This window comes from Rutilus rutilus (assembly GCF_951802725.1).
Source record: "Rutilus rutilus genome assembly, chromosome: 1".
Classification (NCBI taxonomy): Eukaryota; Metazoa; Chordata; class Actinopteri; order Cypriniformes; family Leuciscidae; genus Rutilus; species Rutilus rutilus.
This window is the reverse complement of record NC_140209.1, coordinates 77,438,617-77,510,705: the sequence shown is the minus strand read 5'-3', so window position 1 is coordinate 77,510,705 and position 72,089 is coordinate 77,438,617. Positions and strand designations below refer to the sequence as shown.

At 44.3% G+C, this 72,089-nt stretch overlaps 1 protein-coding gene and 1 long non-coding RNA gene across 2 annotated transcripts; both read right to left on the bottom strand.

Annotated features, from left to right (window-relative positions):
• Positions 1 to 20,101: 20,101 nt before the first annotated feature.
• On the bottom strand, positions 20,102 to 32,138 carry LOC311305231 (uncharacterized protein; the record flags this gene model as incomplete). Its single annotated transcript, XM_084432809.1, has 5 exons — positions 20,102 to 20,555; positions 20,658 to 20,806; positions 30,299 to 30,363; positions 30,480 to 31,786; positions 32,075 to 32,138. 5 exons carry the CDS (start codon positions 32,136 to 32,138, stop codon positions 20,416 to 20,418), a joined length of 1,725 nt encoding a protein of 574 aa, XP_084288935.1. The 3' UTR covers positions 20,102 to 20,415.
• A 5,563-nt stretch (positions 32,139 to 37,701) lies between these two features.
• LOC311299240 lies at positions 37,702 to 39,111 on the bottom strand. The gene is made up of 3 exons (XR_014629086.1): positions 38,905 to 39,111; positions 38,689 to 38,753; positions 37,702 to 37,981 (listed from the first exon to the last, which is right to left on the bottom strand). It is a non-coding gene; the product is annotated as an uncharacterized lncRNA (long non-coding RNA).
• Positions 39,112 to 72,089: the final 32,978 nt, after the last annotated feature.

The window sequence follows — 72,089 nt, the reverse complement described above, 5'->3', positions numbered from 1 at the left end:
AAATTTGATCAATATATTATAGTTATTATATTATAGTTACCAATCACATTAAATAATTTACATTGAAAAATTATAACTGTATTAAATTATATTATTTTAAATATTTTTGAATATAAAAAAATAAGGAATGTTGAAAAGATGATACTTTATGAAACTAAACCGCCAGTAGGAGGCGGCAGGCGACCGTTTTAATGAGCGAGTCATTGAGTCATTCATTAAACGATTCGTTCAATCGGCTGATTTATTCAGAATGAGGCAGTTTGTGAATGGGTAATTGAATCTTTGACTGCGGTGATATTTGTTTGGAACTATTTTCGCTGCTGAAACAGAACAAAAACAGTCATTGCGTCTAAAATGTAAGTGACTTAATTTTAACTATTTGTTTATTGACCTGTTATGAAATCAGTCTCGGTTTTAATCTTGATGGCATTCAGGAAAACAGTTACTTCTACAGCCTACACACTGCAATAAACAACATCTCTGCATGCTCTCTTCACGTCGTCCTTGTAAAATAATAATAATAATAAGTAAACAAACATCAAAATCACTTCGCTGAAAATGAAACGCCACTTACCAGCAGCCGCAGATTTTAAGATATCTTCTGGTAGTGCGCGTAGCCGCGCGAAATTAAAGAATGTGCGTACAGCGTGAGGAATCGTTCCGGATGAGTTCGTCAGGTGAAAGGTCATCATGTGGATCATTTCATTTACGGCTAAATTATTATTTATTAATTTTACTAATAGTTAGGTTGGGCAGGCATCCACAAAAGGGCCTTTAATTACAAAAAAGGAGAGGAAATTTTGCCTTGACAAAAGGGCACTTTGGGCACCAAGGGGCAAAGGGGCAGGTGCTCGAGCACCCAACGCCCCCCCCTCTGCACGTGCCTGTATATATATATATATATATATATATATATATATATATATGTGTGTGTGTGTGTGTGTGTGTGTATATATGAAGTGTGCGTATTTTTCTTGTACCTGTCTCTTCTTCACCTGTCACTTCTTCACCTGTCACTTCTTCACCTGTCACTTGTTCTGGCCTCATGTTACAAACAGAACTGTCTCCACCTTGGTGTAAAACAAACCACCTTATTGTAATTTGTTTGCCCAGAATCTACATTTATTTTAGTAAAAAATCTAAGTATTATATTTATGACAAAATGTTGTTGTTTTTATCTTAAAATTACTTAAATATCCAACATTTAGCAACACTATACTTCATAAAAAATATATATCTTATTTTGCTTCTACATGTCATCTCACTCCCTGGCTGAATGTGTGATCATTGCACCACAGCTAGTGCTAGGTTGACTGTCTCCACCTTCATTTAATTAAAAAAAATAAAATAAATAAAGGAACAAAAGGAAAGGAAAAAAGTTTTAAACCTCACAAATGGGCAGACATAATTTTCTAAATTGTGTAATAAAATGATATTGCATTATTTTTTGTTAATAAATGTTAATATTTGTCTGCTAAATTACTAATGTAACTTTACACTACTACATAATATTAATCTCCTTTAGCATACAGTATTTTGAGTGACGATAGTAATAGGGGCGCTATACCGCTTACATTTGCTAGCATTTCAATACTAAGTTAACGAAGAAAAAAGTACAGTATTTACAGATGAAACTGACCTGCACTTGAAGCCCTGAACCGGTCAGTAATTTTGCAACATTTTGCTGCTTGTTCTTGGAGTGCTTTCTTTTTCGTTGTCCTTTCCCTCTCTGCTCCACCTGGCCGTTTTCTCTCCATCATCGGGTGATGCTCGCATTTTCTGTTTAACCGTTTGGCTGAGGCTTAAAGTCGAATCGTAGCCAGTTAAGACTAACAGATTCATGATTTTATTTTATAATAATAATTTTATTGAATAACGAATTCGAAAATGATCACTGGTAAAGGTAGTAGTAATTAAAATTCAGGCCAAATTAGTCGCCAGGCCACCGGGAATTCTCCCGGTGCTCCCGATGGCCAGTCTGGGCCTGTATACAGGGAATTTTAATAATTAATCAGGAATATGATTAATATATATTGCATATTATAGTTACATTAAAATTATTGAAGCTGAAAAATAGATAAATTGAATATATCAATAATTTCCAGTAAAAGATATCAGGATAATTGATCTGAAGAATGGAATAATGTAATCATCGAACAGTTATTTGTCCAGCAAATGACCGTAAGATTAACTTATCAACTTCCCATAAAAGTTATCACTTCTTATAATTCCAGGAAGATCAGTTTTCTGGCCATGAAAACTATTCTCCTGTCCTTATAAATTTAGGTTATTAAAACCGTAATCAAATTGTAAAGCTTGTAGCTAGATCCAACACTTCAGGGACTCGTAATGTGGGGAATATAGACAGAATCAATCAAGAATATAATGTATTTTTAATAATTGCAATCCTCTGGAATGATCTCTTTAGGTTATGCCAAAATCACAAACAAAGTGGACCTTGAGAGCCAACAAGGAAATCAGATCACATTAAAAGTTCAGTAAACTTATCTTGCAAAATGGTTCTCTTGTGTTGGTTGAGGAAAGCAGTTTCCTGCGGGTGTCCTTAAGAGCAGCGTGCGTGTAGAGCCCTGTATTTCAGCCCGAGCCCGACGGGCCCCGACTTTTTTACGCCCCTAGGGCCGGGCTTCGGGCCAATTTTCACGTCATAGTTCACATGCGGGCCGGGCCTCGGGCCTTTTTTGGGTTATCCTTCTTTTTATATTTTTAGACATTAATTAAAAAAATATGAGAAGTTGACGTCGACGATAGAAGAACAAACATAGAAAGACATTTAATAACCTCATAACTTTCATAATCTAATAATTACACTGACATATGATTGACATGACAGTTTCACGCACGCAAGCACGCGCACAAACAGAAGGTTTCCCGTCAGCGCAACCAACGATTCACCTCACTTGCAAATAATGCAGAATATTAAGAGAAAAATCGCAGAGTGATAGAAGAGAGGACTGGGTTAAAATCTCCCACTGTGGATGCTATTCTTTTTCTCCACGATGCTCTGTAAGAGACTGTTCTAACTTTTCGTTTGATTGGACTTTATTTTCATTTAACTGTTGGAAACTAGGCTACTGATGTTTTTCGTTTTTCGTTTGATTGGACTTTATTTTCGTTTAACTGTTGGAAATTACTGGAAAAAAGAATGGCCATGTTCTGTGGTGCATTTTTGAGGTAAGAAAACCTGCAAGTTTTTTTTTTTTATTTTTTTTAATTTGCTCTATTGCTCATTTCGTTTGCGAGGGCTGTTGCGAGCAGCCTGAGCCTGCCTCAGTATTTCAAAAAAAAAATTACTCACTGTGGTTTAATAAATAAACATTAAACTAACTGTCTGTGATATGCTTGAAGTGTTTTATATCTATGGATTTTATTGTAGCCAAGTAAAGTATTAGCGTTGATTTGAGAGGCTAAATTGATCAAACATGTTTTACTCGCTGTTGGCTCGGCTGCTTGCTCGTAATTTTTAGCGCAATTTTCCACCGGACAAAATTGCGATTGTTAACTCATGATTTCTGTTCTGTCTGTGCGCACCAATCTTGCACTTCTATCTACTCCTCAACCAGACCACCTAGAGACTTCGGGTTTTCGGCATTATGTTAAGGAAGGTCTAATCTCGGGAACGCACAAAAAAAATTCAGGAAAAGATTTACTATCTCTTAGTGTTGTGATCCCATGACGTCAGAAAATTGCGCTAAAACACTCACTGAGTTTTTATTACTTTTTTTTTTTTTTTTTTAAATGCTCCAAACATTTGTCTAAATTAACTTAATAAAGAAATGAAAAGAAAAGAAACATAACTAACAAAACGGACATATTTTAATGGCTGCAAATAGGGCAGGCTGCCGCTGTAAAAAAAAAAAAAAAAAAAAAAACGGGCTCGGGTCGGACTCGGGCTGATAATTCTGATGAGCTGTCGGACACGGGTCGGGCTAGGGCCTGAGCGTCTCGGGCCAGGGCCGGGCTCGGGCCTAGATTTGAGGCCCGTGCAGGGCTCTACGTGCGTGTGTTCCCATCTCTCCCGGGCGAGCGAGGTCGCGGGAAATTCAACGAGTTCCTTTCTTTGAGGTGAAGTTGCCGGGAATGAATCAGGCTAAGTTCATTCAGCTCGTGAATGAACAGAGGCGAATAGGAAAACGAAACTAGACTATAGAAAACATAAAAAGAAATAAAAGAGAAGAGAAGCAGGCCGAAGCCGGTCCGGACTTGGGTTTCCAAAGTTTTCCGAAGGAGGGGGAAGAGAGAGAGCAAGGACTGAAGGTTTGGACTTTTATCAGTGTCCCGTGTACAGTGTCCCGCGTCCCCCCCTTTTTCGTGGAGGACGAATCATCTTAGAGCATTCCGAGCGGAAGATTTTCCTTTGTCCTGTTAGACACACCCACTCTCGGGTGGAATCACAAGGAGAGAAAATGTGATATTATACTCGGGGAATTAAAACGCATAGAACCATAACGTGAAACACAATCTCTTATCAAAAATCTCCTTTGTCGTGCAAAGGGGATTAAAACAATACTAAGGACGAATATTGACAAAGATAGAAACATAGAGATACATTCTTTTGTTGAACAAAGGCACTTTAAGATTACATATACTGTAATTCAAAAACACAACTATTCTAATATCACACTGGGGAACATGCAAATCACCCGGAACACTCTTTATACATTTGTAATAGTTGGTAAAATGAAATTTTACTAGTGGAAGTCCATATATGGCAATGTGCGTGTCTGTGTGTATCTGTGAGGTCGGCATCTGTTGCATCTCGTGGTGCGCATACCACGTGAGGGTTTGGGGGTTTGATTTGAAAATGGCACTCAGCAAAGACAAAGGTAGTTCTGTGGCAAAGTCACTTAACAGCCTGAGGCGTCGTATAATTTTGCTGAGGGAAGCAGATAGTCCTAGACACTGAATGGAACCAGTCTTGTAATTTGCCTTCGGTTCACAAAGAACAAACGTTAGACACAGCAAAGGGGGTTGTTCTGGCGCAGCATGTGATAGTTGGAGAACAACAGGGGCCTGTTGTTGATTTAATCAAGTCGTCGTAAAACATTAACCAGCGGCCTGCTTGTAGACACTTGTAGCCATTGTGGCACCAAGCCAGTCAATTAGGGCTTTCTGAATTTGAACATGTATGTGTTCATATTCAGTCAGCATGAGAAGAACAATCAGGATTCGTTACTTCAGAACATCTGTCGGATAGACTGTCAGTGTCGTTACAAAGCGTTGGACAACCTTCTAATTCATCACTATCCACCCTTGCACCTATGTTCAAACTACAGATAAGACTGGTGTTGTGGCAAAAATTCTCATTAAACAATCATCACTGTGTAAGAGACACTCTGAAATTCAAATGATCATTAAAAAGTATTTTATTCTTGCAAGAAGGCCCAGTTGCCACACAGAAGTCACCAGTACAGTCTGTGAAACAAGTGCGACAACGAGGGAGGATGAAACAGAGCCCTTATATCTTTTACAAGGTCTCTTACAGGCCGGCTCTTATCTATAGAAGGACAGGTTTTCTAGTGATCTAATTCTTCTGAGTTTATTCCTACAAACTCAGAAGTCCCAAATGGGACCACCTCTGATCCCAAGGGGTCAGAGGTTCCCTTTTCAGCTGTCTCCCCCTTTGTCTCACTGTGTTCACATTAGTTCAGAAACACAAGTCAGCTATAATATTATTTCAAAGTCTAACTGCAAATGGAGATTCATACTGCAATCAATGAAAATCAAAAATTTCCATTACAATTCCCCCTTTTTATCATTCACTGATAAACAAAACAATAATACTAATACTGCAACTCTGATCACTCTTCTTAAACTTGCAGGAACAGAAAAAGATAAAAATGAAATAAGCTTAGGCTGTTTTGTAAGGATAGGCTCTTAATTTTATAGCAAGCAAGTAAAGGTTTATATAAGGCCGGGCTAGGTGAACAAGCACTGTTATTGCACCCCCAACACTATAGATCGGACCCTCAGTCACCTCAATATAAACAAGAAATAGTGTAGATTATATTTAGTAGGAAAAAACATCAATTCAACACCCCTGGTTAATTCAACAAGCCATAAAAATAAAGAAGGATAAAAAGTAGATAAAAAATCCCTCATTTCAAACCCTGTCCTTGTACGCCACCTCGTACCACGGATGACTGCTGCTTTTAACCCTCTTTACATATCATCGTCCTCAGAAAGCAAAAAGAAGAAAAGAAAAACATACCCCAATTTACCACATTTCACTGTTGCTTCCGCTACTTGTATCACATTCACAATCACATTCACATTTTTGTTCACCAGTTTCATCATCAGAATCGACTGTCATCTTCACCAACTGAACATTCATTCCTGCACTCGTATTCACCCATGAATAACAAAATTATCAGAATAACACATACAATCATAACTCCTATACATTCAGCCTTTTCCATTAATCCACACCCATCCACATATTTCCTAACCAATCTCCTAACCATTTTTTGTTAACTTTTAATTCAATCGGGCAATGGTTTTTCTTAGTAAGCTCTATTTAATACCCTATTTAATCAAATCTAACCAGAAGAGTCTTATGATTTTATCCATTCATCCAATGTGGTTGTTAAAAATTAACTCTGACTTTTCCATTACAGACCGACCGTCTTTTTTGCTTATGACCGTACTTCACATCATTGAATAGATTTTCTACTTTGCCTGAAAACAGTTGCACCAATCAAATAATTAGATCTATATCAATTCTAAGCCCTAGTTTGATTCAATCAAATAAAATCATCAAAATCGTCACAAAACAAATTATTCTGCTAAACTTAAACCATTAGTTGGTCCACATCCTCCTCCAGGTGTGTTGATCATCTCGTTCGCCCCATGGACATTCCGTCTTCACCAGGGTGACTCTTTGCGAGTCGTTGCAATGGGCTTTCCCTCGCTGGCAAGGGAGGTACGTTACTAGCTTGATCCCTCACTTTGTACTCTGCTCTATGGGATGGTTGAGGCTTGTCGGTGTAGTACTAGGTGAGAGGCTTGGACCCAGGTGTTACCCTCTCCAACCATTTTCTGATCATTACAAGATTTTTTAGATCACGACCGCACCCCCACTGGACTGAACCATTTCCTGTTCGACACAATCCATCCTGACATTCTGCAAAGGGAAAATTTTAAGTTATGCGCTTGCGCAGGTGTGGCACTGTTACTTTCTGCCACACTAATAACCCAGGCCAGGATAGTTAGCCAAATTCATCCATAGCCATTATTTTACTGGGCACAGTCTGCCCTGTATCAAAAGTCTGCATGCTCTGTAAAGAAAACAAAATGTCGAGGTTATTGTCAGATAGTGAAGTACACATAGTTTCTTTTGTCTGCTGTGCTGCTGCGTCCTTCGCTGCCGAATCTGCCTTGGCGTTTCCTGTCGAAACAGTCCTTGTTATTAGCACACTTACAGACAGCAATTTTGTTAGGGAGAAGAATGACTTCTTGCAGGGCTTTTTACCCAATTAAACCCAGTGTCCTCCCAACATTTATTGTCCCACATGAGCAATGGGGGATTTTTGTTACCATCCCCCTTTATGATTTATGATCCAACTTGTGCATCAACTTAACTGTTTGGGTTAACAAAGTTTACAACACTAACCCAAATGTTGTCCTTCAACCAAATTTCCTCCAGACATCTTTTTTGCCTCTGAAACAAAGTATTACGTAAGCCACAATCTCATCTTCTTATCTAATAATTTGAAGGGCACTGGCCCTGAGTCTTACTGCTTTTCAGGCCTTTTATTTAGTCTCTCAAGTCAGTCATCTACAAACATTTTTCAATGTCAAAGTCATCAATTGTTTCTATCAGGTCAGGTCGTGCTGTACAGACTTAATCGTCAGTGTCAGTCAAACAACATTCTCCTCCTTTGTTCACAATAATCATAAATGTGAGTGGCTCTCTAGATAATTTGATATTGACAAAGCCAATGTGTCACTTAGTTGTTTCCATCAAATCTATAACATTTTCGTTTATATCAACCCACGATGGATGACGATCTACAACGATTCCAATTTACATAATACTTAAACTGATCCAGAAAGTAATTCAAATCAACACCACAAATGACAAAATTAATTACTGCCAGACAGAGCTTGATGACTAATCAACTTAAAACTTGCCCCGTGTTCTGTCTTATCTTTTCAGCAGATTTTTGCTTCTTTCAAATTTGTCATTTGCCTTAACCCATCTGTAATGATAAAACTTATTCCAGAGGTTAATGACACAATATACACACTATGGAGACAAAATAGCTCCCCTAAACTAACACATACCAAACATGAATCAACACTCATAAAATATACAGTGCTGTCACCATCAAACACACACACTCATACCCGACTATGAACCTCTCATATTCATATCTTTTGCTGTTTACTCTAAACATATTTAAATTTCAAATAAGATTTTAAACTTCTCATTTTCCTGTATCTTTTATCTAATTTTACATAGTCTCTTAACCAGTTTCAAAGCACGTCTGTTCATTATTCATTTTCTCTTAGAAAAGTCAGCTGAGTTGTTTTGGTTCATTATCATTATTTTGCTTCAGCTTGCTTTAGCAGGCCGATAACATTACTCAACAGTCTCTATCATTATATTAAATATCATATTAAACAAATAATCTTTTCAACAGCCTCCTAAGACTGTAGCTAAATGAATCATAGCCTAGAACCCTTAATAGTTCACAAATGTTAAAATACAATTGTTTAACTCAAATTAGAACCATTACAACAATCTAAAATACATTATGCTATGAGCATTTCTAAGGTTATCTTTATTTTAAATACTCAATTCACCTAACCTTTAAAGTTATCCAGACTTTTTCTTGAATCTATAAAAGCTGTCTTCATCTTTAGCCACCACCATGTCTAACGAACTTCAGGAGTTAAAACTATCTTATTGACATATTATTTCAATATCAACACTTTTATCACAATAAATTTCTCTTGCCCATAAGGCAACCAGCATCATGTTCCTGATATAAATTAAGTTTTGTTACTGTCTCCACAACAAAAAAATTACAATCACCTCACAGTCTCAACTGGCTCTTGAAAGCCCATTCCTGTTAGCTCTTTATCTTTAATCTCCATCAGGGTGTTGCCCCCTGGTACAGTTGCACTTGTCACAATGAAAAACAAGCCATACAATGAATGCGGTTTCTGGTGAAGTGGTATAGAGGAACTCACATTTTCTGGGTCAGACTGCCATAACTCCTCACAGCTCATCTCCCCTTAATGATCTGCTGATGCTGCTGGCCTCAGTCATCCGCTGCACTCTCATACCCATCTCACATTAAACATCTCCATTCAGGAGATGCCCAGTGTTAGCGTGACCCCCTGCCTTAGGTTGACCTCTGGCCAAAGGTTCTTACCCGTATTTGAGTAGTCACTTTGTGCACACTGGTAACCGCTCTTCCCCATAACAAAATCAGTCTTCTTCAACAGACTCAGTTGTTTTCCGGAGCTTAGGAAAGGCACATTCAAGAGTCACCAGAGCACTCTGGACTGCCTAATAGTGTTAACACAGGCAGACAGGATAATAATAACAGTATTTAATCACTAAAATCCATTAAACATCTTCAAATCAGCAAAATCGCAATACTGAGCTTATACTCAGTGAATTTAGATCAACCGTCCATTCAGTGTACATCTACGTCTGTAGCCGGAGCCATCGGCCCTGTTTCACGGTGGAGGCTAAGATCAGACAAAGAAGTTACTGGTCCTAAAATAAACTAATCAAAAACATCACTTTTATTGTTTAAGACTTCTTTAAAGTCATTCAGTTTTACTGTGAGCCTGTGTCATAAGTGATAATAAGCTATTTATAGTAAAGTAGATTACAGCTTTTAGTTGACATTGAATGAGAGAGACTCTGAGGCATTCAGGAGGACTGGTACACTGCACTCTCATAAACTTCTAAAATCAAACTTTATCTACCATCTTTTAACTCTAGCCAAACTTAAGGCATTTTTACCAGAAATGACATGCATTTTCAAACAACCATATTTTATATTTGTCTTTTGCCCACATCAGGGAATTTAGACATTACAAATTTCCACTCAGATTGTGTCTCTGTCGCACTGGCCGTTTCAGCCACAGCACACACCAGATTCAGATAAGCAAACTGTTTCAGCCAATCACACGCTTATACTTTGAAAGCAAAACATCAGCTCCTAGTTCTTTCATGGTCAACACTATTCATCCACTTTTAAAACACTAACAAGCTGTTTGTTTAATCAGATGCCTTTCTACATTTTTTACATTTAGCAACTGTTAATCCCGTAATACTGCTTCTGCTTATTTGATCACATTTCATCTCAGTTTTAGTCGTCAAGTTCTCAATTACTTCAATGTTCTTTCCTAGGAGTTTATCAATCTTCAATTAGGATTCACACTAACTTTGAGGAGGCTAGCACTCTCCGCTTGTGATGCATCTTTTGCAGTTACTATTGTGAATCATCCGTGAGATTAGTCTCTCATATACTCTAAACCCTTTAAAAAGTGTTCCATTAAAACACAATCATCCCTTTAGTTACTTTTATGTATTTCTGCAACTCATATTTTAGTCATTATCTTACATCAACCTGTATTCATCAATTCACTTATAAAGAATATTATTATAGATCTTTCCTTCAAAATGATTCCCTTCAGAATTCAATCTTTTGACCTTGTTTTTATCTCTTATTCTTTCTCAGACGAAAACTTTGATATCGTCATTTAAACACTGATCTACTTTCAAACCCACATTAATACCAAAAAATTCTGTTACTTTCACATTTTCTCACCTTCTGAGTGGGCATTTACAATTACGGGCTAAATGACCCTGACCACAATTAAAACTCTCTCTGTCATCTGATGGGTTTGTGTATCAGCCTCAACTACAGCAACACACTGTGAGCTTGAAGTAGTGTGTCCCAATCAGGAATGTAAACACAGCCACTGATAAGCAGTTCTCTGTATTCTTTTACAGTCCACCAGTGGTGGATTCAATGGCAACAGACAAATCATAATCTTCATCATTATCATTGGCAGCACATTCATTTTCATAAGCTGCACGGAAAATCCATAATTATATTTACTTGCTTTTTGTAATCATCGGAAGCAATACAAGGCTAAAAATGAACAATTTTCAGTTTCTTTCTTTGTTCAGCCAGTCAAGTTGTTGTTTAAATTTCCAAACACAATCAAAACCCTGACTACCATTTACTTAATAATTTCTCCACATTTCTTTGAAGTCAGAGCTTCAGAGCACAGCTGCTTACAGCGTTTGCTCTCTTCTGTCTCACTGTTTGTTTCAGGACTCTTCATAAAGTATAACATTTGTACTATATGCCATCAATTTCATTAAACCTGGACATGACCAAGATAGGGTTTCTGTGGACAAAGCATTTTTATGCATATTCATCATTTTTATGAGCTGACATGTACATGAAACAGTTAAATTGTGTTCCCTGTGTGGTTTACAATAGGTTTTACCTAATAAAACTGTAATTATGAATTATGACCTATTAATGTATTGACCACAGACAGACTACGCAGATCACATCAAATAAGTTACAGGTGGGCACTTCCTGTGGTCTTACAGGAAGTGCCCACCTGTAACGACAGGGTTCCTGTAAGCTGTCAATGGACATGTTATTTTAAGGCTAACTATGCATAATTATGAGCTGTAAAGTATCCCATCATGTTTGATTGTGTTCCCTGTGCACTGTACTCTATGATTTAAGCAAAAAAAACATTTATAATGATGAAATATGACCTATTAATGCATTGACCACGCACAGCTTACAGGGACCCCGTCAAATAGATCACAGGTGGGATGCTGTTTTCGACTTAGAAATTTTCAGCTGTTTCAGGGTACAATTCAGCACAAGTGGACCTATGGAACTCAAGATATTGGGGGGCTCAACTCAGGGGGGGGGGCCACTCACCCGTATCTTTCCAACAACTCACCCGTATCTCTCCAACAACTCACCTGGCCATATCTCAGCGCCTGGTGGCGCTAGAGACACGGGACCAAGTTCAACCGACCAGTTTTGCTATGCCCACAAGACTTGAGCTCAATAGGGGCAAAAAAAAGGGTGGTGCACTACCATATCTCGGCGCTTGATGGCACTAGAGAGACGAGACCGAGCCCATTCGACTGCGCGTGGCCCAGTTAGTACACATACCGAGTTTCAGCTTCCTGTGCTCACCTGTAACTTATTTGACAGGGTCCCTGTAGGCTGTCAGTGGACAAGTCATTTTAAGGCTAATTATGCATAATTATGAACTGTAAAGTATCCCAACATGTTTGATTGTCTTTCCTGTGCACTGTACTGCATGTTTTAAGTAATAAAACATTTAGAATCATGAATTATGACCTATTAATGCATTGACCACAAACAGCCAACAGAGGTCCCATCAAATAAGTTACAGGTGGGCACAGGAAGGGCCCACCTGTAACTTATTTGACATGGTCCCTGTAGGCTGTCTGCAGACATGTCATTTTAGGGCTAATGGTGCACAGTTATGAGATGTAAAGTACCCCAACATGTTTGATTGTCTTTCCTGTGCACTTTACTGCATTTTTTAAGCAACAAAACTTGTATAATTATTAATTATGATGACCTATTAATGCATTGAGCAAGGAGAGCTTATAGGGACCCTGTCAAATAAGTTACAAATGGGGCCCTTCCTGCGCCCACCTGTAACTTATTTGACAGGGTTCCTGTAAGCTTTTCCACGGACATGTCATTTTAAGTCTAATGATGCATAGTTCTGCTGATGGGACACATAGGCCATTCGTGGTCACATAGGCAAGACAAGGCAAGGCAAGGCAATTCCTGCTCAGCTACTGTTATACGGTCAGGTCACCTTTTGCGGTCGCGCAAGCGGTTAGGGGGACAAATAGGCTGTTCGCGTCAGTGGGCGTGTTCAGGGGCGGTCACAGGTGGTCAGTGGGCGGGGCCCCGGGGGTGTCAGGGGGCGGTCACAGGTGGTCAGAGGGCGGGGTCCCGGGGCATCAGGGGGCAGTCACAGGTGGTCAGTGGGCGGGCCCCGGGGCATCAGTGGGTGGTCACGGGCGGTCAGGGGGACGAATAGGCCGTTCGCGTCAGGGGGCAGTCGCAGGCGGTCAGGGGGACGAACAGGCTGTTCGTGGTCGGTGGGGGTGGTCAGGGAAATTCGCGGAAAGGCGGTCAGGGGGAGGCTCGGGTGCTCCATGGACGCCTGCCTGCAACCTGTTCGGTGCACGTCGAAACGATTGCCGGTGGTCGGGAGGTCGCCCCCCAGATTGCGAGAGAGCTCAGGTCCACTGACCTCCTACCACGTAGCGCCTAGCAGAATCTTTGCGGACCCCCGACCGGCGGCCTTGGCCTAAAGTGAGAGAGACCCAGAGCGGGCAATGAGAGTTCTCATGAGAAGCGAACAGGTCAACCTCTGCCCGGCCAAACTCTCTCCATATAAGCTCAACCACTTAAGGGTGGAGCCGCCATTCTCCGGGCCTCAGCCCCTGCCTCGACAGGATGTCTGCTCCCATATTTTCAACCCCAGGAATATAAATAGATCTGACAGAGAGAAATTTGTCCTGGGACCAAAGAAGAATTTGATGCGCCAGTCTACAAAGAGGACGAGATCTCAAACCTCCTTGGCGGTTGATATAAGAGACCACCGACATATTGTTTGTCCTAACAAGAACATGATGGCCGCTGAGGTCTACAAGGAAGTGCCTCAGGGCAAAAAATACGGCCAACATCTCCAAGCGATTAATATGTAATGTGAGATGATGGTCCTTCCAAGTACCTCGGGTGTAACGGCCCTCCATAACCTCACCCCAGCCCGTGAGGGACGCATCCGTGATCAGAGTTTTTCTCTCACATGGTGCTCCCAAAACCGGGCCCTGAGACAGGAACCATGGTTTCTTCCATACGACAAGAGAACGAAGGCATCTGTGCGTAACTCTGATCGTGCGAAAAGGGTTTCCCAGAGGAGAAAATCCCTTGTTCCTGAGCCACCACTGCAAGGCCCTCATATGGAGCAGACCAAAGGAAATTACCGTGGAAGCTGCAGCCATAAGACCCAAAATTCTTTGAAAATGTTTGACAGTGATAGCCTGGCCTAACCTAATACTCTTCATTCTGTGTAAAATAGTATTAATACGAGCAGGAGACAATTGTGCCCGCATCGTGACTGAGTCCCACTCTACTCCCAGGAACATAGTCCTCTGAAGAGGAGTTAAGGAACTTTTCCTCACATTGAGTCTCAACCCCAAGCACCTCAAATGATGCAAAACAACATCTCGATCCCTATATTGATAAGCTTTTCCCCCAAAAGCGAATCTAAGGAACGTCCTATGTTGTGGGATGATGGAAATATGGAAATATGCATCTTTTAGATCTATTGTCACAAACCAGTCCTCAGATCTGATTTGCTGAACGATCATAGGTATAGTTAACATTTTGAACTTAAACCTCCTCAAAGATTTATTCAAAACCCTAAGATCTATAATAGGACGCAGCCCACCATCCTTTTTTGGAACTATGAAGTACCGGCTGTAGAACCCGGAATCCCTCTGCTCTAAGGGCACATATTCTATGGCCTCCTTAGCTAGGAGAGTCTGAACTTCATCTTCCATCACCTGAGCCTGATCAGGAGATACCAGCGTATGAATGACACCATTAAATCTAGGTGGTCTATACTGGAACTGGATTCTATATCCTTTCTCGACTGTATTCAGGTCCCACTGAGATATATTTTGAAGACCTTTCCAGGTGTCTAAATAATCTACTAAGGGAATCAGTCTCTCAGGACTGACCTCAGGTGTAAGATTCACAACATCATTATCATATTTATTTTTACTTTTATTTTCGGTGCCCTGAAGCAATCTTTTGGCAGGAGCTAACCGAATCACTTCTTCTCCAGGTCTCTTGAGAGGTAGCGAACGTTTCAGAACCATAGATTTTATAGGAACATTCTTTGTGACATATTCGCTGGAAGTCGATGCCTCCCGAAGCGCACTTGGCGGCGGAAAGCAACATCGATTTCCTGAGGGCTCCGCGGAGCGAAGTTTTAAAAAGCCCACACGGAGGGGGATGCCCTCAGAGACCTGGACGTCCCATCATGGTTTTTTTGCCGAAGCCTTCCTCGCCTGAATAACAGTCCTCAGATCTGTTTTCGGCTTGGAAGGCTTCGGCTGAGGGTGTTGCATCTGTCTCCAGGCCCCTTGGGGGGGAGCGCGAGAAGCAACACTCTCCTTCTGCCTAAGCAGGTGTGAGGAGCTGGCGGCGGCCTCGTGGGACTGCCCCCTGGCAGCAGACCCACGAGACCTGGAACGACGGCGGGGGATGCACTCTTTGAATGCGGCTGACTGTCGTTTCGCCTCCTGAAACCTCTCGACGACATTGTTGACGCTGTCGCTGAAGAGGCCAGAAGGTGAAACTGGGGCATCGAGGAGACAAGCCCTGTCCTTGTCCCCGATGCCCGACAGATTCAGCCACAAGTGTCTCTCCGTGGCTACCAGTGCTGCCATGGAGCGGCCGATGGCGCGGGCCGTCTCCTTGGTAGCACGGAGAGACAAGTCGACCACTCGACGCATCTCCCTGATGTCGTCAAAAGCGACCTCCCCGCTGTCGTCCACCTCTTTGAGGAGGTCGGCCTGGTATGCCTGCAATAGCCCCATAGTATGCAGGCAACTACCAGCCCGACCTGCCACCATATATGCCTTCCCGACCAAGGCTGATGTTGTACGGCAGGGCTTGTTGGGAAGCGCCGAAGCCCGCAGGGATGATGTAGCGTCAGGGGAGAGATGTGTTGCGAAAGACTCTTCAACCCTGGGCATCATCCCATAGCCCTCCTCCTTAGCACCCATAATGTTGGATATGGACATTGGGGCCAGATATTCTAGAGGAGAAGGGCTTATTCCACGATCTCGACACCTTAGTGTGGAGATCGGGAAAAAAGGGCAGACTCCGGCGTAGAGGCTGTGACTGAGTCTGCAGGAAGCGCTCATCGAGTTTGCTTTTTGCCGTCGCTTCCTGCACCTCAGAGGGCCAATCGATATTTAATTTGACCACTGCTCGAGTCACAACCTCTAGCAGCTCCTCAAAGGCAGGGGAATGGGGTGGCGATCTTTCACATTCCCCTGCCTCGATGCCCAAATTATCTAGCTCCTCGGAACCAGATAATTCGAGCATCGGTTCCTCTACAGGGGCGGAAGAAGCCGCAGCGCGGGCTTCCGCACCCTGAGAGGAACTACGGGAACTAGCTTCAGAATGCTGAGAAAGGGCCGAAGCCGTCTCAACATTATCAGCTAGATCCCTCTGCGATCCCCATGAATGCAGACGCCGCGCTGCCTCGACAGACGCGGGACCTGATCCACGAGGATCGCGGGGCTGGCCAGCCTCATTAAACATAGATCACCGGGAGCGGAGCGTTCTTAGGGGCATGATTTCACAGTTACCACAGACAGCACCCTCGAGCGCTGCCTGTGCATGCTCCACTCCCAGACAAACAACACAAAGCGAGGGTGTGTCACCCTCAGCTAAAAAGCGTGGGCAAGGGGACACACACTGCCTGAATTGTTTCTCACTGGCCATCATAAATAACTCTTTCCACGGGACAAACAACACCAAATAAGACTGACAAGTTGTACATAGAGCGCTTGCTGAAGACCAGAAGCTAACATTTCCTGGTTCCTGTGACCGTTTTATAGCTTCCGGATCACCGTCACATGCGACGTCACGGGTGATGTAATGACGTTGCACCAATCCAGATTGGAATAGTTGTATAGTAGACTTCAGACGCTTCATGCCGAAGGCATTCCCCAAAGTATCGAGTATCGATGCAGCGGGAGTTCCCTTTACGAAAGGGAACTGCTGGCAACACGAGGCAGTTGATATGTCACTGCAGTCAAGGTCCTGTCCAGGAGCCCGAGACTACGTGCCAGTTGCATATAGCTCCCCAGTCCATTCCACCTAGGTGGACATTGTCTGGCAAAGCATTGTGACTGTACTACAGTTCCTGCATCAACCCTGGCTCAGATCTACCCTTGTGCTGCTCTTTTAGTGTTTTGGCCTGGTACTTTCAGACACTGATTTGCTCTGGTTTGGCTCGATTGCTCTGGTCTGCCTCGCTCTCTTGCTGCCCTGTGGTTTGCGTCTGTAAGCTCCATATAGTTTTCCGTTTTGAATCTCTATTTACTATAATTTATTGTTGTTTATATCACTAAACATATCATACTCATCAACAAGATATCTGATATTATCTAATTTTGTCTGTCAAATTGATCTGACTTCGCTACACGTGTTTGTCGTCTTTTTTCTCTCGTGCCTCTTCAAGTTAAAGCCTTTTTATCTGCCATCCGTGTTTGCGTTTGACTGCTCTTCCGTTCCGATTACAACATCAAACAGATTCTCCCCACTCAGTGAAACACCCACTGAGAATCCTGTTGATTGTGCTCTAGTTATTGGCGATTCGATCACACGGAACATGAAAATAGAGACACCAGCCACCATAGTCACATGTTTGCCGGGAGCCAGAGCGCCTGATATCAAAGCAAATTTAAAAGTGCTGGCTAATGCTAATCGTAAATTCTCTAAGATTATTATTCACGTCGGCACTAATGATGTTCGACTCTGCCAGTCGGAGATCACAAAAAATTTATGTTAAAGAGGTGTGTGAACTCGCAAGTAAAATGTCAGGCACTGTAATTTGCTTCAGTCCCCTTCCTGTTCGCAGGAGTGATGAGATACTTACTAGATTGTCCTCACTCAATGGCTGGTTATCTAAGTGGTGTCCGCAAAATAATATAGGGTTCATAGACCCTATTAGGGGGTGTTGCTGTAATTTATAGCAATATCTTCAGTATTACTAAGAAGTCTAGTTTCAAATATAATTCTTTTGAAGTGATGGTGCTCGTAACGTTATCTTGCGTAAGTGATAAATCCCGTTTGACATCTGTGCTGGCTACTGTATACAGACCACCAGGGCACCATACAGACTTTATCAAAGAATTTGCTGACTTTCTATCAGAGTTAGTACTGGCTGCAGATAAAGTCATAATTGTTGGTGATTTTAATATCCATGTATATAATGAAAAAGATGCATTGGGATTGGCATTTATAGACATTCTGAACTCTACTGGAGTTAGACAACACGTGTCAGGACCTACTCATTGTGGTAATCATACTCTAGATCTAATATTATCACATGGAATCAATGTTGATGCCGTTGAAATTTTGCAGCAGAGCGATGACATCTCAGATCATTATCTAGTCTTGTGTAAATTACATTTAGCCAAGGCTGTAAAGTTGACTCTGTGTTACAAATATGTTAGACCTATCACTTCTGCCACTAAAGATTGCTTTATTAATAATCTTCCTGATCAGTTTCATCATCTCAGCATCCCAGATAGCTTAGAAGAACTCGATATTGCGACAGAAACTTTTAACTCTCTCTTTTCCAGGACTTCAGACACAGTTGCTCCGTTGCGCTTAAAGAAGATTAAAGAAAATAGTCCAACGCTGTAGTACAACGAGAACACTCGGGCCCTTAAGAGAGCAGCCAGAAAAATGGAGCTTAGCGAAGTTTTATGCATTTTGTGGAGAGAGAGCACGATTGCGTACAGAAAGGCTTTAAAAACTGCTAGATCTGCTTATTTTTCAACACTTTTACAAGAAAACAAACACAACCCTAGGTATTTATTCGAAACCTTGGCTAAACTAACAAAAAATAAAGCTTCAACACTGGACGTTTCCAAACAGCACAGCAGTAATGACTTTATGAACTTCTTTACTTACAAGATTGAAAGTATTAGAGAGAAACTGATAACTATGCAACCGTTTACTAAAGTATCGCATCAGGCAGTGCACTGTCGTCTCCCTAAGGAAACATTTAATTCATTCATTGCTATAGGAGAGGGAGAATTGTCTAAACTCATTGAATCATCTAAATCGACAACATGTATGTTAGATCCTATACCGACTAAGCTACTGAAAGAGATGCTTCCAGAGGTTTTAGATCCTCTTCTTAATATCGTTAATTTATCTTTGTCACTAGGATACGTACCGAAAACTTTTAAGTTGGCTATTATTAAAAAAACGCAACTTGATCCTACAGAATTAGTCAATTACAGGCCAATCTCGAATCTACCTTTTCTGTCAAAGATACTAGAAAAGGCAGTATCCTCACAACTGTGTTCCTTTTTAGAAAGAAATTATATCTGTGAGGATTTCCAGTCAGGATTTAGACCGTACCATAGTACTGAAACAGCTTTCATTAGAGTCGCAAATGATTTGCTCTTATCATCCAATCGTGGTTGTGTCTCTCTATTAGTGTTACTGCATTTCATACTATTGACCACAACATTCTTTTGAATAGACTCGGAAATTATGTTGGCATCTGTGGAATTGCACTAGCATGGTTTAAATCATACTTATCTGACCGTTATCAGTTTGTAGCAGTAAATGAAGAGATGTCTCATCGATCAAAAGTTCAGTATGGCGTACCACAAGGCTTAGTACTAAGACCGTTGTCCTTAATTTAAAATATATCTAAATTACGACATGAGATTTTTAATTGAGAATTAAATATTTCCTTTAAATGAGTGGTAATGAAAGTTTAAGGAATAGTGAAACTCTTATTTCAATGTAATTAACACAGGGGTATATGCTTAGTAGAGAGCTGAGTGTAACCAATCAAACTGACATGCATCCTTAAGAGTTTCTTAAGAGTTAAATATCAAATGGTTTGTTGGGTCACTTTGCTGCTTCACAAGTGACTTTCTGCTGGCTGCTATTAAGCATCAATGCAGAGAGAAACTTCTCTCTGAAACTTCTGCAGGGAGACAATTCTGATAAAGCTGCACAGTAATTAGAGAAGAGTCCAAGTGGTTGAAGCAGTGATGGAGACTTATTGGATGGTGCGTCGTCCTCATAATGGGCAAGGCCGATTTGAGTAATGGTGATGGGAGGTCATGATCTATTTAAGAAAAGTGATATTCAACAGCAATGTGTTCCTGTTGCTCAAACACAGTGATAGCAAAGCCAGTCATAGGTTCAATATATATATATATATATACACACACCTCACCTTTCATGTCACTTTAGATAAAGCATCTGAGAATTTAATAAATGTAATATTGCACTTCAATTTATTGTAACATCTTTGGAAATAAAAAGCAATAATCAACTCAAACATTATAGATATTGTAATTGTTCATCACAAGAAGCACTGAAATTCCACAGTTGTCCCAAGAAATGCCTGAAAGGACAGTTTTTTTAATGATTGCATGTCACAATTTTTCCATAAGAAAACCAAGAGTAATAGTAATGTTCCACAATACCAGATAAAAGAGTTTTCATAATCTTAATTGTAGGTTTGAATATGACATGAAGAAAAATGCTGCAGTTACAGTGTTTGATTCCATAGCAGAAGCAAAAGCATGAACAGCACACTAGACAGAACCGGCGCCACAGCAGAGGATGCTTGTGTTGTAGGAACACTTTGTGATGTCTGTGTTTGTCTGGTGGTTGAGTCTTGCTGTTCCACTGAAAGTAAAGGGAAACAAGAATGAGCCAAAGACTGAAGAGACAATTCCAGCAAATCATTATATACTTTCAAAAACAGTTCGGGACAAATGAGGAACTCACCAACAGAGATGCTCGAAGGAATCACGGAAACAAGGAACACTTTTGAATCATCAATTGCTGTTTTAAGAGTGTCTTGAACGCTTGTTGCATTTGGAAGCACAGTCTGGTTTTTAAAAATAAGTTCTGTATCCACACCGACTGACCCAGGCCTGGAGGACAAAAATAAATAAAAACATTAGATATGAAAATACCTAAATTACTACAGTGAAAGTGGTGTGTTGTAGAATTACAATATGTGGTTTTGCTCACTGTCTTGTTTTTTTATTGGATTTCAATATTTACTTAGAGAGTAAAAATATGTAATGCATTACAGTAACTAAGGCATTTTAATGTTATTTTAGGTTATTTTTAAATTACTACTATTTACTTTACGTTTGAATTAGGGCTGCACGATTTGGCAAAAAAAAAAAAGTTGTAATTTGAAATGTGATATGATTTAATTTCATTTGAAAATGTCTCAAATTTCTGCTGAGACATCTAGGTAAAAAGAAACAACTTCTGAAATAGAAATAGAAATAGAAATAGTGAAGCTAAGTATGAACATCCTTAAAAAGCAACTAAGAAACAGTCCTGTCAGTGAATAGATTGAAAGTAAAAAACAAAAAGCTCTGCATTAACTGTAGCTGCACTCAGAATGAAAGTGGAAAGTGAAAAAAATGACAGAAAACTGTAAAAAATTGCGCGGTCCAATAACAGTAATCTACTGGCAGCTGTGGTTGCCAACAATGTACTGTTCATTTACAGCTCTCCTTTTTTACGGTATGTTACCTTAAAAATACCATGTATTTAAAAATATAAAAATACCATTACCAATGATACGTAACTCGTATCATTTGGGAACCCGATTGCTTCAAACAGTTCGAGTTCGAAAAATAGTATTTATACTGATAGTACTGTGAACTTCTCTTAATATAGAATTGCAAACAACTAATGTGTAATAGTGAATTCATTAAAAACATGACTTTAAATAAAAATTTTGCAGTTCGTATTTAGTGAACAATAGCACACATGTATGTGCTAAAGTACTTAGCAAGGAGATCGCCAGTGCATCAGCAACTACACAGTTAATGCTTTTAAATAAAGCAACCGGCAGCATAACATCAGTGTTTCTCTGCTCATCTTTGACTGAAGCACAGGCTCTACTCTCCAGCACAAAGGTGACCCACAAAACTAATGAATTAAACTGATAATTAAAATTAACAGATCTCTCTTATATCATCTTGTGCAAAACACATAAAACACTTCAGTTTAATATTTACTCTCCTTATCAGTTATTGACTTTGCATTACTTTTTTCTATGAACTTTTACTTATATTTCAGTGAAATTATAGCCTGGGAAAACCCAGGCGAACTTCCGGCAAATTTAGATTTGCTCTGCGAGTCAGTCTGGCCAAGAGCCCATTCTAGCCCATTTCCAATCTTTCCAAATCTTGGCACCAATCACAAACGTTGAGACGGGCTTTACACAATGACGATCGCTCTGATTGGTTTTAGGTCTATCCAATTGTGTCTAGAGGCATTTGAGCGACGTCCGTTGGTGACGCCCCTTTGGAAATGGGATGTGAATGAAGCTTCCCCAGACCCACTCTCAGTTACGACTGAGAAGGGTCTGGTGTCAACCAGGCTAGTGAAATTAACTTCTTTCGTTTAATAAATCTGACGGTTGCATTTTACAGTATATTACAAATTTGTGACCGATCACGGAAAGTAGGGACACAAGTCGGTTCTGGGGTATTTTGAGTTATTCACAGATTCTGAAAGTGTATTCTCCAAGCTTTCCAACGATGTGTGACACATGGAAATCTGATAATATTTGGAGAAGTTGTGGCCATTTGAATGTAGGCACTCAAAAAAGCCCAAAGGGAAGAAAACGGACTCTAAAGATTGTGCAGTTCTCACCTCTCTCTCCTGCTGGGAGTGACAATAGGGCTCATTTACATATCATTTAGATAAGCCATACCCCTGTAAAGCTCCCTGAGCAAAAAGGTCAGGAAAATGTGCCATCAAAAAAAAAAAAAAAGTTTGCAAACAGGTAATATATAAATAAATGTCTCTTAGCATCTACCGATAACACTGTATAGGCAACTCTTATGTACACTGAATAAAAAATAAGATAAACTCTAGACAATGTTTAAATCAAAAACAGGATGTGCTATGTGATATAGGCTATATATATATATATATATATATATATAGTATAAGTATGAATCCAAGTATGAATCAGAATAGATTTTATTGCCATTGTCAACGAAAGGTTTCACAGACTAGGAATTTTCTTCGGTGTGCTAATGGCATAGGCATAATTTGCGGATGGGACATGTTCCCACCCGCGGCACGAATGTACCAATTCCACAAACAAATAAAACATCTCCAGTTAACTGGCAGAGCATTCATTTCGTTCGTTTTTTAAATAAGAGACTAGCGCTGAAATGTGTTTTTTAAATCAAGTGATCAAAGTGCTCGTTGCCGCTGCGATTTGTGGCGCGGATACAGTGTTTTCTCGTGCACACGCCGCACTGTCTTCACTCGGACGCGCGCTTCAATCCGTTGCTTTGCAGATACTCTCTATTCGTTCTGGTGAAACCACAAAACATAATGCAAACGTTTGCGTGTCCCTGCTTGATATACAACCACTGATGAACATAATCGTTTGATGAGAGAAAAAAACTCTACACGAGGGCGGGTTAGAACCACAAACCTCTGACACCATTGGCAAAAGCACTACCACTGGACCATTAAGATACATGTTGTTAAATTTGGCAGATCTATGTATTGGCACTGACAACATGTATTAGGCTATATCTCAATAAACAACAAATTAAACCCCATGTAACCTACTATTTAAAATCGATTGCTGGACATCGTAATGTTATTGGCGTCCATCTTCATTGAATTTTGAAATCAGATAGAGCCGGTCAGAGCGCTGCATAATAGCCTAAGTAGCCACGCTGTTCCCTTGGAGGGCGGGGGCAATAACAAAAGAAACAAAAGCCGGCTTATTCAGTATGGAAATACGCACCGACAATGACACGCCCCTACTGCGTGCTAGAATCTCCGAAAAACATGCCGATTTCAACCTCAAAATGTACGCTTTTAAATATACCAATACTGCTATCTCAAACATGGAGAGGCTTCTTCGTGATCTCAACTAACAGATTCTGCAAAAAAAAGAAAATCACCAATTTTGAAAAAAAAAAACGCTTCTTTCTCATTTTGCTCGAAAGTTGTGCTGCCGACTTGTGTCACTGGTTTCCGTGACGGGTCACATTTTTCCTTGGGTTAACACTTTTAACCCTTTTAACTCCACTACAAAATCTTCAGTTTTAAATGAACACTTGTGTGTCCACACTACAGAGTGTTGGAGTATATCAGCTAATGATATAATTCAGTGATTAATTAACTGATGATTGAGTATTAGTGATGAACACCTGATGTTAACAAGCAGAATCACTGAAGGACAGAGGAACAACAAGAAGATAAATAAGCGAAACTCAAGAACTACAGCTGACTTCAGCCAGAGAAGACATTAAATCTCTGAAGATCTCAGCAAAGGAGGATTAAACAAGTTTAATTTAGGTTTAGATGTCATTTTGTTTCATTTGACATTACCATTATGGAGATCAGTGTTTGCTTTAGTTGGGCTCTTGACCCTTGACTTTAACACTAGCTTTTCTTTGGCTGCTGTAACTGTGTGTTTTTGAGACACATTTGTTGAGGCAGAAACAAAGCAAACAAAAATGAGATCAGGTGTTGCTGATTATGATCTCATCACATAATGTTTAGATCACCGATCTCATCCCGTGTCTAATCCCTTATCAAAAATGTGTTGTTTTAATACAGCTTAATTTTTAAGTTTAATTAAAAATACTTTTGTTACAGTACTTGAGTAAATTTTTTACTTTTTTCTACTTTCTTGAGTATAATTAAATTGTGGTACTTAGGGTTAGGGTTACTTGAGTAGAATAAAAAAAAGTTTTCAACTTCGCTACATTTATTTTTCACCAAAAGTACAAAGTACTTTGACAAAGGTGCCAACGGAGCAAGAGGGCGAGCTGACCTCTGACAGACACTTTTCAAACTACTGCGGTGGTGCCCTGCACTTCAGCCAATCACAAACAGATCTGATGCACTTCAGCCAATCACAGACAGGTCTGAAGCGCTTCAGCCAATCACAGACAGATCTGATGCGCTTCAGCCAATAACAGACAGTTCTGAAGCGCTTCAGCCAATAACAGACAGGTCTGATGCGCTTCAGCCAATAACAGACAGTTCTGAAGCGCTTCAGCCAATAACAGACAGGTCTGATGCGCTTCAGCCAATAACAGACAGTTCTGAAGCGCTTCAGCCAATCACAGACAGGTCTGATGCGCTTCAGCCAATAACAGACAGTTCTGAAGCGCTTCAGCCAATCACAGACAGGTCTGATGCGCTTCAGCCAATCACAGACAGATCAGAAGCGCTTCAGCCAATCACAGACAGGTCTGAAGCCAATCACAGACAGGTCTGATGCGATTCAGCCAATCACAGACAGGTCTGAAGCGCTTCAGCCAATAACAGACAGATCTGATGCACTTCAGCCAATAACAGACAGTTCTGAAGCGCTTCAGCCAATAACAGACAGGGCTGCGTTCAGCCCCGACAAAACGTTGCACAACGTTTTTTAAACAGAAACGGTGATGCGTTGAACACACTGTTCTGATGACGCAAGAGTTGCAACTATGGAAGCTGAGAAGGCCATTCTTTGTGTTCTTTGTGAAGAATTTTCTGAGCCTGATGAAGTCGGTATAAATATGTGTTTAATACTACAAAATATGCCCGATGTTACAGTTACTGCACTTGCCGCCCAGAACAAAAGAGAACATCCCAATCGAGTGAAGGGATTTGTGCGAACTGAAATGGAAGCACACATCTTACCTAATTCAGACTAAAACACATTTATTTAGCCTCACATACTGACTTTATTTGTAGTTCATACTGTTTTAATACCCTGTATTTTCTTTACAAAATTACCATTGTTTATGTCTATACCAATACACTTGCAATGAAGCTAAAAATATAAACAACTACATCATTATGTTGATATCCTATATTTTTTACAATAAAACTTACGACAAACGTGTCTTCTAATATCCTCAGTTGTTGCGTATACCGAGCTGCATCGAACACATTTGTAAATTACTTTCCTTGAACCCATTGTGCGAGTTCACTTTAATACCACGTTCTTTATATACATGTTGCTGCTGATTGGACTGCAGTTCTGACACACCCACCAAACAAGAGAAAACGCATCTCAAACCCCGTTGCACACCGGTGCACGCCGTTTCCAGGAAACATGACGTTCAACCCGGAAACCGTAGCAAAACGTTGCGCACCGTTTTGAACTTGAACATGCCCCAGGTCTGATGCACTTCAGCCAATCACAGACAGATCTGAAGCGCTTCAGCCAATAACAGACAGATCTGATGCGCTTCAGCCAATAACAGACAGGTCTGATGCACTTCAGCCAATCACAGACAGATCTGAAGCGCTTCAGCCAATCACAGACAGGTCTGATGCGCTTCAGCCAATCACAGACAGGTCTGATGCACTTCAGCCAATCACAGACAGATCTGAAGCGCTTCAGCCAATCACAGACAGGTCTGAAGCGCTTCAGCCAATCACAGACAGTTCTGAAGCGCTTCAGCCAATCACAGACAGGTCTGATGCACTTCAGCCAATAACAGACAGGTCTGAAACGCTTCAGCCAATAACAGACAGGTCTGAATCGCTTCAGCCAATCACAGACAGGTCTGATGCACTTCAGCCAATAACAGACAGGTCTGAATCGCTTCAGCCAATAACAGACAGGTCTGAATCGCTTCAGCCAATCACAGACAGGTCTGATGCGCTTCAGCCAATAACTGACTCGGGTGCAAAACCAACCTGCTCGTGGCTAGTCACTGGCGCTCGTGTTTTAAATCAGTATCGCTAACGTTTCATTATTTTAGTGAATGTAAATGAGCTATGCTCATATTCTGATTTTTTTATTTGAATTATGGCAACCCCTGAAATGGGTCATCCCATTGATAATACCAGAGCACTGAGCATTTGAAGTAAATGGCTCATAACATGGACACAGTTACTGCATGGACGGAGCAAAAACAATGTGTCTTGAAAGCATGGACACAGTTCAATTGAAAGGTAAAGCTCGCCCTCTTTAACAATACAGTTAAACTAAATGTACGAAGCAAACTTTGTACAAAGCTGGAAAAACCTCAACAACAGTGAAATAAGATCACATGATTTATCTGTCATTAAGATGTAGGTAAAGTTGTAGTTTGTTACTATTATAGCAATAGTGGGCTCCCAGTCACTGATCTACAACGACTGGATAGCTCATGACGTCATAAACGGTAAAGCCACCACGCCGCCATATTGGTATTCCCTCGTGAGCTCAGGCGTTCTATTTAATCAATAGGAAATTGTTTGATTTGACTGAGAAAACATTGCCTAACGAGACACCGTTTTTAAATCTAAAGTATCCATGTACATTCTTACAACGCAAACATCCTAAGCATTTAAATGGGTATTTGTTTAAAGTCGAAAATTTTTCCTCCTTATTAAAAAAAAAACCCCCGCCAATTTCTTTGCAAAAGGAATACAAAGCTGTATGAGAACACTAGTCGGCCCTCACTGAAGAGCTATCTTCACAGATAAGAAAAACAGTTTGATACTATTAATTAAATAGTGAAGACCTATAGACCAATATTTTTGTGAATTGGTGAATATTCAGGTGAATATTGTTTCGTGGCCATGAATTAATAATACCTCAGAACGTTTTACTAATTTGTTCCCTAGTTTTACTTTATTGTGGCCACGTTGTAATTTGTTAAATCAAAATGAGGGATGGAATTAATTAAACGTATCCAAGATTTATTAAAACGAGGTAACAAATAAGTCGTTGTAACAACAGTGGACAGAGGGAGCCCCGGTAACGGTAGGTAACGGTAAACAGACTCTACACGAAGCTTTTTTTTTTTCCCCACTATAGGGAATAGTGAATGAGGGTATAGGGTGTGATTGGAACACGGCCTCTGAGTGTCGAGTTTGACTGCTGTTAATTCACAGTATATTCCTGTAGGCTACTTTCTCAAAAACGACAAATATCACCCAGAATGCATTTTTCCTACAGTATATTGCTGTTTTAATGGAAAACATCATGTTACTGTAAAATTTGGCCGTTTTTTACAGCATTTTTTTACAGTGTGCAGAGAGAGCTTTAAGTCTCAAATAATTGATGAATGCTTTTCATTACAAATCTGGTGAAATGTTGGGATGGTGTTTTTATCTGAAAGCTCTGAGATCTGCATATTTCAGGGCAATAGAGACAATCCCAGGTATTTATTTAGTACAGTGGCCAGATTGACAAGGAACAGAATGTCAACAAGAACATACAGCATCAAAACCAACAACATGTGTGCTGGATGTCCTATACCCACTAAGCTAATAAAAAAGAGTTACCTTTAATCTCAGAACATCTCCTGAACGTTATTACTTTACCATTTCCCAAGGACACATCTCAAAAAAATGTTTAATTTGGTAGTTATCAAAGGAGTTTCAGTGAGGAATTAGGCCCTATCATAGCACAGAGACTACAATTCAACTATGGAATAGGCTTCCTAGCACTGTTCGAGACAATCTCTCAGTTTAAGTCTAGAATAAAGATCTATTTTTTTATTCAATCATACACCTATTTAATTCATGCATACCTCACAGCTCATGGTAATGCAACGTTATTTAGGTCTGCTGGAACGAAAGACACCTCTCATACCATTCACATCCAACTCTATGTCGCTTTGAGGTCCTCGCGCCGACCGTTTAATGCGGGTCTCATGATCACAAACTCGTCAGTTTTTGGTCACTAAACAGAGGTAATTGGCTTGGATCTTAGATGGTCGCATCCACACTTACTCTATCTAATATATTTTATATAGCCCCCATGGATCTGTAAACTCTTGAATTAAAATAACCTTCTGTCCAGTCAAAGGTCATGACCACTACTACAGATATAAACTGACCAATATCACTTCTGTTGTTGTAGCTTTGGTTCGGTCATGCCATGGTTTCATACGTACACTTAGCTAAAATAAAGTAATATTACATTAAAACAGAGGTGTGATTGTGTGTGTGTGTGTGTGTGTGTGTGTGTGAGGGGGGGGGGGGGGGTTGTACAGTACAGTGTCATCGGACATCATAAAATCAGCCAATGGTGGTTTGATCACTGAGAGAGTCCTTCTGTGTCTGTCATTATACTGTGTGTGTTGCTAAGCCATCTGCTTAGACGGAGTTAGTGTGCATCATTGATCATTATTCACGCAAAAATATTTTTTCAGAACACCAGTTCTGCTATTTAGTTGTGTATTTCTGCTATTCATGCGCCAAGCAATCCTTGCTGTAGTTATAATATTAAAACACAGCTTTCCATAAGAATGGATTTTAGCATACACACACTCTAAGATCAAATCTGTGCGTATGCACATTTTATAAATGAGTGCCCTGAATCAACATTGAACTGACTTCAGCTGAACAATGACACTATTGTCTTTTTAGAGCTGCTTTATAGCATAATTGAATTCTGTTAGCATAATTGATCATTACATTACTGTTTATTACTGTTAAGCTGCTTTGAAACCATCTGTATTGTATAAAGCACTATATAAATAAAGGTGACTTAAAGAAGAGTAAGAAAGAGTAAGACTGGATTTTAGCATACACACACTCTAAGATCAAATCTGTGCGTATGCACGTTTTATAAATGAGTGCCCTGAATCAACATTGAACTGACTTCAGCTGAACAATGACACTATTGTCTTTTTAGAGCTGCTTTATAGCATAATTGAATTCTGTTAGCATAATTGATCATTACATTACTGTTTATTACTGTTAAGCTGCTTTGAAACCATCTGTATTGTATAAAGCACTATATAAATAAAGGTGACTTAAAGAAGAGTAAGAAAGAGTAAGACTTGATTTTCCTGCTAAGACAAAAGCTGAGATAAAACTCACCCTACAATAAAACAATAAAACGCACCCTGGAGAGAAGACCTTAAAAAAAGAGCACAGGACATTGTCTTGTCCAAACTTTCCTCCTTCCTTATCTCTGCATCCCCCTCTCCCTCCTCCCTTCCTCTCCCCCTGAGTCAAGTCAGTAAAAGTTCACTGAGAGGATCTACATACTGCATATTATGTATCTTTTGAATCTATTGTTGTTTCCCTTTTATGTTTGGTACCATTTTAAATATCGCAGTGTGATTGGTAAAATGGTCTTAATTTCATTGCAGTCATTGGTATTATGAGAAAGATTGAACACTTAGAAGAATCCTGTTCTCCTCTTTGGGTGGTGTCTCTTCAATATATCTGATAATTCTCTCCTCTCCCCGAAACCAGGTGTTACCCCCTGCAGTACATGATCAGACCCAAAACAACTCTAAAAAATATTTGTACAAGCCTTTTGTTCTGGTCTTGGTCTGGGTATATGAGGGAGGGAAAGAAAGAAAGAAAGAAAGAAAGAAAGAAAGAAAGAAAGAAAGAAAGAAAGAAAGAAAGAAAGAAAGAAAGAAAGAAAGAAAGAAAGGGTAAGAAAGGAGAGCCTTGTAACATACCAGAATTTATTGACGTAGCATCTGAGGAAATTGGTCCCAAAAATTTCCCGGTACACTCGATTCAGCTACAGAAAAGCATAGAAACACACAGACTTAAGCTATAAGTTAAACTCATTATAAATGTAGTCTGGACCGAATTATTAAAAACTATGAAAAACTATGAAAATATTTCTTAAATCACCTCAATAGTGATGTTTAAGGACAGAATCTGGTACTCCATCGATGCAGGGTTATTGTAAGCATCAATATATGTTATCTGTAAACGAATCTGCAGAATAACGAATCCCTCGCCTGGCACTGCTGAACCTGTGGTTGGCAGTGAAGATGTGGTTGAGGTGGTGACACTTTTAGAGTGTGTTGAGTTCACAAATAATATGGATGTGGTGATCTTATTAGCAGCAGCACTGGCTACAACAGTTGTGGAACCAACAGGAACAGATGTATTTGATGAATCTGAAGGATCTTTAGTGGTGGCAGGACCATTAGGAGCAGTTGTGCTTGACGGATCAGTAGGAACTACAACAGTTGTGGAACCAACAGGAACAGATGTCTTTGATGAATCTGAAGGATCTTTAGTGGTGGCAGGACCATTAGGAGCAGTTGTGCTTGACTGATCAGTAGGAACTACAACAGTTGTGGAACCATCAGGAACAGATGTCTTTGATGAATCTGAAGGATCTTTAGTGGTGGCAGGACCATTAGGAGCAGTTGTGCTTGACTGATCAGTAGGAACTACAACAGTTGTGGAACCATCAGGAACAGATGTCTTTGATGAATCTGAAGGATCTTTAGTGGTGGCAGGACCATTAGGAGCAGTTGTGCTTGACTGATCAGTAGGAACTACAACAGTTGTGGAACCATCAGGAACAGATGTCTTTGATGAATCTGAAGGATCTTTAGTGGTGGCAGGACCATTAGGAGCAGTTGTGCTTGACGGATCAGTAGGAACTACAACAGTTGTGGAACCATCAGGAACAGATGTCTTTGATGAATCTGAAGGATCTTTAGTGGTGGCAGGACCATTAGGAGCAGTTGTGCTTGACTGATCAGTAGGAACTACAACAGTTGTGGAACCAACAGGAACAGATGTCTTTGATGAATCTAAAGGGTCTTTAGTGGTGGCAGGACCATTAGTAGCAGTTGTGCTTGACGGATCAGTAGGAACTACAACAGTTGTGGAACCAACAGGAACAGATGTCTTTGATGAATCTGAAGGATCTTTAGTGGTGGCAGGACCATTAGGAGCAGTTGTGCTTGACGGATCAGTAGGAACTACAACAGTTGTGGAACCAACAGGAACAGATGTCTTTGATGAATCTAAAGGGTCTTTAGTGGTGGCAGGACCATTAGTAGCAGTTGTGCTTGACGGATCAATAGGAACTACAACAGTTGTGGAACCAACAGGAACAGATGTCTTTGATAAATCTGAAGGATCTTTAGTGGTAACAGGACCATTAGGAGCAGTTGTGCTTGACGGATCAATAGGAACTACAACAGTTGTGGAACCAACAGGAACAGATGTCTTTGATGAATCTGAAGGATCTTTAGTGGTGGCAGGACCATTAGGAGCAGTTGTGCTTGACTGATCAGTAGGAACTACAACAGTTGTGGAACCAACAGGAACAGATGTCTTTGATGAATCTGAAGGATCTTTAGTGGTGGCAGGACCATTAGGAGCAGTTGTGCTTGACGGATCAGTAGGAACTACAACAGTTGTGGAACCATCAGGAACAGATGTCTTTGATGAATCTGAAGGATCTTTAGTGGTAACAGGACCATTAGGAGCAGTAGTCAAAGCCGAGTCTTCATTCACTGAAACAACACAAAAACAAGCCAACATCAGCCAACAAAGAAAAGATTACACCAAAAATGTTATACATATTTGAAATCATCTTGAGAGAATAAGGAACTCACCAACAGTGATACTGTTAGGAATCACACCAAGAAACACAGTTGATTTATCAATTGCAATCTTAAGATCTTTTTCAATGCTTGTTGAATTTGGAAGCACAGTCTCATTTTTAAAAATAAGTTGTGTATCCACACCCACTGAGCCACGCCTAGAGAGAAAGATATTTAACTTAAGGGTTAGACATAAAAAAAAAAAAAAATCAATCAACAACAATTGTAATCATGCATCACCCAATCTTAAGTAATAAAATCTTGACAATGACCATTTTACTCTAAGACAATATCAATACAGAGCAGTGGAATAGAGGAAATGTCCTGAGCAGTTGATACCTCAGCAGTGTGCAAAGAAATTTAAGATGTGAACAATATGGAACAAATTGCAGAATAACAACAAAATATCTCCTGAACATTTTTCCAAATTAGAAACAATACCTAAATTGTAAATAAACTCCTCTATTGGCCTTTGAATGGAAAATATTAGTTAAATAAGGACTATGCTTTCAGCCAAAATACAAAAACAAAGCAAATCAAACCGTGTACATGGTGCAGTGGAATGAAGAATTTTCGGTCTGGATTACCAGACCAAGTTTAACCACTGCTTAATATCTTACAATCAAACACTTCTGGGATTTAAAACAAAGATTTCTGTTGTTATTTGTCTCCTTCATTCTTGGCCTACTTCTACTGTCATGCTGCTGTTGTAGTGATAACCCTTTCAGCCTGCATTATCCTTTCGCTATACTTCATGTTGTGCTAGTAGTTGGCTATGGTGTTGATTTATTTAATAGGTAAAAACAGAAATAAAGAACAAAGGAAAGGAAAATAATGGAAAGGTAATATATATGAAAGTCTTGTACCAGAATCTCAGCAAGAAGCATCTGAGAAAGCTATCCCCATACAATTTCCAGTAGAATTGATTCAGCTACAAAACAAAACAAAAAAAAACAAAAAACCCATAAATGTAAGTTATGGTTAACAAAAACAACTCACTTTAAGCATAGTTTGGACAGAATTCAGAAAAAATATTTAATATAACATTAGCAAAAATCAATATATTTCTTTTAACTGAGTACCTCTGTAGTTACGTTCCTGGACAGAGTCTGATACTCTGTTGAAGCAGGATTATTGTAAGCATCAATATATGTTATCTGTAAACGGATCTGCAGAATAACGAATCCCTCGCCTGGCACTGCTGAACCTGTGGAGGCTTTAGTTGATAGATGAGTGGCTGGCAGTGAAGATGTGGTTGCAGTAAGATTGGATACAGATACTGAAGTGGCAGAGGAATCAAAAACAGGTACACTTGATGAATCAGAATGAGCTGCAGTGGCTGTGTTCAATGGGCCAGTAGGAACTCCTGTGCTTGAATGAACAGTTGGGCTTGTCTGATTAGTTGGAACTGCAAGCTCAGCATGGCCTGTGGTGCTTGAAGGACCATTATTGGCATCTGTGCTTGATGTATCAGGATGGTCTGTGGTGCTTGAAGGACCATTATTGGCATCTGTGCTTGACTGATCAGTAGGAACTACAACAGTTGTGGAACCAACAGGAACAGATGTCTCTGATGTATCTGAAGGATCTTTAGTGGTGGCAGGAACATTAGGAGAAGTTGTGCTTGACGGATCAGTAGGAACTACAACAGTTGTGGAACCAACAGGAACAGATGTCTCTGATGTATCTGAAGGATCTTTAGTGGTGGCAGGACCATTAGGAGCAGTTGTGCTTGACGGATCAGTAGGAACTACAACAGTTGTGGAACCATCAGGAACAGATGTCTTTGATGAATCTGAAGGATCTTTAGTGGTGGCAGGACCATTAGTAGCAGTTGTGCTTGACGGATCAGTAGGAACTACAACAGTTGTGGAACCATCAGGAACAGATGTCTTTGATGAATCTGAAGGATCTTTAGTGGTGGCAGGACCATTAGTAGCAGTTGTGCTTGACGGATCAGTAGGAACTACAACAGTTGTGGAACCAACAGGAACAGATGTCTTTGATGAATCTGAAGGATCTTTAGTGGTGGCAGGACCATTAGGAGCAGTTGTGCTTGACGGATCAGTAGGAACTACAACAGTTGTGGAACCAACAGGAACAGATGTCTTTGATAAATCTGAAGGATCTTTAGTGGTAACAGGACCATTAGGAGCAGTTGTGCTTGACGGATCAATAGGAACTACAACAGTTGTGGAACCAACAGGAACAGATGTCTTTGATGAATCTGAAGGATCTTTAGTGGTGGCAGGACCATTAGGAGCAGTTGTGCTTGACTGATCAGTAGGAACTACAACAGTTGTGGAACCAACAGGAACAGATGTCTTTGATGAATCTGAAGGATCTTTAGTGGTGGCAGGACCATTAGGAGCAGTTGTGCTTGACGGATCAGTAGGAACTACAACAGTTGTGGAACCATCAGGAACAGATGTCTTTGATGAATCTGAAGGATCTTTAGTGGTGGCAGGACCATTAGGAGCAGTTGTGCTTGACTGATCAGTAGGAACTACAACAGTTGTGGAACCAACAGGAACAGATGTCTTTGATGAATCTGAAGGATCTTTAGTGGTGGCAGGACCATTAGGAGCAGTTGTGCTTGACGGATCAGTAGGAACTACAACAGTTGTGGAACCAACAGGAACAGATGTCTTTGATGAATCTGAAGGATCTTTAGTGGTAACAGGACCATTAGGAGCAGTAGTCAAAGCCGAGTCTTCATTCACTGAAACAACACAAAAACAAGCCAACATCAGCCAACAAAGAAAAGATTACACCAAAAATGTTATACATATTTGAAATCATCTTGAGAGAATAAGGAACTCACCAACAGTGATACTGTTAGGAATCACACCAAGAAACACAGTTGATTTATCAATTGCAATCTTAAGATCTTCTTCAATGCTTGTTGAATTTGGAAGCACAGTCTCATTTTTAAAAATAAGTTGTGTATCCACACCCACTGAGCCACGCCTAGAGAGAAAGATATTTAACTTAAGGGTTAGACATAAAAAAAAAAAAAATCAATCAACAACAATTGTAATCATGCATCACCCAATCTTAAGTAATAAAATCTTGACAATGACCATTTTACTCTAAGACAATATCAATACAGAGCAGTGGAATAGAGGAAATGTCCTGAGCAGTTGATACCTCAGCAGTGTGCAAAGAAATTTAAGATGTGAACAATATGGAACAAATTGCAGAATAACAACAAAATATCTCCTGAACATTTTTCCAAATTAGAAACAATACCTAAATTGTAAATAAACTCCTCTATTGGCCTTTGAATGGAAAATATTAGTTAAATAAGGACTATGCTTTCAGCCAAAATACAAAAACAAAGCAAATCAAACCGTGTACATGGTGCAGTGGAATGAAGAATTTTCGGTCTGGATTACCAGACCAAGTTTAACCACTGCTTAATATCTTACAATCAAACACTTCTGGGATTTAAAACAAAGATTTCTGTTGTTATTTGTCTCCTTCATTCTTGGCCTACTTCTACTGTCATGCTGCTGTTGTAGTGATAACCCTTTCAGCCTGCATTATCCTTTCGCTATACTTCATGTTGTGCTAGTAGTTGGCTATGGTGTTGATTTATTTAATAGGTAAAAACAGAAATAAAGAACAAAGGAAAGGAAAATAATGGAAAGGTAATATATATGAAAGTCTTGTACCAGAATCTCAGCAAGAAGCATCTGAGAAAGCTATCCCCATACAATTTCCAGTAGAATTGATTCAGCTACAAAACAAAACAAAAAAAAACAAAAAACCCATAAATGTAAGTTATGGTTAACAAAAACAACTCACTTTAAGCATAGTTTGGACAGAATTCAGAAAAAATATTTAATATAACATTAGCAAAAATCAATATATTTCTTTTAACTGAGTACCTCTGTAGTTACGTTCCTGGACAGAGTCTGATACTCTGTTGAAGCAGGATTATTGTAAGCATCAATATATGTTATCTGTAAACGGATCTGCAGAATAACGAATCCCTCGCCTGGCACTGCTGAACCTGTGGAGGCTTTAGTTGATAGATGAGTGGCTGGCAGTGAAGATGTGGTTGCAGTAAGATTGGATACAGATACTGAAGTGGCAGAGGAATCAAAAACAGGTACACTTGATGAATCAGAATGAGCTGCAGTGGCTGTGTTCAATGGGCCAGTAGGAACTCCTGTGCTTGAATGAACAGTTGGGCTTGTCTGATTAGTTGGAACTGCAAGCTCAGCATGGCCTGTGGTGCTTGAAGGACCATTATTGGCATCTGTGCTTGATGTATCAGGATGGTCTGTGGTGCTTGAAGGACCATTATTGGCATCTGTGCTTGACTGATCAGTAGGAACTACAACAGTTGTGGAACCAACAGGAACAGATGTCTCTGATGTATCTGAAGGATCTTTAGTGGTGGCAGGAACATTAGGAGAAGTTGTGCTTGACGGATCAGTAGGAACTACAACAGTTGTGGAACCAACAGGAACAGATGTCTCTGATGTATCTGAAGGATCTTTAGTGGTGGCAGGACCATTAGGAGCAGTTGTGCTTGACGGATCAGTAGGAACTACAACAGTTGTGGAACCATCAGGAACAGATGTCTTTGATGAATCTGAAGGATCTTTAGTGGTGGCAGGACCATTAGTAGCAGTTGTGCTTGACGGATCAGTAGGAACTACAACAGTTGTGGAACCATCAGGAACAGATGTCTTTGATGAATCTGAAGGATCTTTAGTGGTGGCAGGACCATTAGTAGCAGTTGTGCTTGACGGATCAGTAGGAACTACAACAGTTGTGGAACCAACAGGAACAGATGTCTTTGATGAATCTGAAGGATCTTTAGTGGTGGCAGGACCATTAGGAGCAGTTGTGCTTGACGGATCAGTAGGAACTACAACAGTTGTGGAACCAACAGGAACAGATGTCTTTGATAAATCTGAAGGATCTTTAGTGGTAACAGGACCATTAGGAGCAGTTGTGCTTGACGGATCAATAGGAACTACAACAGTTGTGGAACCAACAGGAACAGATGTCTTTGATGAATCTGAAGGATCTTTAGTGGTGGCAGGACCATTAGGAGCAGTTGTGCTTGACTGATCAGTAGGAACTACAACAGTTGTGGAACCAACAGGAACAGATGTCTTTGATGAATCTGAAGGATCTTTAGTGGTGGCAGGACCATTAGGAGCAGTTGTGCTTGACGGATCAGTAGGAACTACAACAGTTGTGGAACCATCAGGAACAGATGTCTTTGATGAATCTGAAGGATCTTTAGTGGTGGCAGGACCATTAGGAGCAGTTGTGCTTGACTGATCAGTAGGAACTACAACAGTTGTGGAACCAACAGGAACAGATGTCTTTGATGAATCTGAAGGATCTTTAGTGGTGGCAGGACCATTAGGAGCAGTTGTGCTTGACGGATCAGTAGGAACTACAACAGTTGTGGAACCAACAGGAACAGATGTCTTTGATGAATCTGAAGGATCTTTAGTGGTAACAGGACCATTAGGAGCAGTAGTCAAAGCCGAGTCTTCATTCACTGAAACAACACAAAAACAAGCCAACATCAGCCAACAAAGAAAAGATTACACCAAAAATGTTATACATATTTGAAATCATCTTGAGAGAATAAGGAACTCACCAACAGTGATACTGTTAGGAATCACACCAAGAAACACAGTTGATTTATCAATTGCAATCTTAAGATCTTCTTCAATGCTTGTTGAATTTGGAAGCACAGTCTCATTTTTAAAAATAAGTTGTGTATCCACACCCACTGAGCCACGCCTAGAGAGAAAGATATTTAACTTAAGGGTTAGACATAAAAAAAAAAAAAATCAATCAACAACAATTGTAATCATGCATCACCCAATCTTAAGTAATAAAATCTTGACAATGACCATTTTACTCTAAGACAATATCAATACAGAGCAGTGGAATAGAGGAAATGTCCTGAGCAGTTGATACCTCAGCAGTGTGCAAAGAAATTTAAGATGTGAACAATATGGAACAAATTGCAGAATAACAACAAAATATCTCCTGAACATTTTTCCAAATTAGAAACAATACCTAAATTGTAAATAAACTCCTCTATTGGCCTTTGAATGGAAAATATTAGTTAAATAAGGACTATGCTTTCAGCCAAAATACAAAAACAAAGCAAATCAAACCGTGTACATGGTGCAGTGGAATGAAGAATTTTCGGTCTGGATTACCAGACCAAGTTTAACCACTGCTTAATATCTTACAATCAAACACTTCTGGGATTTAAAACAAAGATTTCTGTTGTTATTTGTCTCCTTCATTCTTGGCCTACTTCTACTGTCATGCTGCTGTTGTAGTGATAACCCTTTCAGCCTGCATTATCCTTTCGCTATACTTCATGTTGTGCTAGTAGTTGGCTATGGTGTTGATTTATTTAATAGGTAAAAACAGAAATAAAGAACAAAGGAAAGGAAAATAATGGAAAGGTAATATATATGAAAGTCTTGTACCAGAATCTCAGCAAGAAGCATCTGAGAAAGCTATCCCCATACAATTTCCAGTAGAATTGATTCAGCTACAAAACAAAACAAAAAAAAACAAAAAACCCATAAATGTAAGTTATGGTTAACAAAAACAACTCACTTTAAGCATAGTTTGGACAGAATTCAGAAAAATTATTTAATATAACATTAGCAAAAATCAATATATTTCTTTTAACTGAGTACCTCTGTAGTTACGTTCCTGGACAGAGTCTGATACTCTGTTGAAGCAGGATTATTGTAAGCATCAATATATGTTATCTGTAAACGGATCTGCAGAATAACGAATCCCTCGCCTGGCACTGCTGAACCTGTGGAGGCTTTAGTTGATAGATGAGTGGCTGGCAGTGAAGATGTGGTTGCAGTAAGATTGGATACAGATACTGAAGTGGCAGAGGAATCAAAAACAGGTACACTTGATGAATCAGAATGAGCTGCAGTGGTTGTGTTCAATGGGCCAGTAGGAACTCCTGTGCTTGAATGAACAGTTGGGCTTGTCTGATTAGTTGGAACTGCAAGCTCAGCATGGCCTGTGGTGCTTGAAGGACCATTATTGGCATCTGTGCTTGATGTATCAGGATGGTCTGTGGTGCTTGAAGGACCATTATTGGCATCTGTGCTTGACTGATCAGTAGGAACTACAACAGTTGTGGAACCAACAGGAACAGATGTCTCTGATGTATCTGAAGGATCTTTAGTGGTGGCAGGACCATTAGGAGCAGTTGTGCTTGACGGATCAGTAGGAACTACAACAGTTGTGGAACCAACAGGAACAGATGTCTCTGATGTATCTGAAGGATCTTTAGTGGTGGCAGGACCATTAGGAGCAGTTGTGCTTGACGGATCAGTAGGAACTACAACAGTTGTGGAACCATCAGGAACAGATGTCTTTGATGAATCTGAAGGATCTTTAGTGGTGGCAGGACCATTAGTGGCAGTTGTGCTTGACGGATCAGTAGGAACTACAACAGTTGTGGAACCAACAGGAACAGATGTCTTTGATGAATCTGAAGGATCTTTAGTGGTGGCAGGACCATTAGGAGCAGTTGTGCTTGACGGATCAGTAGGAACTACAACAGTTGTGGAACCAACAGGAACAGATGTCTTTGATGAATCTGAAGGATCTTTAGTGGTGGCAGGACCATTAGGAGCAGTTGTGCTTGACGGATCAGTAGGAACTACAACAGTTGTGGAAACAACAGGAACAGATATCTCTGATGTATCTGAAGGATCTTTAGTGGTGGCAGGACCATTAGGAGCAGTTGTGCTTGACGGATCAGTAGGAACTACAACAGTTGTGGAACCAACAGGAACAGATGTCTTTGATGAATCTGAAGGATCTTTAGTGGTGGCAGGACCATTAGGAGCAGTTGTGCTTGACGGATCAGTAGGAACTACAACAGTTGTGGAACCAACAGGAACAGATGTCTTTGATGAATCTGAAGGATCTTTAGTGGTGGCAGGACCATTAGGAGCAGTTGTGCTTGACTGATCAGTAGGAACTACAACAGTTGTGGAACCAACAGGAACAGATGTCTTTGATGAATCAGAAGGATCTTTAGTGGTAACAGGACCATTAGTAGCAGTTGTGCTTGACTGATCAGTAGGAACTACAACAGTTGTGGAACCAACAGGAACAGATGTCTTTGATGAATCTGAAGGATCTTTAGTGGTGGCAGGACCATTAGGAGCAGTAGTCAAAGTTGAGTCTTCATTCACTGAAACAACACAAAAACAAGCCAACATCAGCCAACAAAGAAAAGATTACACCAAAAATGTTATACATATTTGAAATCATCTTGAGAGAATAAGGAACTCACCAACAGTGATACTGTTAGGAATCACACCAAGAAACACAGTTGAATTATCAATTGCAAACTCAAGATCTTCTTCAATGCTTGTTGAATTTGGAAGCACATTCTCATTTTTAAAAATAAGTTGTGTATCCACACCCACTGAGCCACGCCTAGAGAGAAAGATATTTAACTTAAGGGTTAGACATAAAAAATAAAAAAAATCAATCAACAACAATTGTAATCATGCATCACCCAATCTTAAGTAATAAAATCTTGACAATGACCATTTTACTCTAAGACAATATCAATACAGAGCAGTGGAATAGAGGAAATGTCCTGAGCAGTTGATACCTTAGCAGTGTGCAAAGAAATTTAAGATGTGAACAATATGGAACAAATTGCAGAATAACAACAAAATATCTCCTCAACATTTTCCCAAATTAGAAACAATAGCTAAATTGTAAATAAACTCCTCTATTGGCCTTTGAATGGAAAATATTAGTTAAATAAGGACTATGCTTTCAGCCAAAATACAAAAACAAAGCAAATCAAACCGTGTACATGGTGCAGTGGAATGAAGAATTTTCGGTCTGGATTACCAGACCAAGTTTAACCACTGCTTAATATCTTACAATCAAACACTTCTGGGATTTAAAACAAGGATTTCTGTTGTTATTTGTCTCCTTCATTCTTGGCCTACTTCTACTGTCATGCTGCAGTGATGTAGTTGTAGTGATAACCCTTTCAGCCTGCATTATCCTTTCGCTATACTTCATGTTGTGCTAGTAGTTGGCTATGGGGCTGATTTATTTAATAGGTAAAAACAGAAATAAAGAACAAAGGAAAGGAAAATAATGGAAAGGTAATATATATGAAAGTCTTGTACCAGAATCTCAGCAAGAAGCATCTGAGAAAGCTATCCTCATACAATTTCCAGTAGAATTGATTCAGCTACAAAACAAAACAAACAAACAAAACAAAAAACCCATAAATGTAAGTTATGGTTAACAAAAACAACTCACTTTAAGCATAGTTTGGACAGAATTCAGAAAAATTATTTAATATAACATTAGCAAAAATCAATATATTTCTTTTAACTGAGTACCTCTGTAGTTACGTTCCTGGACAGAGTCTGATACTCTGTTGAAGCAGGATTATTGTAAGCATCAATATATGTTATCTGTAAACGGATCTGCAGAATAACGAATCCCTCGCCTGGCACTGCTGAACCTGTGGAGGCTTTAGTTGATAGATGAGTGGCTGGCAGTGAAGATGTGGTTGCAGTAAGATTGGATACAGATACTGAAGTGGCAGAGGAATCAAAAACAGGTACACTTGATGAATCAGAATGAGCTGCAGTGGCTGTGTTCAATGGGCCAGTAGGAACTCCTGTGCTTGAATGAACAGTTGGGCTTGTCTGATTAGTTGGAACTGCAAGCTCAGCATGGCCTGTGGTGCTTGAAGGACCATTATTGGCATCTGTGCTTGATGTATCAGAATGGCCTATAGTGCTTGAAGGACCATTATTGGCATCTGTGCTTGATGGATCAGCATGGCCTGTGGTGCTTGAAGGACCATTATTGGCATCTGTGCTTGATGTATCAGAATGGCCTATAGTACTTGAGGGACCATTATTCGCATCTGTGCTTGATGGATCAGGATGGCCTGTGGTGCTTGAAGGACCATTATTGATATCTGTGCTTGAGGGATCAGAATGGACTGTAATACTTGAAAAACCATTAGGAACTGCTGTGCTTGTTTGATCAAAAGAAACTTCCTTTGTTGAGGTACCGCTGGAAACAGTTATGCTCATCTGATCATTACTAAAGACAGAGGTTGAAAATTCTGAAGAAACAGTTTTGCTTGAAAGAGGATCAGGGACTGCACTAGTTGATAGATCAGCTTCAGTTGTTGAGGAATCAGCAGGAACAGTCGAGGTTATGAAATCAGCATTTGTGGTCATCATTGGTATGGGAACAGCACAACCTATAGTACATAGAAAAATATAATAAACAGGTACATTTAAGTTAACCTGATAAAATACTTTTCAACTCATACTTAACAAATTTTCAACTCTCTACAAGACCTACCCGATACATTACTCTGTTTTAAGTTGTCCACCAGAAAAGCTGTGATCTCCTGCTGTCTCAGTGAGGTCATCTGGTCAAAGACGCTGCTCAGGGCCCCAGTGCTACAGAGGGAAGATCCAATTGAAAGATAAGGATAATGCAACTTTAGCATAGTTTAAAATATATAGAGCATAGAAAAATTGCTCTTGTATTTTCATTAATATTGCCATGAGACACGCTTTTTCATTTTGTGATGCAACCTGGAATCATATTCACACCATGTTTGTTCATCAGGACAGAGGAGAACTTGTTTTGACAGTGTAGTGATTTGGAGAAAAAAACTGTCAAAATAATGTCACAGAGTTCATTCATGAAGTTACCTGAAAAACACACTATGGCACCCATGTAGAACCGAGCACATGCAGACTTTGGTCAGAAAGGTAATAATGCGATTAAAGTGTTTAAATACCTGTTTACTGAAATTAAAATCGGCACATGCCGCATAGTTTAATGCGATGATCGTTAATATGATTATGAGCTTCATCACATTACTTCAATCGAAGTATTGCGATTACATGAGGTAAAGTTTAATAGCAATATTGTCAAAATCCCATTATCATTGCATGTGCTTGCAAATGAACTCATAGATATTGAACAAAATGTAAAAAACATTAAAATGATACAAAGCGTATTATTAAACTATCGTCTTCTGTAGAGCTGCTTATAAGTGAATTGAATTCTTCTTATATCATTGATCATTATTTTCCTGTTTATCTCTAGAAAACTATCTATATTGTATAAAGCACTACAAAAATAAATATTGGAAAGATCAAATCAAAAGGAAGGTAAGGGTGATGCCTCTTTAACGTCGTCTCACTAAACCAGAACGAGTAAAATGCCCTAGCTCTTTCAATGCCATGAGGCCCGCTTCACAGAGCTGTGCAGCATTTGGGTAGCGCTACGTACATGACGTGGTATGCGTTGCAGTCTGTGTGTGATGTTGTTGTCTGTAGCATCCCTGCAGTCAAGCTGGGCAGGAGAGGAGTCAGTTTCACAGTGAACCAGGAAACCCAGTCGGGGGTTTCAAAGCCTTCAAAATGAAGGCTGATGATGGAGAAGGCTCGATTCATCATGATGTCCCTCACCAAAGGATTGATCTCCAAGGCCTAGAGGAAATGACAAACAAACAGAAAGGGACATTTCTGTCAGACATTGCGTCCCGAGAGAATTGGGGGGCTCTTTTGATTTATTTATTTTTTTTAATTTGCCACACAGAGAACAGCACTTCTTCACGCTTGCCGCCTCAGTGATGAGAACATACCTGCGATGTGCTGCTGAGAACTGTCAAGAACTCGTCAATGTCCTGGAAAGCGTTGTCGCCGTCCAGGCGGTCAAAGACCAAGCTGATCAGGTCTACGTTGTTCAGCGCGCCGGATGTCAGTGTCAGTTGAGCGACCTGAGAAGCGCTCAGGATGTCCAGCGCCTCAAACTGCAGGGGATAAGATCAACAACAACGTTTGTAGAAACGACATGCTTGCACAGATAAAATGTTCACGGGAACGGCTGCATTGCGCGGCGGGCCACTCACGCTGCCAAAGCCCTCGTTGAGATCACGCAGGTCTTCATAATCCACGTAGATGGAGAACTTGCCAAAGCTTTGCTCAAGCCAAGTGCTGAGGCTGCCGGTGTTGGACCCACAGCTCGACCCTGAAATGACAGCGAGCAGGAAAGACTCGTTAGGAGAGACAGATGTTGACAGACACAGAGCAGCGCTGTGTCTTCTAGCACATAGAGATGAAGAGCAAAGGGCCGCCTTCACTGGACCTACCGTTTGCGTTGGTCTGCTTCAGGTAGTCCACCAGGACCGGGGTGAGTTCTCTCGGCGAATCAATCTGGTCAAAGACGCTGCTCAGAGCCCCAACGCTATATTGGAAAGATCAAATCAAAAGGAAGGTAAGGGTGATGCCTCTTTAACGTCGTTTCGCCACCACTCACTAAACCAGCACGAGTAAAATGCCCTCGCGCTTTCAATGACAATGCCATGAGGCCCGCTTCACAGAGCTGTGCAGCATTTGGGGAGGGCTACGTACATGACGTGGTATGCGTTGCAGTCTGCGTATGATGTTGTTGTCTGTAGCATCCCTGCAGTCAAGCTGGGCAGGAGAGGAGTCAGTTTCACAGTGAACCAGGAAACCCAGTCGTGGGTTTCAAATTCATCAAAATGAAGGCTGATGATGGAGAAGGCTTGAGTCATCATGATGTCCCTCACCAGAGGATCGATGTCCAAGGCCTAGAGGAAATGACAAACAAACAGAAAGGGACATTTCCATCAGACGTTGCGTCCCGAAAGCCTTTGGGGACTCTTTTGTATTTATATTTGCCACACAGAGAATAACACTTCTTCAGGCCTGCCACCTCAGTGATGAGAACATACCTGTGATGTCCTGCTGAGAACTGTCAAGAACTCGTCAATGTCCTGGAAAGCATTGACGCCGTCCAGGCGGTCAAGGACCAAGCTGATCACGCCTACGTTGTTCAGCGCGCCGGATGTCAGTGTCAGTTGAGCGACCTGAGAAGCGCTCAGGATGTTCAGCGCCTCAAACTGCAGGGGATAAGATCAATAACAACGTTTGTAGAAACAACATGCTTGCAAAAATAAAACGTTCACGGGAACGGCTGCATAGCGCGACGGGCCACTCACGCTGCCAAAGCCCTCGTTGAGCACACGCAGGTCTTCATAATCCACGTAGATGGAGAACTTGCCAAAGCTTTGCCCGAGCCAAGTGCTGAGGCTGCCGGTGTTGGACCCACAGCTCGAGTCTAAAATGACAGCGAGCAGGAAAGACTCGTTAGGAGAGACATATGTTGACAGACACAGAGCAGCGCTGTGTCTTCTAGCACATAGAGATGAAGAGCAAAGGGCCGCCTTCACTGGACCTACCGTTTGCGTTGGTCTGCTTCAGGTAGTCCACCAGGACCGGGGTGAGTTGTCTCGGCGAATCAATCTGGTCAAAGACGCTGCTCAGAGCCCCAACGCTATATTGGAAAGATCAAATCAAAAGGAAGGTAAGGGTGATGCCTCTTTAACGTCGTTTCGCCACCACTCACTAAACCAGCACGAGTAAAATGCCCTCGCGCTTTCAATGCCAATGCCATGAGGCCTGCTTCACAGAGCTGTGCAGCATTTGGGGAGGGCTACGTACATGACGTGGTATGCGTTGCAGTCTGCGTATGATGTTGTTGTCTGTAGCATCCCTGCAGTCAAGCTGGGCAGGAGAGGAGTCAGTTTCACAGTGAACCAGGAAACCCAGTCGTGGGTTTCAAATTCATCAAAATGAAGGCTGATGATGGAGAAGGCTCGATTCATCATGATGTCCCTCACCAGAGGATCGATGTCCAAGGCCTAGAGGAAATGACAAACAAACAGAAAGGGACATTTCCATCAGACGTTGCGTCCCGAAAGCCTTTGGGGGCTCTTTTGTATTTATATTTGCCACACAGAGAATAAAACTTCTTCAGGCCTGCCACCTCAGTGATGAAAACATACCTGTGATGTCCTGCTGAGAACTGTCAAGAACTCGTCAATGTCCTGGAAAGCGTTGACGCCGTCCAGGCGGTCAAGGACCAAGCTGATCACGCCTACGTTGTTCAGCGCGCCGGATGTCAGTGTCAGTTGAGCGACCTGAGAAGCGCTCAGGATGTCCAGCACCTCAAACTGCAGGGGATAAGATCAACAACAACGTTTGTAGAAACAACATGCTTGCAAAAATAAAACGTTCACGGGAGCGGCTGCATAGCGCGACGGGCCACTCACGCTGCCAAAGCCCTCGTTGAGCACACGCAGGTCTTCATAATCCACGTAGATGGAGAACTTGCCAAAGCTTTGCCCGAGCCAAGTGCTGAGGCTGCCGGTGTTGGACCCACAGCTCGAGTCTAAAATGACAGCGAGCAGGAAAGACTCGTTAGGAGAGACATATGTTGACAGACACAGAGCAGCGCTGTGTCTTCTAGCACATAGAGATGAAGAGCAAAGGGCCGCCTTCACTGGACCTACCGTTTGCGTTGGTCTGCTTCAGGTAGTCCACCAGGACCGGGGTGAGTTGTCTCGGCGAATCAATCTGGTCAAAGACGCTGCTCAGAGCCCCAACGCTATATTGGAAATATCAAATCAAAAGGAAGGTAAGGGTGATGCCTCTTTAACGTCGTTTCGCCACCACTCACTAAACCAGCACGAGTAAAATGCCCTTGCGCTTTCAATGCCAATGCCATGAGGCCTGCTTCACAGAGCTGTGCAGCATTTGGGGAGGGCTACGTACATGACGTGGTATGCGTTGCAGTCTGCGTATGATGTTGTTGTCTGTAGCATCCCTGCAGTCAAGCTGGGCAGGAGAGGAGTCAGTTTCACAGTGAACCAGGAAACCCAGTCGTGGGTTTCAAATTCATCAAAATGAAGGCTGATGATGGAGAGGGCTCGAATCATCATGATGTCCCTCACCAGAGGATCGATGTCCAAGGCCTAGAGGAAATGACAAACAAACAGAAAGGGACATTTCCATCAGACGTTGCGTCCCGAAAGCCTTTGGGGGCTCTTTTGTATTTATATTTGCCACACAGAGAATAAAACTTCTTCAGGCCTGCCACCTCAGTGATGAGAACATACCTGTGATGTCCTGCTGAGAACTGTCAAGAACTCGTCAATGTCCTGGAAAGCATTGACGCCGTCCAGGCGGTCAAGGACCAAGCTGATCACGCCTACGTTGTTCAGCGCGCCGGATGTCAGTGTCAGTTGAGCGACCTGAGAAGCGCTCAGGATGTCCAGCGCCTCAAACTGCAGGGGATAAGATCAACAACAACGTTTGTAGAAACAACATGCTTGCAAAAATAAAACGTTCACGGGAGCGGCTGCATAGCGCGACGGGCCACTCACGCTGCCAAAGCCCTCGTTGAGCACACGCAGGTCTTCATAATCCACGTAGATGGAGAACTTGCCAAAGCTTTGCCCGAGCCAAGTGCTGAGGCTGCCGGTGTTGGACCCACAGCTCGAGCCTAAAATGACAGCGAGCAGGAAAGACTCGTTAGGAGAGACATATGTTGACAGACACAGAGCAGCGCTGTGTCTTCTAGCACATAGAGATGAAGAGCAAAGGGCCGCCTTCACTGGACCTACCGTTTGCGTTGGTCTGCTTCAGGTAGTCCACCAGGACCGGGGTGAGTTGTCTCGGCGAATCAATCTGGTCAAAGACGCTGCTCAGAGCCCCAACGCTATATTGGAAAGATCAAATCAAAAGGAAGGTAAGGGTGATGCCTCTTTAACGTCGTTTCGCCACCACTCACTAAACCAGCACGAGTAAAATGCCCCTGCGCTTTCAATGCCAATGCCATGAGGCCCGCTTCACAGAGCTGTGCAGCATTTAGGGAGGGCTACGTACATGACGTGGTATGCGTTGCAGTCTGCGTATGATGTTGTTGTCTGTAGCATCCCTGCAGTCAAGCCGGGCAGGAGAGGAGTCAGTTTCACAGTGAACCAGGAAACCCAGTCGTGGGTTTCAAATTCATCAAAATGAAGGCTGATGATGGAGAAGGCTCGAGTCATCATGATGTCCCTCACCAGAGGATCGATGTCCAAGGCCTAGAGGAAATGACAAACAAACAGAAAGGGACATTTCCATCAGACGTTGCGTCCCGAAAGCCTTTGGGGGCTCTTTTGTATTTATATTTGCCACACAGAGAATAACACTTCTTCAGGCCTGCCACCTCAGTGATGAGAACATACCTGTGATGTCCTGCTGAGAACTGTCAAGAACTCGTCAATGTCCTGGAAAGCATTGACGCCGTCCAGGCGGTCAAGGACCAAGATGATCACGCCTACGTTGTTCAGCGCGCCGGATGTCAGTGTCAGTTGAGCGACCTGAGAAGCGCTCAGGATGTCCAGCGCCTCAAACTGCAGGGGATAAGATCAATAACAACGTTTGTAGAAACAACATGCTTGCAAAAATAAAACGTTCACGGGAACGGCTGCATAGCGCGACGGGCCACTCACGCTGCCAAAGCCCTCATTGAGCACACGCAGGTCTTCATAATCCACGTAGATGGAGAACTTGCCAAAGCTTTGCCCGAGCCAAGTGCTGAGGCTGCCGGTGTTGGACCCACAGCTCGAGTCTAAAATGATAGCGAGCAGGAAAGACTCGTTAGGAGAGACATATGTTGACAGACACAGAGCAGCGCTGTGTCTTCTAGCACATAGAGATGAAGAGCAAAGGGCCGCCTTCACTGGACCTACCGTTTGCGTTGGTCTGCTTCAGGTAGTCCACCAGGACCGGGGTGAGTTGTCTCGGCGAATCAATCTGGTCAAAGACGCTGCTCAGAGCCCCAACGCTATATTGGAAAGATCAAATCAAAAGGAAGGTAAGGGTGATGCCTCTTTAACGTCGTTTCGCCACCACTCACTAAACCAGCACGAGTAAAATGCCGTCGCGCTTTCAATGCCAATGCCATGAGGCCCGCTTCACAGAGCTGTGCAGCATTTGGGGAGGGCTACGTACATGACGTGGTATGCGTTGCAGTCTGCGTATGATGTTGTTGTCTGTAGCATCCCTGCAGTCAAGCTGGGCAGGAGAGGAGTCAGTTTCACAGTGAACCAGGAAACCCAGTCGTGGGTTTCAAATTCATCAAAATGAAGGCTGATGATGGAGAAGGCTCGAGTCATCATGATGTCCCTCACCAGAGAATCGATGTCCAAGGCCTAGAGGAAATGACAAACAAACAGAAAGGGACATTTCCATCAGACGTTGCGTCCCGAAAGCCTTTGGGGGCTCTTTTGTATTTATATTTGCCACACAGAGAATAAAACTTCTTCAGGCCTGCCACCTCAGTGATGAGAACATACCTGTGATGTCCTGCTGAGAACTGTCAAGAACTCGTCAATGTCCTGGAAAGCATTGACGCCGTCCAGGCGGTCAAGGACCAAGCTGATCACGCCTACGTTGTTCAGCGCGCCGGATGTCAGTGTCAGTTGAGCGACCTGAGAAGCGCTCAGGATGTCCAGCGCCTCAAACTGCAGGGGATAAGATCAACAACAACGTTTGTAGAAACAACATGCTTGCAAAAATAAAACGTTCACGGGAGCGGCTGCATAGCGCGACGGGCCACTCACGCTGCCAAAGCCCTCGTTGAGCACACGCAGGTCTTCATAATCCACGTAGATGGAGAACTTGCCAAAGCTTTGCCCGAGCCAAGTGCTGAGGCTGCCGGTGTTGGACCCACAGCTCGAGTCTAAAATGACAGCGAGCAGGAAAGACTCGTTAGGAGAGACATATGTTGACAGACACAGAGCAGCGCTGTGTCTTCTAGCACATAGAGATGAAGAGCAAAGGGCCGCCTTCACTGGACCTACCGTTTGCGTTGGTCTGCTTCAGGTAGTCCACCAGGACCGGGGTGAGTTGTCTCGGCGAATCAATCTGGTCAAAGACGCTGCTCAGAGCCCCAACGCTATATTGGAAAGATCAAATCAAAAGGAAGGTAAGGGTGATGCCTCTTTAACGTCGTTTCGCCACCACTCACTAAACCAGCACGAGTAAAATGCCCTCGCGCTTTCAATGACAATGCCATGAGGCCCGCTTCACAGAGCTGTGCAGCATTTGGGGAGGGCTACGTACATGACGTGGTATGCGTTGCAGTCTGCGTATGATGTTGTTGTCTGTAGCATCCCTGCAGTCAAGCTGGGCAGGAGAGGAGTCAGTTTCACAGTGAACCAGGAAACCCAGTTGTTGGTTTCAAATTCATCAAAATGAAGGCTGATGATGGAGAAGGCTCGAGTCATCATGATGTCCCTCACCAGAGGATCGATGTCCAAGGCCTAGAGGAAATGACAAACAAACAGAAAGGGACATTTCCATCAGACGTTGCGTCCCGAAAGCCTTTGGGGGCTCTTTTGTATTTATATTTGCCACACAGAGAATAACACTTCTTCAGGCCTGCCACCTCAGTGATGAGAACATACCTGTGATGTCCTGCTGAGAACTGTCAAGAACTCGTCAATGTCCTGGAAAGCATTGACGCCATCCAGGCGGTCAAGGACCAAGCTGATCACGCCTACGTTGTTCAGCGCGCCGGATGTCAGTGTCAGTTGAGCGACCTGAGAAGCGCTCAGGATGTCCAGCGCCTCAAACTGCAGGGGATAAGATCAATAACAACATTTGTAGAAAAAACATGCTTGCAAAAATAAAACGTTCACGGGAACGGCTGCATAGCGCGACGGGCCACTCACGCTGCCAAAGCCCTCGTTGAGCACACGCAGGTCTTCATAATCCACGTAGATGGAGAACTTGCCAAAGCTTTGCCCGAGCCAAGTGCTGAGGCTGCCGGTGTTGGACCCACAGCTCGAGCCTAAAATGACAGCGAGCAGGAAAGACTCGTTAGGAGAGACATATGTTGACAGACACAGAGCAGCGCTGTGTCTTCTAGCACATAGAGATGAAGAGCAAAGGGCCGCCTTCACTGGACCTACCGTTTGCGTTGGTCTGCTTCAGGTAGTCCACCAAGACTGGGGTGAGTTGTCTCGGCGAATCAATCTGGTCAAAGACGCTGCTCAGAGCCCCAACGCTATATTGGAAAGATCAAATCAAAAGGAAGGTAAGGGTGATGCCTCTTTAACGTCGTTTCGCCACCACTCACTAAACCAGCACGAGTAAAATGCCCCTGCGCTTTCAATGCCAATGCCATGAGGCCCGCTTCACAGAGCTGTGCAGCATTTAGGGAGGGCTACGTACATGACGTGGTATGCGTTGCAGTCTGCGTATGATGTTGTTGTCTGTAGCATCCCTGCAGTCAAGCCGGGCAGGAGAGGAGTCAGTTTCACAGTGAACCAGGAAACCCAGTCGAGGGTTTCAAATTCATCAAAATGAAGGCTGATGATGGAGAAGGCTCGAGTCATCATGATGTCCCTCACCAGAGAATCGATGTCCAAGGCCTAGAGGAAATGACAAACAAACAGAAAGGGACATTTCCATCAGACGTTGCGTCCCGAAAGCCTTTGGGGGCTCTTTTGTATTTATATTTGCCACACAGAGAATAACACTTCTTCAGGCCTGCCACCTCAGTGATGAGAACATACCTGTGATGTCCTGCTGAGAACTGTCAAGAACTCGTCAATGTCCTGGAAAGCATTGACGCCGTCCAGGCGGTCAAGGACCAAGATGATCACGCCTACGTTGTTCAGCGCGCCGGATGTCAGTGTCAGTTGAGCGACCTGAGAAGCGCTCAGGATGTCCAGCGCCTCAAACTGCAGGGGATAAGATCAATAACAACGTTTGTAGAAACAACATGCTTGCAAAAATAAAACGTTCACGGGAACGGCTGCATAGCGCGACGGGCCACTCACGCTGCCAAAGCCCTCGTTGAGCACACGCAGGTCTTCATAATCCACGTAGATGGAGAACTTGCCAAAGCTTTGCCCGAGCCAAGTGCTGATGCTGCCGGTGTTGGACCCACAGCTCGAGCCTAAAATGACAGCGAGCAGGAAAGACTCGTTAGGAGAGACATATGTTGACAGACACAGAGCAGCGCTGTGTCTTCTAGCACATAGAGATGAAGAGCAAAGGGCCGCCTTCACTGGACCTACCGTTTGCGTTGGTCTGCTTCAGGAAGTCCACCAGGACCGCGGTGAGTTGTCTCGGCGAATCAATCTGGTCAAAGACGCTGCTCAGAGCCCCAACGCTATATTGGAAAGATCAAATCAAAAGGAAGGTAAGGGTGATGCCTCTTTAACGTCGTTTCGCCACCACTCACTAAACCAGCACGAGTAAAATGCCCTTGCGCTTTCAATGCCAATGCCATGAGGCCTGCTTCACAGAGCTGTGCAGCATTTGGGGAGGGCTACGTACATGACGTGGTATGCGTTGCAGTCTGCGTATGATGTTGTTGTCTGTAGCATCCCTGCAGTCAAGCTGGGCAGGAGAGGAGTCAGTTTCACAGTGAACCAGGAAACCCAGTCGTGGGTTTCAAATTCATCAAAATGAAGGCTGATGATGGAGAAGGCTTGAGTCATCATGATGTCCCTCACCAGAGGATCGATGTCCAAGGCCTAGAGGAAATGACAAACAAACAGAAAGGGACATTTCCATCAGACGTTGCGTCCCGAAAGCCTTTGGGGACTCTTTTGTATTTATATTTGCCACACAGAGAATAACACTTCTTCAGGCCTGCCACCTCAGTGATGAGAACATACCTGTGATGTCCTGCTGAGAACTGTCAAGAACTCGTCAATGTCCTGGAAAGCGTTGACGCCGTCCAGGCGGTCAAGGACCAAGCTGATCACGCCTACGTTGTTCAGCGCGCCGGATGTCAGTGTCAGTTGAGCGACCTGAGAAGCGCTCAGGATGTCCAGCACCTCAAACTGCAGGGGATAAGATCAACAACAACGTTTGTAGAAACAACATGCTTGCAAAAATAAAACGTTCACGGGAGCGGCTGCATAGCGCGACGGGCCACTCACGCTGCCAAAGCCCTCGTTGAGCACACGCAGGTCTTCATAATCCACGTAGATGGAGAACTTGCCAAAGCTTTGCCCGAGCCAAGTGCTGAGGCTGCCGGTGTTGGACCCACAGCTCGAGTCTAAAATGACAGCGAGCAGGAAAGACTCGTTAGGAGAGACATATGTTGACAGACACAGAGCAGCGCTGTGTCTTCTAGCACATAGAGATGAAGAGCAAAGGGCCGCCTTCACTGGACCTACCGTTTGCGTTGGTCTGCTTCAGGTAGTCCACCAGGACCGGGGTGAGTTGTCTCGGCGAATCAATCTGGTCAAAGACGCTGCTCAGAGCCCCAACGCTATATTGGAAATATCAAATCAAAAGGAAGGTAAGGGTGATGCCTCTTTAACGTCGTTTCGCCACCACTCACTAAACCAGCACGAGTAAAATGCCCTTGCGCTTTCAATGCCAATGCCATGAGGCCTGCTTCACAGAGCTGTGCAGCATTTGGGGAGGGCTACGTACATGACGTGGTATGCGTTGCAGTCTGCGTATGATGTTGTTGTCTGTAGCATCCCTGCAGTCAAGCTGGGCAGGAGAGGAGTCAGTTTCACAGTGAACCAGGAAACCCAGTCGTGGGTTTCAAATTCATCAAAATGAAGGCTGATGATGGAGAGGGCTCGAATCATCATGATGTCCCTCACCAGAGGATCGATGTCCAAGGCCTAGAGGAAATGACAAACAAACAGAAAGGGACATTTCCATCAGACGTTGCGTCCCGAAAGCCTTTGGGGGCTCTTTTGTATTTATATTTGCCACACAGAGAATAAAACTTCTTCAGGCCTGCCACCTCAGTGATGAGAACATACCTGTGATGTCCTGCTGAGAACTGTCAAGAACTCGTCAATGTCCTGGAAAGCATTGACGCCGTCCAGGCGGTCAAGGACCAAGCTGATCACGCCTACGTTGTTCAGCGCGCCGGATGTCAGTGTCAGTTGAGCGACCTGAGAAGCGCTCAGGATGTCCAGCGCCTCAAACTGCAGGGGATAAGATCAACAACAACGTTTGTAGAAACAACATGCTTGCAAAAATAAAACGTTCACGGGAGCGGCTGCATAGCGCGACGGGCCACTCACGCTGCCAAAGCCCTCGTTGAGCACACGCAGGTCTTCATAATCCACGTAGATGGAGAACTTGCCAAAGCTTTGCCCGAGCCAAGTGCTGAGGCTGCCGGTGTTGGACCCACAGCTCGAGCCTAAAATGACAGCGAGCAGGAAAGACTCGTTAGGAGAGACATATGTTGACAGACACAGAGCAGCGCTGTGTCTTCTAGCACATAGAGATGAAGAGCAAAGGGCCGCCTTCACTGGACCTACCGTTTGCGTTGGTCTGCTTCAGGTAGTCCACCAGGACCGGGGTGAGTTGTCTCGGCGAATCAATCTGGTCAAAGACGCTGCTCAGAGCCCCAACGCTATATTGGAAAGATCAAATCAAAAGGAAGGTAAGGGTGATGCCTCTTTAACGTCGTTTCGCCACCACTCACTAAACCAGCACGAGTAAAATGCCCCTGCGCTTTCAATGCCAATGCCATGAGGCCCGCTTCACAGAGCTGTGCAGCATTTAGGGAGGGCTACGTACATGACGTGGTATGCGTTGCAGTCTGCGTATGATGTTGTTGTCTGTAGCATCCCTGCAGTCAAGCCGGGCAGGAGAGGAGTCAGTTTCACAGTGAACCAGGAAACCCAGTCGTGGGTTTCAAATTCATCAAAATGAAGGCTGATGATGGAGAAGGCTCGAGTCATCATGATGTCCCTCACCAGAGGATCGATGTCCAAGGCCTAGAGGAAATGACAAACAAACAGAAAGGGACATTTCCATCAGACGTTGCGTCCCGAAAGCCTTTGGGGGCTCTTTTGTATTTATATTTGCCACACAGAGAATAACACTTCTTCAGGCCTGCCACCTCAGTGATGAGAACATACCTGTGATGTCCTGCTGAGAACTGTCAAGAACTCGTCAATGTCCTGGAAAGCATTGACGCCGTCCAGGCGGTCAAGGACCAAGATGATCACGCCTACGTTGTTCAGCGCGCCGGATGTCAGTGTCAGTTGAGCGACCTGAGAAGCGCTCAGGATGTCCAGCGCCTCAAACTGCAGGGGATAAGATCAATAACAACGTTTGTAGAAACAACATGCTTGCAAAAATAAAATGTTCACGGGAACAGCTGCATAGCGCGACGGGCCACTCACGCTGCCAAAGCCCTCGTTGAGCACACGCAGGTCTTCATAATCCACGTAGATGGAGAACTTGCCAAAGCTTTGCCCGAGCCAAGTGCTGATGCTGCCGGTGTTGGACCCACAGCTCGAGCCTAAAATGACAGCGAGCAGGAAAGACTCGTTAGGAGAGACATATGTTGACAGACACAGAGCAGCGCTGTGTCTTCTAGCACATAGAGATGAAGAGCAAAGGGCCGCCTTCACTGGACCTACCGTTTGCGTTGGTCTGCTTCAGGTAGTCCACCAGGACCGGGGTGAGTTGTCTCGGCGAATCAATCTGGTCAAAGACGCTGCTCAGAGCCCCAACGCTATATTGGAAAGATCAAATCAAAAGGAAGGTAAGGGTGATGCCTCTTTAACGTCGTTTCGCCACCACTCACTAAACCAGCACGAGTAAAATGCCGTCGCGCTTTCAATGCCAATGCCATGAGGCCCGCTTCACAGAGCTGTGCAGCATTTGGGGAGGGCTACGTACATGACGTGGTATGCGTTGCAGTCTGCGTATGATGTTGTTGTCTGTAGCATCCCTGCAGTCAAGCTGGGCAGGAGAGGAGTCAGTTTCACAGTGAACCAGGAAACCCAGTCGTGGGTTTCAAATTCATCAAAATGAAGGCTGATGATGGAGAAGGCTCGAGTCATCATGATGTCCCTCACCAGAGAATCGATGTCCAAGGCCTAGAGGAAATGACAAACAAACAGAAAGGGACATTTCCATCAGACGTTGCGTCCCGAAAGCCTTTGGGGGCTCTTTTGTATTTATATTTGCCACACAGAGAATAAAACTTCTTCAGGCCTGCCACCTCAGTGATGAGAACATACCTGTGATGTCCTGCTGAGAACTGTCAAGAACTCGTCAATGTCCTGGAAAGCATTGACGCCGTCCAGGCGGTCAAGGACCAAGCTGATCACGCCTACGTTGTTCAGCGCGCCGGATGTCAGTGTCAGTTGAGCGACCTGAGAAGCGCTCAGGATGTCCAGCGCCTCAAACTGCAGGGGATAAGATCAACAACAACGTTTGTAGAAACAACATGCTTGCAAAAATAAAACGTTCACGGGAGCGGCTGCATAGCGCGACGGGCCACTCACGCTGCCAAAGCCCTCGTTGAGCACACGCAGGTCTTCATAATCCACGTAGATGGAGAACTTGCCAAAGCTTTGCCCGAGCCAAGTGCTGAGGCTGCCGGTGTTGGACCCACAGCTCGAGTCTAAAATGACAGCGAGCAGGAAAGACTCGTTAGGAGAGACATATGTTGACAGACACAGAGCAGCGCTGTGTCTTCTAGCACATAGAGATGAAGAGCAAAGGGCCGCCTTCACTGGACCTACCGTTTGCGTTGGTCTGCTTCAGGTAGTCCACCAGGACCGGGGTGAGTTGTCTCGGCGAATCAATCTGGTCAAAGACGCTGCTCAGAGCCCCAACGCTATATTGGAAAGATCAAATCAAAAGGAAGGTAAGGGTGATGCCTCTTTAACGTCGTTTCGCCACCACTCACTAAACCAGCACGAGTAAAATGCCCTCGCGCTTTCAATGACAATGCCATGAGGCCCGCTTCACAGAGCTGTGCAGCATTTGGGGAGGGCTACGTACATGACGTGGTATGCGTTGCAGTCTGCGTATGATGTTGTTGTCTGTAGCATCCCTGCAGTCAAGCTGGGCAGGAGAGGAGTCAGTTTCACAGTGAACCAGGAAACCCAGTTGTTGGTTTCAAATTCATCAAAATGAAGGCTGATGATGGAGAAGGCTCGAGTCATCATGATGTCCCTCACCAGAGGATCGATGTCCAAGGCCTAGAGGAAATGACAAACAAACAGAAAGGGACATTTCCATCAGACGTTGCGTCCCGAAAGCCTTTGGGGGCTCTTTTGTATTTATATTTGCCACACAGAGAATAACACTTCTTCAGGCCTGCCACCTCAGTGATGAGAACATACCTGTGATGTCCTGCTGAGAACTGTCAAGAACTCGTCAATGTCCTGGAAAGCATTGACGCCATCCAGGCGGTCAAGGACCAAGCTGATCACGCCTACGTTGTTCAGCGCGCCGGATGTCAGTGTCAGTTGAGCGACCTGAGAAGCGCTCAGGATGTCCAGCGCCTCAAACTGCAGGGGATAAGATCAATAACAACATTTGTAGAAAAAACATGCTTGCAAAAATAAAACGTTCACGGGAACGGCTGCATAGCGCGACGGGCCACTCACGCTGCCAAAGCCCTCGTTGAGCACACGCAGGTCTTCATAATCCACGTAGATGGAGAACTTGCCAAAGCTTTGCCCGAGCCAAGTGCTGAGGCTGCCGGTGTTGGACCCACAGCTCGAGCCTAAAATGACAGCGAGCAGGAAAGACTCGTTAGGAGAGACATATGTTGACAGACACAGAGCAGCGCTGTGTCTTCTAGCACATAGAGATGAAGAGCAAAGGGCCGCCTTCACTGGACCTACCGTTTGCGTTGGTCTGCTTCAGGTAGTCCACCAAGACTGGGGTGAGTTGTCTCGGCGAATCAATCTGGTCAAAGACGCTGCTCAGAGCCCCAACGCTATATTGGAAAGATCAAATCAAAAGGAAGGTAAGGGTGATGCCTCTTTAACGTCGTTTCGCCACCACTCACTAAACCAGCACGAGTAAAATGCCCCTGCGCTTTCAATGCCAATGCCATGAGGCCCGCTTCACAGAGCTGTGCAGCATTTAGGGAGGGCTACGTACATGACGTGGTATGCGTTGCAGTCTGCGTATGATGTTGTTGTCTGTAGCATCCCTGCAGTCAAGCCGGGCAGGAGAGGAGTCAGTTTCACAGTGAACCAGGAAACCCAGTCGTGGGTTTCAAATTCATCAAAATGAAGGCTGATGATGGAGAAGGCTCGAGTCATCATGATGTCCCTCACCAGAGAATCGATGTCCAAGGCCTAGAGGAAATGACAAACAAACAGAAAGGGACATTTCCATCAGACGTTGCGTCCCGAAAGCCTTTGGGGGCTCTTTTGTATTTATATTTGCCACACAGAGAATAACACTTCTTCAGGCCTGCCACCTCAGTGATGAGAACATACCTGTGATGTCCTGGTGAGAACTGTCAAGAACTCGTCAATGTCCTGGAAAGCATTGACGCCGTCCAGGCGGTCAAGGACCAAGATGATCACGCCTACGTTGTTCAGCGCGCCGGATGTCAGTGTCAGTTGAGCGACCTGAGAAGCGCTCAGGATGTCCAGCGCCTCAAACTGCAGGGGATAAGATCAATAACAACGTTTGTAGAAACAACATGCTTGCAAAAATAAAACGTTCACGGGAACAGCTGCATAGCGCGACGGGCCACTCACGCTGCCAAAGCCCTCGTTGAGCACACGCAGGTCTTCATAATCCACGTAGATGGAGAACTTGCCAAAGCTTTGCCCGAGCCAAGTGCTGATGCTGCCGGTGTTGGACCCACAGCTCGAGCCTAAAATGACAGCGAGCAGGAAAGACTCGTTAGGAGAGACATATGTTGACAGACACAGAGCAGCGCTGTGTCTTCTAGCACATAGAGATGAAGAGCAAAGGGCCGCCTTCACTGGACCTACCGTTTGCGTTGGTCTGCTTCAGGAAGTCCACCAGGACCGCGGTGAGTTGTCTCGGCGAATCAATCTGGTCAAAGACGCTGCTCAGAGCCCCAACGCTATATTGGAAAGATCAAATCAAAAGGAAGGTAAGGGTGATGCCTCTTTAACGTCGTTTCGCCACCACTCACTAAACCAGCACGAGTAAAATGCCCTTGCGCTTTCAATGCCAATGCCATGAGGCCTGCTTCACAGAGCTGTGCAGCATTTGGGGAGGGCTACGTACATGACGTGGTATGCGTTGCAGTCTGCGTATGATGTTGTTGTCTGTAGCATCCCTGCAGTCAAGCTGGGCAGGAGAGGAGTCAGTTTCACAGTGAACCAGGAAACCCAGTCGTGGGTTTCAAATTCATCAAAATGAAGGCTGATGATGGAGAAGGCTTGAGTCATCATGATGTCCCTCACCAGAGGATCGATGTCCAAGGCCTAGAGGAAATGACAAACAAACAGAAAGGGACATTTCCATCAGACGTTGCGTCCCGAAAGCCTTTGGGGACTCTTTTGTATTTATATTTGCCACACAGAGAATAACACTTCTTCAGGCCTGCCACCTCAGTGATGAGAACATACCTGTGATGTCCTGCTGAGAACTGTCAAGAACTCGTCAATGTCCTGGAAAGCATTGACGCCGTCCAGGCGGTCAAGGACCAAGCTGATCACGCCTACGTTGTTCAGCGCGCCGGATGTCAGTGTCAGTTGAGCGACCTGAGAAGCGCTCAGGATGTCCAGCGCCTCAAACTGCAGGGGATAAGATCAATAACAACGTTTGTAGAAACAACATGCTTGCAAAAATAAAACGTTCACGGGAACGGCTGCATAGCGCGACGGGCCACTCACGCTGCCAAAGCCCTCATTGAGCACACGCAGGTCTTCATAATCCACGTAGATGGAGAACTTGCCAAAGCTTTGCCCGAGCCAAGTGCTGAGGCTGCCGGTGTTGGACCCACAGCTCGAGTCTAAAATGATAGCGAGCAGGAAAGACTCGTTAGGAGAGACATATGTTGACAGACACAGAGCAGCGCTGTGTCTTCTAGCACATAGAGATGAAGAGCAAAGGGCCGCCTTCACTGGACCTACCGTTTGCGTTGGTCTGCTTCAGGTAGTCCACCAGGACCGGGGTGAGTTGTCTCGGCGAATCAATCTGGTCAAAGACGCTGCTCAGAGCCCCAACGCTATATTGGAAAGATCAAATCAAAAGGAAGGTAAGGGTGATGCCTCTTTAACGTCGTTTCGCCACCACTCACTAAACCAGCACGAGTAAAATGCCCTCGCGCTTTCAATGACAATGCCATGAGGCCCGCTTCACAGAGCTGTGCAGCATTTGGGGAGGGCTACGTACATGACGTGGTATGCGTTGCAGTCTGCGTATGATGTTGTTGTCTGTAGCATCCCTGCAGTCAAGCTGGGCAGGAGAGGAGTCAGTTTCACAGTGAACCAGGAAACCCAGTTGTTGGTTTCAAATTCATCAAAATGAAGGCTGATGATGGAGAAGGCTCGAGTCATCATGATGTCCCTCACCAGAGGATCGATGTCCAAGGCCTAGAGGAAATGACAAACAAACAGAAAGGGACATTTCCATCAGACGTTGCGTCCCGAAAGCCTTTGGGGGCTCTTTTGTATTTATATTTGCCACACAGAGAATAACACTTCTTCAGGCCTGCCACCTCAGTGATGAGAACATACCTGTGATGTCCTGCTGAGAACTGTCAAGAACTCGTCAATGTCCTGGAAAGCATTGACGCCATCCAGGCGGTCAAGGACCAAGCTGATCACGCCTACGTTGTTCAGCGCGCCGGATGTCAGTGTCAGTTGAGCGACCTGAGAAGCGCTCAGGATGTCCAGCGCCTCAAACTGCAGGGGATAAGATCAATAACAACATTTGTAGAAAAAACATGCTTGCAAAAATAAAACGTTCACGGGAACGGCTGCATAGCGCGACGGGCCACTCACGCTGCCAAAGCCCTCGTTGAGCACACGCAGGTCTTCATAATCCACGTAGATGGAGAACTTGCCAAAGCTTTGCCCGAGCCAAGTGCTGAGGCTGCCGGTGTTGGACCCACAGCTCGAGCCTAAAATGACAGCGAGCAGGAAAGACTCGTTAGGAGAGACATATGTTGACAGACACAGAGCAGCGCTGTGTCTTCTAGCACATAGAGATGAAGAGCAAAGGGCCGCCTTCACTGGACCTACCGTTTGCGTTGGTCTGCTTCAGGTAGTCCACCAAGACTGGGGTGAGTTGTCTCGGCGAATCAATCTGGTCAAAGACGCTGCTCAGAGCCCCAACGCTATATTGGAAAGATCAAATCAAAAGGAAGGTAAGGGTGATGCCTCTTTAACGTCGTTTCGCCACCACTCACTAAACCAGCACGAGTAAAATGCCCCTGCGCTTTCAATGCCAATGCCATGAGGCCCGCTTCACAGAGCTGTGCAGCATTTAGGGAGGGCTACGTACATGACGTGGTATGCGTTGCAGTCTGCGTATGATGTTGTTGTCTGTAGCATCCCTGCAGTCAAGCCGGGCAGGAGAGGAGTCAGTTTCACAGTGAACCAGGAAACCCAGTCGTGGGTTTCAAATTCATCAAAATGAAGGCTGATGATGGAGAAGGCTCGAGTCATCATGATGTCCCTCACCAGAGAATCGATGTCCAAGGCCTAGAGGAAATGACAAACAAACAGAAAGGGACATTTCCATCAGACGTTGCGTCCCGAAAGCCTTTGGGGGCTCTTTTGTATTTATATTTGCCACACAGAGAATAACACTTCTTCAGGCCTGCCACCTCAGTGATGAGAACATACCTGTGATGTCCTGCTGAGAACTGTCAAGAACTCGTCAATGTCCTGGAAAGCATTGACGCCGTCCAGGCGGTCAAGGACCAAGATGATCACGCCTACGTTGTTCAGCGCGCCGGATGTCAGTGTCAGTTGAGCGACCTGAGAAGCGCTCAGGATGTCCAGCGCCTCAAACTGCAGGGGATAAGATCAATAACAACGTTTGTAGAAACAACATGCTTGCAAAAATAAAACGTTCACGGGAACAGCTGCATAGCGCGACGGGCCACTCACGCTGCCAAAGCCCTCGTTGAGCACACGCAGGTCTTCATAATCCACGTAGATGGAGAACTTGCCAAAGCTTTGCCCGAGCCAAGTGCTGATGCTGCCGGTGTTGGACCCACAGCTCGAGCCTAAAATGACAGCGAGCAGGAAAGACTCGTTAGGAGAGACATATGTTGACAGACACAGAGCAGCGCTGTGTCTTCTAGCACATAGAGATGAAGAGCAAAGGCCCGCCTTCACTGGACCTACCGTTTGCGTTGGTCTGCTTCAGGAAGTCCACCAGGACCGCGGTGAGTTGTCTCGGCGAATCAATCTGGTCAAAGACGCTGCTCAGAGCCCCAACGCTATATTGGAAAGATCAAATCAAAAGGAAGGTAAGGGTGATGCCTCTTTAACGTCGTTTCGCCACCACTCACTAAACCAGCACGAGTAAAATGCCCTTGCGCTTTCAATGCCAATGCCATGAGGCCTGCTTCACAGAGCTGTGCAGCATTTGGGGAGGGCTACGTACATGACGTGGTATGCGTTGCAGTCTGCGTATGATGTTGTTGTCTGTAGCATCCCTGCAGTCAAGCTGGGCAGGAGAGGAGTCAGTTTCACAGTGAACCAGGAAACCCAGTCGTGGGTTTCAAATTCATCAAAATGAAGGCTGATGATGGAGAAGGCTTGAGTCATCATGATGTCCCTCACCAGAGGATCGATGTCCAAGGCCTAGAGGAAATGACAAACAAACAGAAAGGGACATTTCCATCAGACGTTGCGTCCCGAAAGCCTTTGGGGACTCTTTTGTATTTATATTTGCCACACAGAGAATAACACTTCTTCAGGCCTGCCACCTCAGTGATGAGAACATACCTGTGATGTCCTGCTGAGAACTGTCAAGAACTCGTCAATGTCCTGGAAAGCATTGACGCCGTCCAGGCGGTCAAGGACCAAGCTGATCACGCCTACGTTGTTCAGCGCGCCGGATGTCAGTGTCAGTTGAGCGACCTGAGAAGCGCTCAGGATGTCCAGCGCCTCAAACTGCAGGGGATAAGATCAATAACAACGTTTGTAGAAACAACATGCTTGCAAAAATAAAACGTTCACGGGAACGGCTGCATAGCGCGACGGGCCACTCACGCTGCCAAAGCCCTCATTGAGCACACGCAGGTCTTCATAATCCACGTAGATGGAGAACTTGCCAAAGCTTTGCCCGAGCCAAGTGCTGAGGCTGCCGGTGTTGGACCCACAGCTCGAGTCTAAAATGATAGCGAGCAGGAAAGACTCGTTAGGAGAGACATATGTTGACAGACACAGAGCAGCGCTGTGTCTTCTAGCACATAGAGATGAAGAGCAAAGGGCCGCCTTCACTGGACCTACCGTTTGCGTTGGTCTGCTTCAGGTAGTCCACCAGGACCGGGGTGAGTTGTCTCGGCGAATCAATCTGGTCAAAGACGCTGCTCAGAGCCCCAACGCTATATTGGAAAGATCAAATCAAAAGGAAGGTAAGGGTGATGCCTCTTTAACGTCGTTTCGCCACCACTCACTAAACCAGCACGAGTAAAATGCCCTCGTGCTTTCAATGCCAATGCCATGAGGCCCGCTTCACAGAGCTGTGCAGCATTTGGGGAGGGCTACGTACATGACGTGGTATGCGTTGCAGTCTGCGTATGATGTTGTTGTCTGTAGCATCCCTGCAGTCAAGCTGGGCAGGAGAGGAGTCAGTTTCACAGTGAACCAGGAAACCCAGTTGTTGGTTTCAAATTCATCAAAATGAAGGCTGATGATGGAGAAGGCTCGAGTCATCATGATGTCCCTCACCAGAGAATCGATGTCCAAGGCCTAGAGGAAATGACAAACAAACAGAAAGGGACATTTCCATCAGACGTTGCGTCCCGAAAGCCTTTGGGGGCTCTTTTGTATTTATATTTGCCACACAGAGAATAACACTTCTTCAGGCCTGCCACCTCAGTGATGAGAACATACCTGTGATGTCCTGCTGAGAACTGTCAAGAACTCGTCAATGTCCTGGAAAGCATTGACGCCATCCAGGCGGTCAAGGACCAAGCTGATCACGCCTACGTTGTTCAGCGCGCCGGATGTCAGTGTCAGTTGAGCGACCTGAGAAGCGCTCAGGATGTCCAGCGCCTCAAACTGCAGGGGATAAGATCAATAACAACATTTGTAGAAAAAACATGCTTGCAAAAATAAAACGTTCACGGGAACGGCTGCATAGCGCGACGGGCCACTCACGCTGCCAAAGCCCTCGTTGAGCACACGCAGGTCTTCATAATCCACGTAGATGGAGAACTTGCCAAAGCTTTGCCCGAGCCAAGTGCTGAGGCTGCCGGTGTTGGACCCACAGCTCGAGCCTAAAATGACAGCGAGCAGGAAAGACTCGTTAGGAGAGACATATGTTGACAGACACAGAGCAGCGCTGTGTCTTCTAGCACATAGAGATGAAGAGCAAAGGGCCGCCTTCACTGGACCTACCGTTTGCGTTGGTCTGCTTCAGGTAGTCCACCAAGACCGGGGTGAGTTGTCTCGGCGAATCAATCTGGTCAAAGACGCTGCTCAGAGCCCCAACGCTATATTGGAAAGATCAAATCAAAAGGAAGGTAAGGGTGATGCCTCTTTAACGTCGTTTCGCCACCACTCACTAAACCAGCACGAGTAAAATGCCCCTGCGCTTTCAATGCCAATGCCATGAGGCCCGCTTCACAGAGCTGTGCAGCATTTAGGGAGGGCTACGTACATGACGTGGTATGCGTTGCAGTCTGCGTATGATGTTGTTGTCTGTAGCATCCCTGCAGTCAAGCCGGGCAGGAGAGGAGTCAGTTTCACAGTGAACCAGGAAACCCAGTCGTGGGTTTCAAATTCATCAAAATGAAGGCTGATGATGGAGAAGGCTCGAGTCATCATGATGTCCCTCACCAGAGAATCGATGTCCAAGGCCTAGAGGAAATGACAAACAAACAGAAAGGGACATTTCCATCAGACGTTGCGTCCCGAAAGCCTTTGGGGGCTCTTTTGTATTTATATTTGCCACACAGAGAATAACACTTCTTCAGGCCTGCCACCTCAGTGATGAGAACATACCTGTGATGTCCTGCTGAGAACTGTCAAGAACTCGTCAATGTCCTGGAAAGCATTGACGCCGTCCAGGCGGTCAAGGACCAAGATGATCACGCCTACGTTGTTCAGCGCGCCGGATGTCAGTGTCAGTTGAGCGACCTGAGAAGCGCTCAGGATGTCCAGCGCCTCAAACTGCAGGGGATAAGATCAATAACAACGTTTGTAGAAACAACATGCTTGCAAAAATAAAACGTTCACGGGAACAGCTGCATAGCGCGACGGGCCACTCACGCTGCCAAAGCCCTCGTTGAGCACACGCAGGTCTTCATAATCCACGTAGATGGAGAACTTGCCAAAGCTTTGCCCGAGCCAAGTGCTGATGCTGCCGGTGTTGGACCCACAGCTCGAGCCTAAAATGACAGCGAGCAGGAAAGACTCGTTAGGAGAGACATATGTTGACAGACACAGAGCAGCGCTGTGTCTTCTAGCACATAGAGATTAAGAGCAAAGGGCCGCCTTCACTGGACCTACCGTTTGCGTTGGTCTGCTTCAGGAAGTCCACCAGGACCGCGGTGAGTTGTCTCGGCGAATCAATCTGGTCAAAGACGCTGCTCAGAGCCCCAACGCTATATTGGAAAGATCAAATCAAAAGGAAGGTAAGGGTGATGCCTCTTTAACGTCGTTTCGCCACCACTCACTAAACCAGCACGAGTAAAATGCCCTTGCGCTTTCAATGCCAATGCCATGAGGCCTGCTTCACAGAGCTGTGCAGCATTTGGGGAGGGCTACGTACATGACGTGGTATGCGTTGCAGTCTGCGTATGATGTTGTTGTCTGTAGCATCCCTGCAGTCAAGCTGGGCAGGAGAGGAGTCAGTTTCACAGTGAACCAGGAAACCCAGTCGTGGGTTTCAAATTCATCAAAATGAAGGCTGATGATGGAGAAGGCTTGAGTCATCATGATGTCCCTCACCAGAGGATCGATGTCCAAGGCCTAGAGGAAATGACAAACAAACAGAAAGGGACATTTCCATCAGACGTTGCGTCCCGAAAGCCTTTGGGGACTCTTTTGTATTTATATTTGCCACACAGAGAATAACACTTCTTCAGGCCTGCCACCTCAGTGATGAGAACATACCTGTGATGTCCTGCTGAGAACTGTCAAGAACTCGTCAATGTCCTGGAAAGCATTGACGCCGTCCAGGCGGTCAAGGACCAAGCTGATCACGCCTACGTTGTTCAGCGCGCCGGATGTCAGTGTCAGTTGAGCGACCTGAGAAGCGCTCAGGATGTCCAGCGCCTCAAACTGCAGGGGATAAGATCAATAACAACGTTTGTAGAAACAACATGCTTGCAAAAATAAAATGTTCACGGGAACGGCTGCATAGCGCGACGGGCCACTCACGCTGCCAAAGCCCTCATTGAGCACACGCAGGTCTTCATAATCCACGTAGATGGAGAACTTGCCAAAGCTTTGCCCGAGCCAAGTGCTGAGGCTGCCGGTGTTGGACCCACAGCTCGAGTCTAAAATGATAGCGAGCAGGAAAGACTCGTTAGGAGAGACATATGTTGACAGACACAGAGCAGCGCTGTGTCTTCTAGCACATAGAGATGAAGAGCAAAGGGCCGCCTTCACTGGACCTACCGTTTGCGTTGGTCTGCTTCAGGTAGTCCACCAGGACCGGGGTGAGTTGTCTCGGCGAATCAATCTGGTCAAAGACGCTGCTCAGAGCCCCAACGCTATATTGGAAAGATCAAATCAAAAGGAAGGTAAGGGTGATGCCTCTTTAACGTCGTTTCGCCACCACTCACTAAACCAGCACGAGTAAAATGCCCTCGCGCTTTCAATGCCAATGCCATGAGGCCCGCTTCACAGAGCTGTGCAGCATTTGGGGAGGGCTACGTACATGACGTGGTATGCGTTGCAGTCTGCGTATGATGTTGTTGTCTGTAGCATCCCTGCAGTCAAGCTGGGCAGGAGAGGAGTCAGTTTCACAGTGAACCAGGAAACCCAGTCGTGGGTTTCAAATTCATCAAAATGAAGGCTGATGATGGAGAAGGCTCGAGTCATCATGATGTCCCTCACCAGAGAATCGATGTCCAAGGCCTAGAGGAAATGACAAACAAACAGAAAGGGACATTTCCATCAGACGTTGCGTCCCGAAAGCCTTTGGGGGCTCTTTTGTATTTATATTTGCCACACAGAGAATAAAACTTCTTCAGGCCTGCCACCTCAGTGATGAGAACATACCTGTGATGTCCTGCTGAGAACTGTCAAGAACTCGTCAATGTCCTGGAAAGCATTGACGCCGTCCAGGCGGTCAAGGACCAAGCTGATCACGCCTACGTTGTTCAGCGCGCCGGATGTCAGTGTCAGTTGAGCGACCTGAGAAGCGCTCAGGATGTCCAGCGCCTCAAACTGCAGGGGATAAGATCAACAACAACGTTTGTAGAAACAACATGCTTGCAAAAATAAAACGTTCACGGGAGCGGCTGCATAGCGCGACGGGCCACTCACGCTGCCAAAGCCCTCGTTGAGCACACGCAGGTCTTCATAATCCACGTAGATGGAGAACTTGCCAAAGCTTTGCCCGAGCCAAGTGCTGAGGCTGCCGGTGTTGGACCCACAGCTCGAGCCTAAAATGACAGCGAGCAGGAAAGACTCGTTAGGAGAGACATATGTTGACAGACACAGAGCAGCGCTGTGTCTTCTAGCACATAGAGATGAAGAGCAAAGGGCCGCCTTCACTGGACCTACCGTTTGCGTTGGTCTGCTTCAGGTAGTCCAACAGGACCGGGGTGAGTTGTCTCGGCGAATCAATCTGGTCAAAGACGCTGCTCAGAGCCCCAACGCTATATTGGAAAGATCAAATCAAAAGGAAGGTAAGGGTGATGCCTCTTTAACGTCGTTTCGCCACCACTCACTAAACCAGCACGAGTAAAATGCCCCTGCGCTTTCAATGCCAATGCCATGAGGCCCGCTTCACAGAGCTGTGCAGCATTTAGGGAGGGCTACGTACATGACGTGGTATGCGTTGCAGTCTGCGTATGATGTTGTTGTCTGTAGCATCCCTGCAGTCAAGCTGGGCAGAAGAGGAGTCAGTTTCACAGTGAACCAGGAAACCCAGTCGTGGGTTTCAAATTCATCAAAATGAAGGCTGATGATGGAGAAGGCTCGAGTCATCATGATGTCCCTCACCAGAGGATCGATGTCCAAGGCCTAGAGGAAATGACAAACAAACAGAAAGGGACATTTCCATCAGACGTTGCGTCCCGAAAGCCTTTGGGGGCTCTTTTGTATTTATATTTGCCACACAGAGAATAAAACTTCTTCAGGCCTGCCACCTCAGTGATGAGAACATACCTGTGATGTCCTGCTGAGAACTGTCAAGAACTCGTCAATGTCCTGGAAAGCGTTGACGCCGTCCAGGCGGTCAAGGACCAAGCTGATCACGCCTACGTTGTTCAGCGCGCCGGATGTCAGTGTCAGTTGAGCGACCTGAGAAGCGCTCAGGATGTCCAGCGCCTCAAACTGCAGGGGATAAGATCAATAACAACGTTTGTAGAAACAACATGCTTGCAAAAATAAAACGTTCACGGGAGCGGCTGCATAGCGCGACGGGCCACTCACGCTGCCAAAGCCCTCGTTGAGCACACGCAGGTCTTCATAATCCACGTAGATGGAGAACTTGCCAAAGCTTTGCCCGAGCCAAGTGCTGAGGCTGCCGGTGTTGGACCCACAGCTCGAGTCTAAAATGACAGCGAGCAGGAAAGACTCGTTAGGAGAGACATATGTTGACAGACACAGAGCAGCGCTGTGTCTTCTAGCACATAGAGATGAAGAGCAAAGGGCCGCCTTCACTGGACCTACCGTTTGCGTTGGTCTGCTTCAGGTAGTCCACCAGGACCGGGGTGAGTTGTCTCGGCGAATCAATCTGGTCAAAGATGCTGCTCAGAGCCCCAATGCTATATTGGAAAGATCAAATCAAAAGGAAGGTAAGGGTGATGCCTCTTTAACGTCGTTTCGCCACCACTCACTAAACCAGCACGAGTAAAATGCCCTTGCGCTTTCAATGCCAATGCCATGAGGCCTGCTTCACAGAGCTGTGCAGCATTTGGGGAGGGCTACGTACATGACGTGGTATGCGTTGCAGTCTGCGTATGATGTTGTTGTCTGTAGCATCCCTGCAGTCAAGCTGGGCAGGAGAGGAGTCAGTTTCACAGTGAACCAGGAAACCCAGTCGTGGGTTTCAAATTCATCAAAATGAAGACTGATGATGGAGAAGGCTCGAGTCATCATGATGTCCCTCACCAGAGGATCGATGTCCAAGGCCTAGAGGAAATGACAAACAAACAGAAAGGGACATTTCCATTAGACGTTGCGTCCCGAAAGCCTTTGGGGGCTCTTTTGTATTTATATTTGCCACACAGAGAATAACACTTCTTCAGGCCTGCCACCTCAGTGATGAGAACATACCTGTGATGTCCTGCTGAGAACTGTCAAGAACTCGTCAATGTCCTGGAAAGCATTGACGCCGTCCAGGCGGTCAAGGACCAAGATGATCACGCCTACGTTGTTCAGCGCGCCGGATGTCAGTGTCAGTTGAGCGACCTGAGAAGCGCTCAGGATGTCCAGCGCCTCAAACTGCAGGGGATAAGATCAATAACAACGTTTGTAGAAACAACATGCTTGCAAAAATAAAACGTTCACGGGAACAGCTGCATAGCGCGACGGGCCACTCACGCTGCCAAAGCCCTCGTTGAGCACACGCAGGTCTTCATAATCCACGTAGATGGAGAACTTGCCAAAGCTTTGCCCGAGCCAAGTGCTGAGGCTGCCGGTGTTGGACCCACAGCTCGAGTCTAAAATGACAGCGAGCAGGAAAGACTCGTTAGGAGAGACATATGTTGACAGACACAGAGCAGCGCTGTGTCTTCTAGCACATAGAGATGAAGAGCAAAGGGCCGCCTTCACTGGACCTACCGTTTGCGTTGGTCTGCTTCAGGTAGTCCACCAGGACCGGGGTGAGTTGTCTCGGCGAATCAATCTGGTCAAAGACGCTGCTCAGAGCCCCAACGCTATATTGGAAATATCAAATCAAAAGGAAGGTAAGGGTGATGCCTCTTTAACGTCGTTTCGCCACCACTCACTAAACCAGCACGAGTAAAATGCCCTTGCGCTTTCAATGCCAATGCCATGAGGCCTGCTTCACAGAGCTGTGCAGCATTTGGGGAGGGCTACGTACATGACGTGGTATGCGTTGCAGTCTGCGTATGATGTTGTTGTCTGTAGCATCCCTGCAGTCAAGCTGGGCAGGAGAGGAGTCAGTTTCACAGTGAACCAGGAAACCCAGTCGTGGGTTTCAAATTCATCAAAATGAAGGCTGATGATGGAGAGGGCTCGAATCATCATGATGTCCCTCACCAGAGGATCGATGTCCAAGGCCTAGAGGAAATGACAAACAAACAGAAAGGGACATTTCCATCAGACGTTGCGTCCCGAAAGCCTTTGGGGGCTCTTTTGTATTTATATTTGCCACACAGAGAATAAAACTTCTTCAGGCCTGCCACCTCAGTGATGAGAACATACCTGTGATGTCCTGCTGAGAACTGTCAAGAACTCGTCAATGTCCTGGAAAGCATTGACGCCGTCCAGGCGGTCAAGGACCAAGCTGATCACGCCTACGTTGTTCAGCGCGCCGGATGTCAGTGTCAGTTGAGCGACCTGAGAAGCGCTCAGGATGTCCAGCGCCTCAAACTGCAGGGGATAAGATCAACAACAACGTTTGTAGAAACAACATGCTTGCAAAAATAAAACGTTCACGGGAGCGGCTGCATAGCGCGACGGGCCACTCACGCTGCCAAAGCCCTCGTTGAGCACACGCAGGTCTTCATAATCCACGTAGATGGAGAACTTGCCAAAGCTTTGCCCGAGCCAAGTGCTGAGGCTGCCGGTGTTGGACCCACAGCTCGAGCCTAAAATGACAGCGAGCAGGAAAGACTCGTTAGGAGAGACATATGTTGACAGACACAGAGCAGCGCTGTGTCTTCTAGCACATAGAGATGAAGAGCAAAGGGCCGCCTTCACTGGACCTACCGTTTGCGTTGGTCTGCTTCAGGTAGTCCACCAGGACCGGGGTGAGTTGTCTCGGCGAATCAATCTGGTCAAAGACGCTGCTCAGAGCCCCAACGCTATATTGGAAAGATCAAATCAAAAGGAAGGTAAGGGTGATGCCTCTTTAACGTCGTTTCGCCACCACTCACTAAACCAGCACGAGTAAAATGCCCCTGCGCTTTCAATGCCAATGCCATGAGGCCCGCTTCACAGAGCTGTGCAGCATTTAGGGAGGGCTACGTACATGACGTGGTATGCGTTGCAGTCTGCGTATGATGTTGTTGTCTGTAGCATCCCTGCAGTCAAGCCGGGCAGGAGAGGAGTCAGTTTCACAGTGAACCAGGAAACCCAGTCGTGGGTTTCAAATTCATCAAAATGAAGGCTGATGATGGAGAAGGCTCGAGTCATCATGATGTCCCTCACCAGAGGATCGATGTCCAAGGCCTAGAGGAAATGACAAACAAACAGAAAGGGACATTTCCATCAGACGTTGCGTCCCGAAAGCCTTTGGGGGCTCTTTTGTATTTATATTTGCCACACAGAGAATAACACTTCTTCAGGCCTGCCACCTCAGTGATGAGAACATACCTGTGATGTCCTGCTGAGAACTGTCAAGAACTCGTCAATGTCCTGGAAAGCATTGACGCCGTCCAGGCGGTCAAGGACCAAGATGATCACGCCTACGTTGTTCAGCGCGCCGGATGTCAGTGTCAGTTGAGCGACCTGAGAAGCGCTCAGGATGTCCAGCGCCTCAAACTGCAGGGGATAAGATCAATAACAACGTTTGTAGAAACAACATGCTTGCAAAAATAAAATGTTCACGGGAACAGCTGCATAGCGCGACGGGCCACTCACGCTGCCAAAGCCCTCGTTGAGCACACGCAGGTCTTCATAATCCACGTAGATGGAGAACTTGCCAAAGCTTTGCCCGAGCCAAGTGCTGATGCT